The following is a 72,089-nucleotide window of genomic DNA, read 5'->3' on the forward strand; positions in this document are numbered from 1 at the left end:
CAAAGAAAACCAGCCTGCAAACCACAACCCCAGAGAACTTAGACAACAATGAAGACCCTAAGAGAGACTTACATAGATCTAATCTACATGGGAAGTATAAAGTATAAAAAGACAAGATCTCCTGAGTAAATTGGGAGCATGGGGACCTTGGAGGAGGGCTGAAGGGAGGAGAAGTGAGGCAGGAAAGGGAGCAGAGAAAATGTAGAGCTCAATAAAAATCAGTAAAATAAATAAATAAATAAAAAATAACTGGGGCAGAATTGGGGACACAGAGATCAAGGCTTGGAATGAGAGGAGTCTATTATGATTCCTGTGAAGAGGGGGCTGACTCCAGCCAAACACAGAAAGCAATGACAAGGATTAACCCATGATGACAAGAGCAGAGACCCCATAGCTCTGCTCTTTGGGACACTTGCTGTGGCTCCTGCTTTTGTTTGTCTCAACTGACTTTTCCAGTCAACTACCAGGAGACAGTCCTTATTTATTCCTATCTTCTTAAACTTAACGCAGCTCATATCTGTTGTTATCGTTAATCAAGAATGGTGTGTGGTGGGGTGGATGTGTTGGTCTCTCAGTTTGCAGAGAGATGCTTCAGTTTTGTAAGTAGAGCTATGGGTTATAAAGCGGAGTAACCCTCGTTAATAGTTAATCCTTAAGTTGCTGAGAAAGCTGCTGACAGTCCGCTCTCATTCTCCTAGGCTTACAACTTTATATTTCTTTACTTCTATGTTCTTATTTTTGGAATCTACATTTTTATATTCTTATTCTTGGATTATATGTTATATATGTTCAAGCTACACTCAATTTCTCAGACCAATTCCTGTTGCCTATGAGTCAAGACATGAGAATGCTCAGCTCCTTCTCTAGCACCATATATGCCTGCATGCTTCCTAGGTTCCCCCCATGATGATAAGGAACTAAATCTCTGTGAGCTATCAGAATTAAAGACTTGCCATGGTCTTTGTGTTTGTTCACAGCAATGGAAACCCAGAACTAAGACAACAAGCAAGAGGACAAAAAATGGAAATTTGGAAAATGTTTGTCATTTAAAAGGTATTTTCATGGGGTGCCAATTGGCGTGTCTGCTGAAAAATAATATAAAGGAACCTTGTAGTAATAGGAATATCTTTTTCATAATCTTATCAAGATTCACACCTGGTTCTCTGGTTGGATGTAATTTGGCCTTAAAAGGAGGATACCACGATAGAACATCCCCATTGTCTCAGTGTGTGTGTGCACCCCTCGCGTACCTTTTATTGCCTGATGAAGGTTAATATTCAGGAGGATGCCTGTATGTTTTTCTTTGGGTTCACCTCCTTATTTAGCTTCTCTACGATCACAAATTATAGGCTCAATGTCCTTTATTTATGGGTAGAAACCAAATATGAGTGAGTACATCCCATGTTCCTCTTTTTGGGTCTGGCTTACCTCACTCAGGATAGTGTTTTCTATTTCCGTCCATTTGTATGCAGAATTCAAGAAGTCCTTGTTTTTTACTGCTGAGTAGTACTCTAATATGTATATATTCCATACTTTCTTCATCCATTCTTTCATTGAAGGGCATCTAGGTTGTTTCCAGGTTCTGGCTTGTAGGGATAAGTCCCGCCCCTTAGGGGGCGTGTTCGCCTCGGGCTAATGTCTGCCTATAAATTTGGCGAGCGTGCTCAGAGCTTCCTCTTCTACTTTCCTGGTCTCCGCGGGAACGGTGGTTCTGTAAGTCTATTTCTACATTAAAACTATATATATTTTTACAAACTGTCTGCATTCGTTTACGCCGCTACATTTTGGCGTCCAACGTCGGGCTATTTTGCCCCCGACTCAAGCGGGTAGCCCGCTAGCTAACACAGCAACCTCCTGGGTGCTGTTTTTCAGTTCGTGACTCCGGCCCCAGTGCTGAGTCCGAGACATACTCGGCCACACAGGCCCATTCTGCCTGCCTTGGCTAAGTTTTACAGCGGAACCCCACTGCCTGAATTAGCGGAAGCTCAAGTACCTACGGTTTTGCAACAAAAGCTGCCTGCCACAGCGGCAGATTTGGTCTGACACAAAGTGACTTGGCAGGGCAGTGGTGGCGCACGCTTTTGATACCAGCACTTGGGAGGCAAGGGCAGGCGGATCTCTGTGAGTTTGAGGCCGGCCAGGCAGGGGTACCACACGCCTTTAATCCCAGCACTTGGGAAGCAGAGGCAGACGGATCTCTGTGAGTTTGAGGCCTGCCAGGCAGTGGTAGCACACGCCTTTAATCCCAGCACTTGGGAAGCAGAGGCAGAGGGATCTCTGTGAGTTTGAGGCCTGCCAGGCCGTGGTAGTGCACGCCTTTAATCCCAGCACTTGGGAGGCAGAGACAGGCGGATCTCTGTGAGTTCGAGGCCAGCCTGATCTACAAGAGCTAGTTCTAGGACAGGCTCCAAAAACACAGAGACCAACAACTGGCAGGAACCGATCGTTGCAGGTAAAAAAATTTTTCTTTTATAAATAAAATGTCTGAACACATTACTGTTCAAGAATTTAACAGTTTTTTTAATTGTACCATGTGGGAGATTTTACAAGAGGTGTCTATCACGCCACCCCTATGGATCCTTCTGGGATTCGTAGTTTTCATTGGGACCAAATGGTTTGATAATAGAAATATGATAAAGTCTTTACGAGACGAATCCAGGATTCTTAAGGCAGAGATAGAACGCTTAAAAACAATTGAGAATGATAACAATCTTCTCAAGAATCAGTTTGAAGTTCTCCAGACTGATAACAATCTTCTCAAGAATCAGTTTGAAGTTCTCCAGACTGATAACAATCTTCTCAAGAATCAGTTTGAGGTTCTCCAGGCTGATGTTAAGGAGAAATTCATTACTATGGAAGAGGGAACAGCTGATTTGGACAATAAGATTCAGTCCCTTTCTGTAGGAAATGAAACATTAACTGAGAGAATCAAAACTGCTGAATGTGACAATCGGATTTTGTCTAAAGCTTATGACAAATTGATGGAAAGAGTGTCAATACAAGAAGGCACTGTTTATGCCATAAAAATTATGTCCAAAGATAAGATGTTATCTCTAACGGACAAACTTCATACTTTAGAATCCTCAATGAAGGCTTTGGAACATAATTCTGGACAGGAGATTCAGACATTGCAGAAGGCAATAGTGAATAGAATTGAAAAGATTGAGGAATTTCTAAATTCTGATGAAGAAGAGCAAAGGGTAGAAGGGCAAATTTTAACTACATCTGTGGGTAAATCTCTCCGGGACAATTTCCACAAAGCTCTACCGACAGCTCTACCTGCCTTTCCAGTAATAACAACAGAGAAGGTGGTTGGTTCCAGAAACCCTAGGGTCATCAAGGAGGATACATGGGAGCCTGTCCGTATGAATGACCTCAAGGAAATTAAACAGGCTGTCATGACTTTTGGGATGCAAGCCTCTTTTGTTAAAGAGATGCTAAGATCTTGGGCCACGACAAACAGAGCAACCCCCTTGGACTGGCTCCAGCTGAGCTCTGCAGTACTTGAGAGTGGACCACAATTGAAATGGCAATGCTTATTCAGGCAAGAGGCTAAACTCTTAGAACAGCAGGAAAAAGCAAAGGGAATTGACATTTCCCTAGATAAATTTCTAGGTGAAGGGCTCTTTTCCGACCCTCAGGAACAAGCTAATTTGGATGAAAACACACTCTCGATGTGTACTACAGCAGCCTTAAGGGCTTGGGACAGGATACAAGACCCAGGACAGAGAATAGAATCATTTGTCAGAGTTAAACAGGGTCAGAGAGAACCCTTTAGTGACTTTTTACAAAGATTAACTAAGGCTGTACAAATAGGGATATCTGACCCAGAAGCAAGACGTATAATGATTGAGTCTTTGGCTTATGAAAATGCAAATGTGGAATGCAAAAGGATTTTGGGGCCTTTAAAGCTCAGATCAGCGCCTTTGGAAGAATGGGTCTTGCATACACTCAATGTTGATACATTTGATTATGGCACTGAAGCATGGGTAGAAGAAGCAATTTCCAATGGTAAAAGGAGACACCAGAATACCAAATGTTTTAATTGTGGCAAAATGGGTCATATGAAAAGGAATTGTAGACAACGAATTTTCAGAAATAATAATAATAATGCATCTTTCAGAAATAATAATAATAATGCATCTTCTAGAAATAACAGAAATAGGAGGACTCAGCCTTCAGGTTTATGTAGAAGATGTGGAAAAGGCAGACATTGGACGAATGAATGCAGGTCTACAAGAGATAGACAAGGCAACCTGATACAGTCGGGAAACGTGAGAGGGGGGGCCTCACAGGCCCCCATGGCAAACATGGTTCAGTCATATCCAGTTTCTGCAGAGAACGTGCCTCATCAGGACAATTAGGAAGCCCCATGCCTACTGTTACAAGCAATAATGATCAGAAAGATAAGTTACGTGTGTTTTGGCAAACTTCTATAAATGATCAAAGACCTAAACTGAGAGTGTGTGTAAATGGCATTTTTATTACTGGCCTGCTGGACACAGGTGCTGATGTAAGTATCATTACCCCAGAATCTTGGCACCCGTATTGGCCTCTTCAGAATGTAAATGTTCAGCTCCTGGGAATTGGAACCCTATCTCGAGTAAGGCAGAGCACGAGATGGGTTGAATGTATAGGGCCAGAGGGACAAATAGGAAAATTAAAGCCATATGTAGCCAATATTGCAATGAATTTATGGGGTCGTGACCTATTACAACAATGGAATACCGAAATTAACATTCCTGCTACTTCTAGAGCCTATAGTTCTGAGAATGATATTAAAAGATATTACAAACGAAGAAAACCGGCCATTCGGGCTGTACAAGAACAAGCAATTGATGTCCCTTCAGAGATACCAACAGCCTTGCCTCTAAAATGGTTGACTGAGAAACCAATATGGACAAAGCAATGGCCTTTAGCTGAGGAAAAGTTACAGGCTTTAGAACAGCTGGTACAAGAACAATTAGATGCTGGACATATAGAAGAATCTACCAGCCCTTGGAATTCTCCTGTATTTGTGGTTAAGAAAAAATCAGGTAAATGGAGAATGGTGACAGATCTCAGGGCCATCAACAAGGTTATTCAACCTATGGGCCCTCTGCAATCTGGAATTCCTTTGCCCTCTTTATTACCAAAAGGATGGCCTCTCATAGTTATTGATTTAAAGGATTGTTTTTTCACCATACCTTTGCAAAAAGAAGATAGAGAAAAATTTGCCTTCACAGTGCCTACTTATAACAATTCTCAACCTTCGAGGAGGTACCACTGGACCGTTCTCCCCCAGGGTATGTTAAATAGCCCCTCCCTGTGCCAATATTTTGTGAACCAACCATTGCAAATAATACGCAAGAAATTTCCCAAATCTATAGTATACCATTACATGGACGACATCTTGTTATCCGATTCAAACATGGATACCTTGAACAGACTGTTTGAAGAAATAAAGATACTTTTACCTAAATGGGGATTGCAAATCGCTCCTGAAAAGATTCAGAAGGGAGATTCTGTTAATTATTTAGGTTATAAAATAGGTTTGCAAAAAATTAAGACACAAAAAGCACAAATTAGGAGAGATCGCCTACGGACTCTTAATGACTTTCAAAGACTGTTAGGAGACATTTCCAGTCTACGACCAGCTATTGGAATAACACCTGATCTAATAATTCATTTGAACAAAACCTTGGACGGTGATAAAGATTTAAACAGTCCCAGAGAATTAACAGCTGAAGCAGAAAAGGAACTGACAATGATTGAGGAAAAATTACAACAGGCACATGTGGACAGGGTGAATCCAGAACTCGATTGTATTCTTGTCATACTACCATCAAAAATTTCTCCTACAGGAATTTTAATGCAGAGAGATGATATTATTTTGGAATGGATCTTTTTACCACATAAACCAAGTAAGAAACTGAAAACTTATGTGGAAAAAGTCTCTGAGTTAATTATAAAAGGCAAGCTGAGACTTCGTCAACTAGCAGGCATAGACCCAGCAGAAATTATAGTGCCCTTCACTGCTGATGAACTAAAGAAATTATGGGAAGATAATGAACCATGGCAAAGAGCTTGTGCTAATTTTTTGGGAGACATTAATAACAACTATCCAAAAAGCAAGCGGCTTAACTTCATAAAGAGAACTTCTTGGATTCTTCCTCGAATCGTCCGTGATGCTCCAATAACTGGAGCCCGTACATTCTATACTGATGCCAATAAATCAGGGAAGGCAGGTTACAAATCAGAAGACTTGGATAAGGTGGAACAAAGTCCGTATAATTCTGTCCAGAAGGCAGAATTATATGCCATTCTTATGGTGCTAAGGGATTTTAAAGAACCTATTAATATAGTTACAGATTCACAATACGCAGAAAGAGTTATTTTACATATTGAAACTGCTGAATTTATACCTGATGATACTGAACTAACCTCATTGTTTCTCCAGGTTCAAGATTTGATCAGGAACAGGCTTTGCCCTATGTACATAACACACATCCGATCCCATACGGGTCTGCCAGGTCCTCTAGCACAAGGTAATGCAGAAATTGATCAATTACTGATTGGTAGTGTGCTACAAGCCTCTGAATTTCATAAAAAACATCATGTTAATAGCAAAGGTTTGAAGAAAGAGTTTTCAATTACATGGCAACAAGCTAAGGAGATTGTAAAGAAATGCCCTACTTGCTCTTTCTATAACCAAACGCCACTGCCTGCAGGGGCTAATCCAAAGGGCACCCAAAGGAATGAAATCTGGCAGATGGATGTGTTCCACTTTGCAGAATTTGGCAAATTAAAATATGTTCATCACACCATTGACACTTATTCAGGTTTTCAGTGGGCAACTGCTTTAAGTTCAGAAAAAGCTGATTCAGTAATCACTCATTTATTAGAAGTCATGGCTATCATGGGTATACCTACACAAATAAAAACGGACAATGGTCCTGCTTATGTTTCTAGGAAAATGAAACGGTTTTTTGATTATTACAATATCAAGCATGTTACAGGTATACCATACAATCCTACAGGTCAAGCAGTCATAGAAAGATCAAATCGAACTATAAAAGATATGTTGAACAAACAGAAAGGGGTGGAAAACACCCCCAGAAATAGGCTACATAATGCTTTGTTAACCTTGAATTTTCTCAACGCTAATGAGAAGGGAACAACGGCTGCAGAAAGACATTGGATAATGGAAAAGTCTACTGAACTAAATCAACCAGTTTATTTCAAGGATGTGCTGACCTCACAATGGAAGCCAGGATATGTGCTACGTTGGGGAAGGGGTTTTGCTCTTATCTCCACAGGTGAGGAAAAATTGTGGATACCATCAAAATTAATAAAGGTTCGGTTTGAAGAAGAGAAGCCACTTGGAAAAGATAAATAACAATTCTTTCATAAGGATGGCGAACATACTGATGGTAAGAAATACAGATAGGTTGGAGGCAGGGTTCTTTTCTTATCTCCACAGGAAAATACTCATCTTCAAAGAAATTGAGGGACCCTGAATATTTAATTACTGATGGATGGACACATTTTGTAAGTATTAATTTTTATTTATATATCTTATTAAACATTTCTTTATAAATATATAGAGCTGGTTTTGAAGTTGGACTCTGGCTCAGTCCCTCTCCAATTCCAAGCCTGTTAGTAAGAGAAAAACCCAGAGTTTCTGGAGTTTCTGTCTCATGTCAAGAGCCATGATATGGGACAGAAAGAAATACGAGTTTAGAAAACATCCTTGCTTTTCTTCATATCTATCATACTTTTCATTGAATATATATATCATGCCTTTTATTGAATATATATATGTATGTATATATATGTCTATATGATTAATGTTTAAGTTTTTCACAATGAACAATGAGTTTTTCCCAAAGTGACATTTGAAGTTTCCAGGAAGAAGATGGGGCCCCACAACAACAACTCTACCTGGTTGAGATGACGTCATGATACTGATAGCGCTACTACAAGACCTGTTTTGGATACCAGCTGCACAAGACGATCCCAACTTGGTTAGCTGAAATGGTGCACATCTTGCACAACATTCTGGCCAGACCTCCACAAAATACTCAGAGACTATTTGCAATTTTAAAAGACATTGATCTTGAAATTTAACCATCATTTTACTTTCACAGGATCCCCCAGAAAGAACGTCGCCCCCATGACAGCTGGAAGTAATTCTAGAGGACGACGTCCCCTCTCCCAGTAAAGTTTACCCCTGGGTTTAGGGACATCATTTAGGGGTTGGGAGGTTGGGGGAGGAATTTTATAAGCTCAGGGATCATTTTGAAAAAAAAAAAAAAGAGGGAATGATGGGATTATAGATTTATAATTGTGAGTTACTGCTTTTAGACAAATATATTGGTATCAATTCTTGTATATTGAAACAAAGTTAAATTATATTGACTATTGTATGCATGCATGTTTCTATGTCTGTTTAAAACATTTTTATGTATTGACATATATTGTATTGATATATATATTGTATACATTTACCATATTGCAATGTACATTTCTACCTCTGATTAAGATACTTATATAATGTTTGTGCATTGATATATATTTACCATATTGCAATGTATATTTGTACAGTGTTTATATTTGGAGGTCATTATCCTCATTTGTTACACAGTTGTTTATTGTCTTAGTCTTTAAGTTAGATAGATATTGAGAATTATATAGATAAATAGTCATCTAAGTTTGTCATTTATAATCAGACTAATCAGGTTCTTTAGATATATAGAGATTATACTCAGTATAGATAGATAATCTTCAACCTCTTCAAAGAGCTGTAGAAAATGGCCTTTAATCTAACTCAGAGTTTCGTGATAGTGAGACACAATTGCTCCTGGCAACACCACTCCATTCCCGAGAGAATGTTGAGCACCAAAGACACTCCACCTGGAGCCTTTCTATTTGGCAGAACTGGCCTTTGGGCAAAGAAATGCCTATACCTCAACCACTGACACAGATACAGAGCGTGCATCAAAAGATAAAACAGGACTGTCATATCCTGCCAAGACAGGGTAAGATAGTTTTGAAAAGTTCCTTGCCTTTAATAATGGTATGTCAGTTATGTTAGGCCTTAGCCAAAATTGGTTGACTCAACATTGCAAACGAGACTTTGGGTGATTGCCCAGGTAGTCAGTTGTCTGTCAATTGTTGCACATTTTGGATATATCTCGTTTGTTGAGTAGTGTTTATTCCCTTCTCAGATCTTTGACTGAGTTGAAGATTATATAATTGTAGTTACTCTTTACATTATTTGGACTCCTTGAGATAGAATGTTTAGCAAAGCTTTTGTTCTCAATATTGTTTGTTATATTTATTATTTGTTGTTATTGTATGTAGTTGTATTTGGTTTAGTTCTGTCTTATTTAGACAAAAAGGGGAGATGTAGGGATAAGTCCCGCCCCTTAGGGGGCGTGTTCGCCTCGGGCTAATGTCTGCCTATAAATTTGGCGAGCGTGCTCAGAGCTTCCTCTTCTACTTTCCTGGTCTCCGCGGGAACGGTGGTTCTGTAAGTCTATTTCTACATTAAAACTATATATATTTTTACAAACTGTCTGCATTCGTTTACGCCGCTACACTGGCTATTACAAACAATGCTGCTATGAACATAGTTGAGCATATACTTTTGTTGTATGATAGGGCCTCTCTGGGGTATATTCCCAAGAGTGGTATTGCTGGGTCCAGGGGAAGGTTGATCCCGAATTTCCTGAGAAACTGCCAAGCTGGCCTGGGTCCGAAAAAGCATGGGATAAAACCGGACTTGTTGAACATAGCAGACAATGAGGACTACTGAGAACTCAAGAACAATGGCAATGGGTTTTTGATCCTACTGCACGTACTGGCTTTGTGGGAGCCTAGACAGTTTGGATGCTCACCTTACTAGACCTGGAAGGAGGTGGGAGGTCCTTGGACTTCCCACAGGGCAGGGAACCCTGATTGCTCTTAGGGATGACGAGGGAGGGGGACTTGATCGAGGGAGGGGGAAAGAAATGGGAGGCGGTGGTGGGGAGGAGGCAGAAATCTTTAATAAATAAATTTAAAAAAAGGAGGATACCACATCATAAATTGTATCAAGGCCAGGCCAAACCTGATAATACCCAGGACTTCATCCCATATCAGGGGAGATGCCCAGAAGCATGGGTCCCAAGCCACTCTCAGAAGTTCCAAACCAAAGTAGCAGATGTCCCAACACCAGAATCAACAAAACCAACCAAGCAGCTGTTCATGGTACCACAAAGGCTGATGGTTATCAGTGCAGCCTCATGGTCAGTGATGCAATAGAGTTACCAAGGACATGGAGAGTGTTACCTATCAATTGTGCCAAACATGCACAAGACCCTCAGAAGACCTGTCCTGTCAACATCTTATCACGTAAGGCGGGGCTTCATGATGGGGGCATGGTCAGGCATTGTCTTCAATGGTGTAAACACTAGTAAGGTACTCATGTTCCTGTACACAACCCTTCCACACCCATGTTCTTGACAGCAGCCCTGATGTCATTCACTGAAGTGCTATGGAAATACATTTTGAAATGTTACTGGAAAAATAAAAGACACGAAAACAGAAGAACTAGTTGGGAAGAGAGAGGGGATGAATAGGAGTGAGTGAATAAGTGAAGGTTGATGCGGGAATGTCATATATCAATCTGTTGATTTCATTGGTTAAGCAATAAACTGCTAGGCCCATTTGATAGGCCCACCCTTAGGTGGGTGGAGTAAACAGAACAGAAGGCTGGGAGAAAGAAGCTGAGTCAGGGAGTCACCATGATTCTCCCATTCCAGGCAGATGCAGGTTAAGATCATTCCTGGTAAGCCAGCTCGTGGGCTACATAGATTATAAGAAATGGGCTAGTCCAGGTGCGAGAGTTAGCCGAAAAAAGGCTAGATATAATGGGCCAAGAGGTATTTAAAAGAATACAGTTTCTGTGTAATTATTTCGGGTAAAGCCAGCCGTGTGGAGCTGGGCAGGAACGCAGCCCACCGCAGCTCCTACAACAGAAGGTAAAGAAAGATCACTACTACAAAAGCGTGTCACATACATACATAAAAGATGAGAATGAAATTTATGTTATTCATAATTAATATATGCTAATAAAGTTATTATAAAAAGGCCAATGGTTCATGAGGAACAACACCCAAGACTGACTAACATCTGGCCTCTACATACATGGAGGGGTATCCACATGAATATGCACCTACATGTACACAGCAACAGCAAAAACAGAAAACCTGCATGTCAGGTACAGTGAAGTGGTATATGCATTTAAAAAATCAGACTAGAATACACTTGAAAACACCCAGTCCTCGGGGCTCCTACTGTCACACATGGTATAATGTTTTGATGCTGGGAGTGATATTTACCAAGAATCAGACACCCTAAATTTAGATTCCCCTAAACTTCCAATAGAGAGCAAGGTAGTGTGTGTGTGTGTGTGTGTGTGTGTGTGTTGTGTGTGTGTGTTGATAAAGATCAAACCCCATCTATGCTAGGCAGGCAGTCTACCACTGACCTACACCCTCAGCCATACTCTCTGGAAATGGCTATGAAAGCAGCACCGGAAATGGGTTAAGGGACTAAGACCCTAGGTCACCATATGTATCTTGATTTTTGGTGATGGTAAGTTTTCCTATGGGATAAGATTTAGGATATGGGCAAAAGCCATGTTTCAACTGGCTGTGTTACAGTTGTCACACTGGGAACTTACTAGAATGTCTGAGCCTGTCACTTCAATTTGGCTTTTGGTGGTGACACCTTACATTCTGTCCAGGTCAATTCACACAGTGGTACAGTTTATATGCCATAGACACTCCCAGGTATGTGGACAGTGAACTTCAAGATTCGGCATCTTGGAACCTCCCCTTCATTGCACTTTGTAGGTCATAAGGTTGGAGAGCGGCATCACATGCCTACTGTTAATGCTCATGCCGTTCTGGATCTCACTGATGATAGCTGCCTGTTTAGCCTGATGTGCAGATGCAGGACTTCACTGTTTCAGCATTCACCTGCAAGATGCCAGGGAACTTTAGCAATGCACATCTGGAGACTCCCATGACAATGGCTTTCATCCTTGGTTTCCTAGGGCTTTTTAATAAGTATTTGTTATAATTTTTATACCATCTTCTCAACCACAAAATTTATTTTCATTTGTGTGTGTGTGTCTGAGAGTATGTTACCTGAGGGAGTATACATGAAATACATGAAGACAAGAAGTGGGGATTGGATTCTCGAGGTGCTCTGATTAAGACAAGCAGTGATGTAAAAAACAGAGATGGACTACATCAAGAAGGAGAAGACCCAAGATGCTGTGGTCTTTTGTTTTGTTTTTGGTGGGTGGAAGGGCTGTGTGTGCGCATGAATGTAGGTACTCTTGGAGGCCAGAGAGAGCATTGAATCTCACAGAACTGAAGTTACAAATTATTATGTTCCGCCATATAGATGCTGGGAACTGAAATTCAGCCTTCTGCAAGAGCAGCAAGAGCTCAAACAATTTGGGAATTACACTTATTTATTTCAGGTGGGTGAATATCAGGTCATAATAATGCCTAAACATGATATAACTATTCCAAGAAGAAGGCAAATACATTATGTATTAGATCTGATCAAAATTATGCCTAATTTTATTTAACTAGTTCTATACAACTGCAAACACATTATAAAAAAATTACAATAAGTGCCAATGTCCCTAGAGGGCCATTCTTTTAATACCTCAAGTTTAAGTATGATAACAATTGATATTCTCCTTTTTGGGCATGAGTTTATTTTTATTATTTTTTATTTTTACATCCCAACCAAAATTTCCCCTCCCTCCTCTTTTCTCAGTAACTCCCTCCTACCTCCACTGCTCTCACTCCCCATCCATTCCTCCTCCTCTTTTTACTCCTCAGAAAAAGGTGGACTTCATATGGATACCTGCCAGACATATTCTATCAAGTAGTGGCGAGATTAGGCATGTCCTCTTCTATTAAGGATGGATGCAGCAATCCTGTAGGAAGAATGGGTCCCAAAATCAAGCAACAGAGACGGGCCCTGCACCCACTGTTAGGAGTCCCACAAGAACACAAGTTACACAACTGTAACATGTGTACAGAGGGCCTAGGTCAGTCCCATGCATGCTCTCTTGATGGTGGTTCAGTCTCTGTGAGCCACTGTGATCCCAGGTTAGTTAGTTCTGTGGGATTTCTTGTGGTGCTCCTGTCCCCACTGGCTCCTACAAAAATTTAATTATTTTTTTTTATTTTATATGTATTGGTGTTTTGCCTTCATGTAGGCCACTGTGAGACTGTCAGATCCTCTGGAATTGGAGTTACAGACAGTTTTTAGCTGTCTATAATTTTTTCATTTTTATAAACATTTATTTCTCTATTTTGACATTTAAAAATATTTATTTATTTGTTTGTTTATTTATTTATTTATTATGTATACAATATTCTATTTGAGTGTCTGCCTGCTGGCCAGAAAACACCAGACCCCATTACAGATGGTTGTGAGCCACCATGTGATTGCTGAGAATTGAACTCAGGACCTTTGGAAGAGCAGGCAATTCTCTTAACCTCTGAGCCATCTCTCTAGTCCTCTATTTTGACATTTTAAAATAAACTTTCATATAATGAATGTGTGAAGATCTACTCTACTGATAGGTATTTGAAATAATAATAATATTTGTTTAATTATTTAGGGAGAGTAGAAATATATATAATACATATTCACTAATATATTGATATTATATAATATATATTCATAAATATAAAGGTATGTTCGTATATACTTCAAATGGGGAGCAACATCCATCAGTTAAATAAACACCCCACTAGACTGAGACTAGAAGTGTCAACACACGACTAATTCACTAACAGGGAGAAGTCATAAAGAGTGAGGAGCAAGGCAGTAACGCCTGCTGGAGGCTGTATAGTGGGCAGTCCAAACACTTAGCATGTGGGGCTGAGAGCCAAGAAGACCTGAATTTGAATCCTGCCCTCCTACAGTTCATAGCACTGTTGTCTATGAGTTATTTCATTTCCCCTGAGCCTCTGTTCCCCATTCTGTACAATGGGCATAATAATGGTAACCATATTACAGGTCTTTTAGAGGTTGCACTGAGATGACACCAGTAAATCTGTTGATACTGGGCCTGCCATATCACCAGCATTCCATGCCTTGTTGCAATATCCACCTGATAACATGAGGTAGCTTGGAAACTGTGATCACTTTGTAAAAATGAAAAAGAATTGACTTTCTGTCTGTAAGTATGCGTGTCTCTTGTCTGTAGGTCCCCATACCTTGAGACACATATATGGCAAGGAGATGCTTTTGGTTTGTATTGTTTGATTTAGAGTTTTGCTTTTATTTTTCAGTTAGTATCTTGTATAATCATAGTGTCCTCAAACTCACTATATAGCTGAGCACAGTCTTGATCTCTTGATCTTTCTGATATCACCTACCAAATGCTGAGTTTTAGGTCTGTATCATAAAGTCCATCTGGTTCTAACTTCCTTTCTTTGTTTCAGAGTCTTATTATGTAGCCCTAGTGGGCTTTGGACTTGCTATGTAGAGCAGGCTGGCCTCAAGCTCAAAGAGATGCACCTGCCTCTGTCTCCCAAGTACTGCAATTCAGAGGTATTCACCATCACACCCTGGTTGTAACTTCTAGGAATATCATTCCTTTAACCTGGAATTCTCTGTAGTCTTGAGGAACCATAGTCCTGTCACAAGGTTGGTGAATTCTGGGATCTTATCTCCTGCCAAAGATACTTGGGGTAAGCTGACCACCCAGATGAAGACCATCTAAGAGGCATCCTTGACCTCCTTCACTAGTCAGACAGGTTCATCCTCGTAGTGTTGTGGACTATTCTAGGTCATATTTTTCTTTTTTCTTTTTCTTTTGCCTTTCTGAGATGGGGTTTCTCTATGGAGCCCTGGCTGTCCTGGAGCTCACCCTGTAGATCAGGCTGGCCTCAAACTCACAGAGTATCACCTGCCTTTGCCTCCTGTGAACTGGGATTAAATTCATGGGCCACATCCCACTATGGCATGTGTGTGTGTGAGTGCATGTGTGTAGAGGTCAGGAGACAACTGGAGTCAGTTTTTCCTTCTGCCGTGAGGGTTCTGAGGACTGAACTCAGGTCATCAGACTTAGTGGCAAGCACCTTTATTTACTGACCCATCTATCTGCTCAGTCCCGTGTTCATGTACAGACATTCACATTGATTTTTCTCTTCTTTGTCTATTTTAGAAGATTTGGGGATCCCTTCTGTGTGACTAAGAAGTTAAGCTGGTTATGCCTTAACCTGTCTTCTCCTTCCTGAGTCTTGAACTTGTATGCTAGCGACGTTTATTTACTTGAAAAAAAATTCTCTATATTGGGTCAAGCCTAGAATCCCAGTATTTGGCAGGCTGAGAGAGGAGGATCATTCTGGAGCCAGCCTGGGCCAGAGTGAGATCCTGTCTCAAACAATAAAAAAGGCCTGGAGACTTAGCTCAGCAGATAAGAACACTGGCTTCTCTTCCAGAGGACCCAGGTTCAATTCCCAGCACACATATGGCTGCTCAAAACTGTCTGTAATTCCAGTTTCAGGGAATCCAACACCTTTACCCAAACGTTTATGCAGGCAAAACACAAATGCACATTAAATATAAGTAAATAAATTATTAAAAACATCGATAACAACAAAAATCTCTGGAAGTACCCAGAAAGAAATGACAATAGATTTGCAGGGATTTCTGGGCAGTTTAAGGTGGTATGGGAGAGAAATTTGATCATCTGATCCACAATTTTCAATGGTTTATTTATTTATTTGTTTTTGTCATTGTTAGAATTTTACTGATTTGGGCAGTTTGGTAATTTTTATTTATTTATTGGAGGGGTGTGTCCTGGAGGACAAAGAACAACTTGCTGGAGTTTGTTCTTTCCTTTTATCATGAATGTTCTGAGGACCAAACTCAGGTTGTCAGGCTACAAGCACCTTTACTTGCAGAGCCTTATTGCCATCCCAGTCCCATTTTTTTTTGTTTCAACTATTTTGTAAAGATTTGTTGTTTTACTTCACATGTATGGGTGTGTCACTGTATGTATGTATATATGTTCACTGCATGTGAATAGAGCAGATGGTTTGACATCCTTAACCACCACGGAAACAAAAACTGTAACTACCTGGAGGTTTCATCTTATACCATCCATAATGGCCCAGATGAAAGAAAGAAATGATAGCGCATGCCTCTGAGGATGTGGGGAAAGAGGAACACTTATTCATTGCTGGTGGGAGTGTAAACTGGTACAGCCACTACTGAATCAGTGAGGAGGCTTCTCAGGGTTGAAAATAGATATACCTCTGAATCCAGCTCTACAACTCTTGGACATACATACAAAGAGCCTCACCTGCATCAGCACACCAATGTTCACTGCTTTTCTCTCCAGAAAGTGGAAACAGTTTAGATGTCTATCAAGAGAGGAAGGGATAATGGAAATATAATCCATTTATACAATGGGATATTATTCAGCTGTGAAAACAAAATGTAATTATAAAATTTGCAGGTAAATAATGGATTGAAAAAAATCCTACTAAGTGAGGTGACCAAGACCAAAACAGACAAACAATGTGTTTTTTCCCACTTTATACATGGATGCTATCTTTAAATGTGTTTCATTTAGGATATAAACAGAGGCCAGGTATCTACGAAGGGGTTGGTAGGGTACGGGCTCTTAAAAAAACAGAAAATTGAATAAAGTGTAGTAATATGGGCGGTGCGGGGCTGCGACCCCAAAACCCCAGCCGCCTGCCCTGCCCGGCTAGCTTATGCCCCAAATAATTACACGGACACTGTATTCTTTTAAACACTGCTCTGGCCCATTTCTAACCATCTGTGTAGCGCCCCTAGGTGCGCTTACCGGGAAGATTCTAGCCTAAGTCCATCCTGGGTCAGAGCTTCATAGCGTGCGTCTTCCCTGGAGCAGGTAGCATGGCGTCTCTCTCGCGTCTGCTCCGGAGAGGAGAGCTGTCGAGTCTGACCTCACTTCCTCTTCCTCCCGGCATTCTGTTCTGTTTACTCCACCCACCTAAGGGTGGGCCTATCCAATGGGCCTAGCAGTTTCTTTATTGCTTAGCCAATGAAATCAACAGATTGATATATGACACTCCCACATCACTTCCCCTTTTTCTGTTTAAACAAAAAAAGGAAGGCTTTAACCTTAACATAGCGAAATTACATATAACAAAAGTTATCAAGTAAAAGTTACATCAGAAACATTTATACATATAACAAAATTGACAGTAAATCTCTATCAATAAAGCAAAATCTATACTAATGCAAATTATTCATATCTATATCAGTGTTACAACAGGATAAGGGAAGATTCAATGGAGGAGGTAGGTGGGTGGGCAAAGTAAAGGAAGGTATATGGGAAGTGTGGTCATTTGAATAAGAATGGCCCCCATAGGCTAATATAATTTTATATTTGACATCAGGAAGTGGCATTTTTGAAAGGATTAGGAGGTATAGTCTTATTGGAGTAGGTGCAGCTTTGTTAGAGGAAGTGTGTCACTGGGGGTCCAGACCCAGTGACTCTCTATTCCTGCTCCATGCTGGTGTAGATGTAGAACTTTCAGCTCCTCCAGCACCATGTCTGCCTGCATGCCACCATGCTTCCCACCATACTGATAATGGACTAAGCCTCTGAAAGTGTAAGCAAGCTGCAATTAAATGCTTTCTTTTATAAGAGTTGTTATGGTTATGGTGTCTTTATACAGCAATAGAATATTGACTAAAACAGCAAGGTGGAAAAGCTCTATTGATAACTGGAACTCTAGAAGTTTCCTGAAATATGCACATATATAAAATGTTTAAAGATGGTTACTATGTGATGGGGAAGACAGTACTTCCAGTTAGATATCATATGCTATAAAATCAAATTTCCAGGACTAGGAATATGCTACACCTTATTGAGTTGTTCCTAAAGAAGTCACATAGTACACCACCCAAATATCATATTTTATTACTTATGCTGTTGTTAAACTTTTACAACTTGACAGTAAGGCCTAATTTCTAAAGATACTGTTCACTTAAGTCTCCATTTGCTTATGTCATCAAACGTGAATAAATTGAGAATTTGAACTAGAGACATCAGTACTACTGACTAGTGAGGGTTCTGTTAGGAGCTATCACAACTGCCGACTTCATATTCTCCTGGCCACACAGGACCTAGTTTTAACAGCCTTTTGCATGAGGGGTAAGAAATCAGCAGCCTGTGTTGAAGGCTGTCTACAGCCTTCTGTGTGCAAATGCTGAGCCCACCTGCCTGACCCCCACGCTGGCTACTCTAAAATCAGAAATTGGGTCTGTTTACTCATGTAGTGGTTAAAAACTAGCTCCATTTCAAACTGAGTGTCAAACTAAGTTGTGTGAAGAAAGAAAAACATTGGAGTCTCAGCCTAAGGATTATTAACCACAGGATGTCTGGACTACAACCCTAAGTCATGACCCTCAGCATTTGAGTCTCAATAGCAATCTAAAGGGAAGACTGATCCCAGAGCCACCTGGATCATTTCTCAAAATTGTTCCATACTGTATAATTGTTATTTTAAAATATTAGCCAGATGCTCATTCTGCTTCTGTAATCTCACTTATCCTTGCTTGCTCTAAAAAACAAGAACAGGATAATTTCTCACATAGCAAAAATACCCCAGGAGTAAAGACAATTGAGGTTTGTGCCTTTAAAAACTCCATCAAGCCATCCCCTTTTGTAGCAGCTCTCAGGTAGTCAAAGAAGATGCTTGTGGCAATGTTACTATAAATAAACTTGCATTGTTTTTCAGTCTTTTAACTTAAAGGAAGTTTTGTCTGCTGGTCTCCCTCTGCAGCACGTGTCTGCTGGTCTCACTGAGGGTCACACATGGATGATGGGTGCAAGGGCCAACTGTCCGAGGGTGACAGAGCAAGACTGCCATAAGTGATACCTGGAGGGCCAGGGGACTGCAGAGGAATAGAGAGACCCTAGAGGGCATGATTCTGCTGTGGCAAGGGATAATGGTCCCTGGGGCCTTGATTGCTTGTTTTGCATGTGTCTGAAGAGTAACAACTTGTTTACTTCTCAGGAAGGCCAGTCCCTGTGGGTCTGGAGGGGGAAAACCTTTTCAAAAAGAATACAATGAAACATTTAGTTAGAAGTCTCCCAAAGCCTGCTTAACAAACATCCTAGAAAACTGCTGAGAGGGTTTAAGAGTAAATGGATCCAAAACATCATAATTAAATTTACCTTAATTTTACCAGTTGTAGTCAAAAGAAAAAATAAAACTTTGAGAAAATATAGTGGAGAGCTCTGTCTCTGTGGAGGGAATGAAAAGAGAGGGACCACAGAAGGTAGAATGGTCTGGTTTCCTTTTTCAGGTACTTGAGGCCCTCCTGTCTTCCTCATCCCCTTCCCCCACCCCCTAGACCCCTCCCACCACACCTGCTCAGATAAACTTGCTGGTCTCCTCCCACAGACTCTCCAGAGTGGATCTACCCACACTGGACCAGAAGTTACGCGTTGGGGATGTAACACCCTCATATGAGCCTTGTGCATGAGGATGCCACTGCCATCTCCAGCCATGGGAGTCCTGGCTTGCTTGCTAGTGCTATGCATAGTGGTTGGGACCAGAGCTGCCTCCCAACCTCCTAGCACAGAGCAGAGACTTGTGAGGAAACTACCAGGTATGGACTGACTCAATGTGCCTGGCTGCAGGGTGGGATACATGTGGGATGATGATGGTGGCCGTCAGAAGCTTTGGGAATGGCAGATAGCCCCTGAGTGAGTAGGGGATGTCAGGTTGAGTAGCACCATGGGGAGCAGTGAGTTCGGTTCTTCTCCCGAATCTATAGATTGCTATGTGTCAGTGTATGAGGTATCTTTTTTTTTTGTGGTTTTTCGAGACAGGGTTTCTCTGTGGTTTTGGAGCCTGTCCTGTAACTAGCTCTTGTAGACCAGGCTGGTCTCGAACTCACAGAGATCCGCCTGCCTCTGCCTCCCGAGTGCTGGGATTAAAGGCGTGCGCCACCACCGCCCAGCTTGTATGAGGTATCTTGAGTCTCAGGATCACTACCCAAGTGTAAGGCACCCAATAGAATGGATCACTGTGACAGGGAGCCTCAGACTTCTCAGCTTAAACAGTCAGAGTGCCACTTGCTGGGTTTCCATGATTCCCATTGTTGACAAAAACTGCCTGTTGTTGGTTTCTAGCTCCATTTCGAACTGAGGACAGTTCTTGCTCATCTTAAGCCAAAATGAAGGCTAGAGTTTGGGGGTAGGCAGGAGGACTCCAGCCAAAGCTCAGCTTTTGTCACCCAGTGTCTCACATGATATGTTGAGAGCTTCAGGTCTTCCACTCCTCTCTTTGCCGGTAGGTGTTTTGCGGGGTGCTCTTTCAGAGGCATACCTCTGTAGACCACACTCTGGGAGGTGAGGGGCACTTGTCCCAGGATCGCAGCTCAGCTAAACAGACTGGCTGGCCAGCAAAGTCTGATGGGACACTGAATTCCATCAAACAAAGCCAGAGTCTGAGGCTTTACCTCCCCGAGGTAAATATGTGTACTGGCTCTTCCTAACCTCTGCCCACTGTGCCTGGGTATGGTGTGGCAATGCAGGCCAATGGCCTGATGGTGCCGCACAGTACACGGTGAGCTGTTTCCCCACTGGAGCAGATGTCCCAACAGTCACTCCTTTAAACCTTGGCTTTTGTACCCTGGTGGCACAGCTCGGCCTCCTCTCCTCCACCCAGTTGACCGCAGCTCAGCTCAGCCTCCTAGGAAGGTGCAGGTGGGGGCAAGTACCTCAAGTACCTTTCTAACTCAGCAGCTGGGCTCTCCTGGAACTTTTTCCTTTTTTTTCCTGAGACAGCTGTGGAGCCTATCTTGAAGCTAGCTCTTTTAGATCAAGTTTGGCTTGAACTCACAAAAATTTACCTGCCTCTGCCTCCCAAGTTCTGGGATTAAAGGCATGAGCCACCACTGCCTGGCCTGGAACTTTTTTTTGGTGAATGGAAGTGGACTGGAAGGTTGAGTGTGCATGCCATTCAGCTGGTATGACAGCAGTTGTCAGGAAATCAGCACTCTCTTTGAGCCTCGGCTTGCATATTAGTGCTTCCTTCCCCAGGAGCCAAATGGCCAGTGACAGAAACCATATCAATTTTAGGAGAAGATATTATTCCCTGTGTCTGATGTCAGTGATCTTAGGTCCAGAGGAAAGCATGAACCCTCTCTGTGCTCCAGGCAATGAAGGTGGATTGGTGAAAATGCAGCAGCCCTGCCCCACCCAGGGAGTTTACAAGCCAATAAACTTCATCCTATTCCTTAACTAGATGGGCCTGGCAATGAAAACACAAAGACATGGCTGACTCTCTCTGGAACATAAATCACCAAGCAGGAGCTGGCTGGACCTAAGAGTTCTGGAGCAGGGCTAGGCCCCAATCACACTGGCCACCCCTGGTAGGCAGGGCAATCTGGGTTCTGGGTTCTCAATAGGGGTAGAGAGTAGCCTACAGTGGTTTTCAAGTATCCTAATTAATTTTCCATTAATACAGTTCCTCATGTTATGGTAACCTCTGACCATCAAATTATTTTTATTGCTACTTCTTAACTGTAATTTTGCTAGTGTTATGAATTGTAATCTAAAATATCTGTGTTTTCGAAGGTCTCAAGGCTGATGGGGGTGTGAGGGCTCCATTAGACCATGATCTGATACTCTCTCCTCAGCATATACCATATACTGTGTTGTCTCAAGCCACATCCCACACTGTGTTTCCCTTATTACCTGCGGAACTCACAACACAAGCTCCTATAGGCCCTGTGACACTGGAATGGGATCACAGTGTTGGATTTGCTGTTGCCTGAGCCCAAATGTATCTGGGCTGTGCTGGCTCCTAGTGGACAGGATAGGTAGATAGATCAAATGTCAGCTCAGCTGATTCAGGGCCATTTCCCTTCCCCACCTCATACATCCAGGCATTTGTCTCTCCATCCTGTGGAATGCTGTGTCTTTCCCCAGTCACTCTCCTGATGAGAGTACTTGTGTGAATAGCTTGACCTTTTGTCTTGCCCAGACTAAATCACAACTGTTTTGGGTAATGGTTGCCCTGAGGCCACTGACTAGACAGTTCTTGGTCTTCTTTGGTGCCTCAGGAAGCTTCCAGCGTTGGATTGCCTCCATAGGACATGGCAGCAGGAGAATTAGAGGTCAGGATAGAAGATTCCTTACTGTGAGGCCCACTCAGGGACAAACAAAATCTGTCTGGCTCCATGGGACACAAGCTTCGTGGATACTTTTGAGGACAGTCTCTCCGGCTGTTGGAATCTTGGTGGGATGACTCTGGGATGGGCAGAACTGGTACTGGTTAAGTTTGAATGGACATTTGGGCATTGAATGTAGGCTATGCATCTGCAGAATGGCAAGTGACATGTTAACCAGTCCATCTGAATCTAAGGAAGGAGGTCTGACCAGCAGGACTACCTGCCCCTGTCCTGGAGCCCGAGCCCATCTGTGCCTGTGATGGTCATTGTTAGGTCCTAGCAGGGAAATCTGGGTGTGATAACCAGCTGGTGGTGTGTCCCTAGGTGTGAGGCCTTTGGGTCTCCTCATGAGCTGGGCACCATCTGGGTAGGGGAGAAGTGTATGGCTACCTGTGTCTAACCACCCAAGAACTCCAGTTTCTTAACTCTCAGGATGGGTGGCTGTCTCCACTTGACTGTGATTCTAGCTCCAGTTGGCTCACATCCCCTAGCCAAACCATGGTACTCATTTGTGAAATGGGAACCCCAGGTGTAGGAGTTTAAAGCTTCAGACATTCCAGGCAGGTGCTGTACCATAGAGCTTCCCCCAACCTTCTTGACATTTTCAGATCTTTCAGCTACTAGGAGTGCTGCTGTGTGTCAGGGCACACAGATGTGAGTCCATTCCACCTTGATTAGAGGTCAGAGAGTTTGGGCTTGTTTTGCTTTTTCAAAGTTGTTGACAACAAGTGACTACAAAACAAGTGGTCCTGACCTAGAGTGGTTAATTGGTATTTTAAGTACAGAGGTGTATCAGCTTCATCTTGACCAAAGATCAGAGGTGCTCTGTTTATTTGTTTTACCTTGTTGATGAAGTCTGTTGTCTCCTCCTTTACCTCTTTGGAGTGGGGTATGAAAAGATATATGGAAAATAAAGGGGTGGCTCAGTATTCACTAAATTTCCCTCCTGATGCAGTTCTGTGTTTTATCTTTTATTTCTCTCTCATCTCTGTTTCTCTTTGCTTAATAATTCTAATCATCACGCTCCTACCCTCTAATGTGTGAATCCAATCTAGGCTGGTCCTAAGCAGCTGTGTCTCTTCCATATCATCCCTGGAAGACAGCTTCCTCCTCCAGGACAGAGACAGAAACCTTAACACACACCACTAACAGAGTTGAGGTACTGACACCCCTGGGCTCTTACTAAAATAGTCTGCCTACTCCTGGTTTGAACATTGTCTGGCAGAACCCCAAGCCCCAGGAGCATGCCTCTCACTTGCCTGCCATAGCTTTGCTAGTTTGCAAAGCAAAGTATGGGCCTTCAGCATGCTACTTTGAAGAATCTGTTTCACAGCTTTCCATTTCATCCACAGAGGCCCCAGGCCCTGGGCCTAACCAGCAAGAGCAAGTGGTCTTTGGCTGCGGGGACACCATGGAGCTGTTCTGCTCTGTGCCTAGAGGTGCCGGCACAGGCTGCACTGTCTGGTCTAAGGATGACACAGAGCTGATAGCTTCCCACCGCATCCTGGTGGGGCCCCAGAGGTTACAAGTGCTGAACATCTCCCATGACGATGCCGGGGTCTACATGTGCCAGCAGCAGCTCACTCAGGATGTCCTGTGCCGCTTCACTGTGCATGTGACAGGTAAGTTCTTGGTGGCTGGGGCTGACAACTGTGTTGAGCAGCTGCATAGCTAGGGAGGTCAGGGCAGTCCAAGGCAGCATGGTTCCAGTATCCCTGGCTCAAGAGTGTTGCTGGCTTAGTTGCCCACATCACAGGGGGGTGCCCCCAATTCTGTGCTATTTGAATGAATGGCCTTGCAAAGGCAGGGAGCAGTGATCCCTAAAGATGGAGAGCAGTGTACTCTCAAAATAGGGAGCAGCAGGTCTCTGGATGTAGGAGTGTCACAGGACCACTGCTTGCTTATAACTATTGCAGATGCTCCATCCTCAGGAGATGAAGAAGATGGTGAGAACGTGGCTGAAGACATAGGTAAGATCAGAGCCTAGGCACACTGACCTGGTCAGTATCAGGCTGCTTCCTTCCTGTAGTCTTGTTGTTTAGGGGCACTGCTACAGGTAGACAGTGCCCCAGGGGCAGTGAGGAGGCAGGGCTACTCTGCAGGAATTTTGGTAAGTTCTGGTGGGAAGGAATATGAGTAAACCAGGCAAGGAGCTCAGGTTGCCACTGACGAGGACATAGATCCAGGGATTCATGTTGTCTGGGTTTCTTTCCTGCCTGGTTCCCACAATCATTAAGTCCCAAAGAAATCAAACAGAGGTCTACATTAGTTATAAATTGATTGGCCCATTAGCTCAGGCTTCTTATTAACTCATAACTTATATTAGTCCATTATTCTTATCTGTGTTAGCTACATGGCTCAGTACCATTTACAGAGAGGCATTCACATCTTGCTTCTTCTGTGGCAGGGCCAGGATGGCAGAAAGAGCTTTCCACTTCCCAGAATTCTGTTCTCATTGACCCACCTCTACTTCCTGTCCAGTTGTCCTGCCTATACTTCCTTCCTGGCTACTGGCCAATCAGCATTTTATTAAAATACAAGTGACAGGGTAGAAACCATTGTCTGACAGCAGATTCACAGACCTAGTGGCTGTTGCTGCAGACCAGCAGGAGGGGAGCAGTGCCATGCTGAGGCATACATTGTAAAGGGGGCATCATAGATTTGGTGTGAGTATATGAGGGCACATGGCAGTGCCCATGGTATGGCCTAGAACCATTGTGGGAGAGAGAGAGAGAGAGAAAGAGAGAGAGAGAGAGAGAGAGAGAGAGAGAGAGAGAGAGAGAGAGGGAGAGGTACCATCTGTAGTACAACGTGTACTATTATACTGCACCTGTATTGTGGAGCCTGCACTAAAGGACCATCCATGAGCCAGGCAAGAACCTGAAGATTTAAACACACAAAGACACACAGAGACATGGGTCATCCTTGAAACAAGAATGTCCCTTTATTGTGTACCAGAACCACTTATATATGGCTCATTAACTGATAGCCATGCCCCAGGCAAACCCACCAGAAACCACTCTCCTTCCATCAGGAACTCCTGAGGGTCTCATGCTCAGAGCAGCTACAAACACAGTAAAAACAAGTTGTTTTGCTCAGACAGAGCAGCTGCAAGCATAACAAGTTGTTTACAGGAAATTCAGGGTCTGGGCAGAGAGAGAGAGAGAGAGAGAGAGAGAGAGAGAGAGAGAGAGAGAGAGGGAGAGGGAGAGAGGGAGAGAGGGAGAGGGAGGGAGAACATCATGGGTCCAGACATCTTATGCGGAGTGGTTATGACTCTGAGACTAGGTTGGTGTTAACTGAGTCCTCAGACCACCTAGAACCTTCTGGGGTAGAGTGCACAAGGGTCTGAGAGGAATCAGAGAGACAAACTTAATGAGAAAACAGGGTAATGAGTCTTATGAGTGTGTGCGGGTGAAGAGAGCAGGTATAGGGACTTGTTTGAGGTTTCACAACCCTCATAAAAATGGACTTAGATTCTAGGACTGAAGCCAAAAAAAGGTAGTAGTCCTGAGAAGTGGGTCAGTTTATCATTCTCCCTTTCAACTTTGGCTATCAGGTTGTTCAAAGCAGAATTTCTAACCCAGTTGGTCTCTAGCTTCTGCCCCAACAATTACCAATGTGTTTGTAATTTCCTGTTTTCTTCTGTCATCCTGGACTTCCCAGGTTGTATTTAGTGTTTTTGCACCATAAACACTTAGGTAAGGTGCCTGAAGGGTCACTTTCTTGACCTTACCTGGCATTGGGCACCATAAAGTTGCTGTAGTCTCCCATTGTGGCACTCTTCTCTCAAGCCTACTGGCCAAATTTGGAGCCTGGGTGGGCAATTCAGAGCTAGGAGGGACACCTCTCCAGTGTCTGCACACTTTTCTCCTATTTCACATGTCAGTTCCTCCTCCCAGAGATGCATAGGGCCCTCTGATTGAGTCACTGTGGAAGACCCTGCCCCGGCCTTTGTTCTCTGTTTTGGAAATTTGTTGCCTCCCTCAGCTTCCTCATGAGTCCAAACATATGGCATCCTGTTGCTGGTTGTTTTTGTTCTACTCTTTGGGAGCCCACCGCCCAGCTCCCAAATAAACACACGGACACATATTACTTATGATTGTATGACCTTGACGTGGCTTATTTCTAGCCAACTTTTCTTAACTTACATTATCCCATCTACACTTTGCTTCTGGGGTTTTATCTTTATTCTATATACCTTTCTTCTTACTTTGTGGCTTACTGTGTAGCTGGGTGACTGGGTCTTTGCATCCTCCTCTTTCTTTTCTTGTTCCTTCTTAAACTTTCTCCTTCTCTTTATCCTCTCTGCCTGCGAGCCCTGCCTATATCCCTCTCTTGCCCTGGTCATTTAGCTCTTTATTAGACCAGACAGAGTAACACAGCTTCACCAAGCTAAGCAAATACAACATAAAAAAGTGAAACACATCTTTGCGTCATGAAACAATTGTTCCACAACATATAAAGATGTAACACATCTTAAATTGATAGTCCACCACAGCATCCTCCACCCACCCAAGAGGAAGGAGGGAATTCAGTGGAGGGGAAGCATGACCTGAAGGGTACCTGCCTTCACTGGGCACTATACAGGCTGACTCAGGTTTGGTGTACTGGTGGAATGACCTGGCCTAGTTGCTTCCCAGGATCTACATCCTACTGGGTTCTACTTCCTGGGTCCCTATACCTGTGAGCCTGCCTCAGATGGAGAGAAGAGAATACAAGACTGAGAGTGGGACAGCTGTGGATGCAGTGTTCAGACAAAGCAAAGGAGTCTCAATACAGATGAGGGATGAAGCTTGAGGGTGTGCTGGCAGGGGAGCTTTGCAAGGGTGTACTGATCATGCTGTTATTTATGAGCATTTCTGCCATCAGGGGCCCCTTACTGGACTCTGCCAGACCGTATGGATATGAAATTGCTGGCTGTGCCAGCCACCAGCACGGTACGCTTCCACTGTGCAGCTGCTGGCAACCCCACCCCCTCCATCTCCTGGCTGAAGAATGGCAAGGAATTCCGAGGGGAGCATCGCATGGGGGGCATCAAGGTAAGTCTGGAAAAGGGGCACAGATAGGTAGGGCCTGGATTCAGAGGGTATAGCCCATATCATTTGTCATAGACCAGCCTCGACAAAAATACCTCTTGCCAGGGTAGGGGCATGAGATTTTAGAAATGGAAGTAAAGTGAAAAGTAATAAAACTGAAACCATAGAAAAGTACCAGGAGGGCATTCCAGTGAATACTGAAATTTTCCCTGTTTAGTTTTCCTTATATGTTTATATCCAAATACAAAAGGAGAAGAAGGCAACAAAAGTCTTCCTTAACTTGATACGAACTACAGGTACAACAGTTAATTACTTTAACATTTTGAGGTATCAAGTCATTAGCTTTTTGTTGTTTAAGTAGCGAAGCCACTCTAGACCAAGTATCCTGAAAGCAGTCACTTCCTAGGTAACCTTATATTACAAAATAAAGAGCAGAAGTATGTTTGCATAGCCTAACTATCTGTCAGGATGAAAACAGGTTCACATTTTTGGGCATCCACAGTCACTCACCTACTAATTTTACCTGCAGCTTAGGCACCGGCACTGGAGCCTGGTCATGGAAAGTGTGGTGCCTTCTGATAGTGGCTACTATACCTGCGTGGTTCAGAACAAGTTTGGGAGCATCCAGCAGACTTACACACTGGATGTACTGGGTAAGAGCCAGGCTGGGTGACTAAAGCAGGTCAGCCTCAGGCCATTGGACCCACTGCACCGACTGTCTGTGTCTTACAGAGCGCTTCCCACATCGGCCCATTTTGCAGGCTGGGCTGCCAGAAAACCAGACAGCCACCCTAGGAAGTGATGTAGAGTTCCACTGCAAGGTGTACAGTGATGCCCAACCACACATCCAGTGGCTGAAGCATGTTGAGGTGAATGGCAGCAAGACAGGCCCGGATGGCAAGCCCTATGTCATCGTACTCAAGGTGGGCTCTGTTGTTGGCAGCTGGTTGGGTGGATGGGTTAGCTGGAAGTGCCTTGCCCTGGTCCTTAAGTCCCTCTTCAGCTGAGGAATACCTTGGGACTGGGACCCACGTGTTGGGGTTTCTGGGAAGGGGCACCTGAGTCTCAGAACTGATCACCTGTTCTGAGCTCCAGGCAGGCTTTGTGTTACTTGTGCCCTCCCGTAGGACTTGTTTCTCTGTTTGCTCTGAGGCTTGGGCCTACAGAAGGCTTCTCTGGGTGATAGCTGTGGTGGCTCAGGGGGATGTCTGCTGTACTAGTACCCTCTGACATCAGAGTACTGGCTGTCTACTCTCCAGCTGCCTTCACTGTAGCACTAGCTCCACCCTGCCTTGACGGACTCTTCCTGCCTCCCTCTGCCTGTAGCTTTGCTTCATAGCCTCAGGTGGGGGCCGAGAGAGAGAGAGAGAGAGAGAGAGAGAGAGAGAGAGAGAGAGAGAGAGAGAGTGTTGGGCTTTGCAACACAGGAAAGAGAGACTTGGAGGTCTGATGGAGAGAAGAACAGGTTTTGGCAGGAGTTGGTATCCTGGCTTTGAGAGAGACCACTAGGGCCATGTCCAGTGTAGCTCCCACTGTGGGTGTGTGGTTTCGTGAGCACAGGCTGATGTGATATGACCCTTGGGATGAAGATTTGAAGAGTATGGGTTCCCTTTCTCTCTCTCTCTCTCTCTCTCTCTCTCTCTCTCTCTCTCTCTCTCTTTCTCTCTCTATCTCTGTATGTGGTTTTCTCTCTTTGTCTGTGTTTCTCTCTGTGTGTGTGCTCTCTTTCTCTGTGTGTGTTTCTCTCTCTTTGTCTGTGTGTTTCTCTCTCTTTGTCTGTCTATGTGTTTCTCTCTCTCTCTCTCTCTCTCTCTCTCTCTCTCTCTCTCTCTCTCTGTGTGTGTGTGTGTGTGTGTGTGTGTGTGTGTAGGGAGAGTGGACATGAAGGAGGCCAGTCTTTGAAACCACTCCCATCACTGCCATTATGTGCCTCGCTTCAGGCAGCTTTCCAATGCTTCCTCCCCCAACCCATTCTTTGGCATCTCCGTTGCCCTGTCTTGTCCTCATTGTCTTCTAGAGATATCCTGGATCAGTGACAATCTGAAGGCAGATACACACCTTTATCTTTCAGTGTGTCAGAATGGGATGGGGCAAGTACATTTGTTGAGCCATCAATTTCATAAGCATGGCTGAGAAGGCATTTTGGTGGAATGTTCACAGTCCTCAAGTAGGTGATAACTGACCCACCTCTGACTCATCTTCTGTTTCTGATGCCTTGATAATACTGGTAGCTCCCAGCCAGCACTGACTTCCTATCTCCTTCAAAGCCCCTCAGGTCTGTGCTGTTCTCTTGCTTAGAAGTTTTCAGAACCTTCCAGGGGCTGAGCCCTGTGCTGCTTCAGAACATCGACTTTCCACCATTCTCTGGCTGACACTGATTTCCTCTGGTTTTCTCTCCATACATCTGTCTGCCCATCTTTTTTTTCTGTACTAACCCTGCATGTTGCTTCTTTGTGGTACCATGCTGCCCAAGTGCCCGATGCTTGCCTTGGGACAGGGAACTATCCACCAACAGAGGGACTGGTTTCAGGCTCCGTGCCTTGGTTCAGCATCCATTGCAGTGGTAGAGTTGTAGTTGTCAAGGTGGTAGCAGAGGCGGCATTTTCCTTGAAGCCTGTCTGATCATCTCCATGTGGACTGTGCTGTGGTACCCAAAGGGACGTGCTGGTGCTTGCCTATTGATTTCTGTTCTCTCTTTGTAGACATCAGGCATTAACACAAGCAACAAGGAGCTAGAAGTTCTGTCTTTGCGCAATATCACCTTTGAGGACTCAGGGGAGTACACCTGTCTGGCAGGCAATTATTTCGGATTTTCCCATCACTCTGCATGGCTGGAGGTACTGCCAGGTATTTGCTGCTGCTGCTGCTGCTGGTGCTGGTGCTCCATCTGCCCTCTTATGGTGCGAGCTCAGAACATAACAAAGCTGCCAGGGACAGGGACAGCAGGGTGCACTCTGACTTACTGCAGTCCATCCTGTGGTAACCACCCTGGCCTTGTGCTTGGTATGGGAGTGTCACCCTTCCTCATCTTGATCTTGCAAAGGCCTCCCCCACAATCCTCTAGTTGGATTTCCATAGTCTAGCCTTGAGGCTCTGGGATCTCCTGGGAGCCTTGGTGGTGGTGTGGATGCTTCTGGCTCTGCCAGGCTTCTCTCCTGAGTCTGGTCCCTGCTGACTCATAGATGTTTTGGACTACCAATGTGAGTTGGGGATGTAGGTCACCAAACTCTGAGTATCCCAGTAACTTTGCTCCCCAACAGGTACCTAGAGCTCAGGGCAATGGGAAGTCCCACAAGGCTGGATGAGGCATCAACATTTATGTCTTTGCAGCTGAGAGAGAGCTGGCAGAGAGTAGTGCGGCTGGCAGGTTATCTGCAGGCACCATCAGCTTCTGGGTGGGCTTCTCCATCTTAATCTTGACTGCAACTGTGACACTCTGCTACCTGCGTAGAGTCTCAAGAAAGAACCTGAGGTCTCCCAATGTTGACAATAGCTTCTGCTTCACACCTGAGCAACAGGTAACTTAAAGTAGATAACAAGTTTTGATCTCTCTGTTGTACCTTGAATCTCCTAAAGTCCCAGCCTTACCTGAGGCCTGCTTGGTACTCATTTCTCTGCAGTCAGATGAGCTGACCCTTCCCTATTCCTATTCTCCACATGGATCCCACATTACTCAAAACAACTTTGAGTCTTCAGTAACCACTGTTTGAGCATCCCTCTTCTTGGCCCTACATACTGCCTCACATGGACTTGACCTTGCTACTCCTGGAAGTTACACCACCTCAACCCTTTCCCAATGCCCAGCATCCATTGTCTGGCACCAACCTATCCCTAATGATCCAAGCAGGTGACCTCCATGAACTCTGATATACCCTTGGTCCACATCGTCCACCCAGTTTCAAGAGAACATACTGTAATGGCCAGTATTTCTGAGCTTGAGCTGCCAGCCGACCCAAAGTGGGAAATATCTAGAACTCGGTCAGTGCTGGTGGGGTTTTATGTATACTTGGAGGAGGTTCTGTGGCTGGGGGCTAGATGGCTACCAGGCAGAGGTCTGTTGGAGGTGGGGTCCGGGGTGAGACTTGGGTTACTCTGTCTTCATGAGCAAGAGCCCAATTGCCAGCTATGGATGCAGTGGCACAGGGCCATGAGGGCTGGGGGTCCTGGGCACATACTCACTGCCTCTGCTTCTTCGGACAGGCTGACACTTGGTAATTCTCTAGGAGAAGGCTGCTTTGGCCAGGTTTTTATGGCAGAGGCTTTAACATGGACAACACTGACAAGCCTGTCACTGTGGCTGTGAAAATGCTGAAAGGTGAGGAGGGAGAGAAGTAGCACAGGGCAGTGGGGGCTGCAGGGCCACCACCTGACATTCCCACTTTCAACACAGATGATGCCAATGACCAGGACTTGTTGGACCTGGTGTCTGAGATGGAGATGATGAAAGCTATTGGCAAGCACAAGAACATTATCAACCTGCTGGGGGCCTGCACACAGGGTGGTAAGTACAGCAGGTGGGTGGACAGTTAGATGGGGGCCCCTGAGTCACACAACATCTCCGAGGTATCTGTACTTCCAGGGCCATTGTATGTGCTGATGGAGTATGCCGCCAAGGGTAACCTCCGGGAGTTCCTGCGGGCACAAAGGCCCCTAAGCATGGAATACTATGGTGCCTCCAGGCTGCCAGAAAAACAGCTTACCCGCAAAGATCTAGTGTCCTGTGCCTATCAGGTGGCCAGAGGTATGGAGTACCTGGCTTCTCAGAAGGTGAGCAGAGCTGGGGCACAGGTGAGGTAGGGTCTTCCTGAGTGGAAGAGTGGATATCAAGCTTGCTTAGGCTAGGGAGGTGTCAGTTTAGCACAGGTTCCTTTCATGCCTCCTCAGTGTATTCACAGAGACTTGGCTGCCAGAAACGTGTTGGTGACTGAGGACAATGTGATGAAGATTGCAGATTTTGGCCTGGCCCGTGATGTGCACAATCTGGAATGCTACAAGAAGACCACATATGTGAGCCCCATTACAGGGTGGTTGGGGTGCTGTGCTCCACCAGGGAACACCTGACAGCCAACAACTCTCCCTCTGCCTAGGGCCGGCTACCTGTGAAGTGGATGGCACCAGAGTCGCTGTTTGACGGAGTCTACACCCACCAGAGTGATGTGTATGTGTCCTAACATAGGATGGGGATAGCAAGACCCAAGTCACACCTATCACAGCCTTTAGGCTGTAGACAACAGCATAGCCCTGCCATGTCTCTCATCCACACACTCCTCCTTGCCCATTGGTAACCTGTCCTGTTGTAAAACTGTTACAGTAATTGACCAGGAATAACAGGCCTCTGCCCTCACTCCCATACAGGTGGTCCTTTGGAGTCCTGCTCTGGGAGATCTTTACACTGGGGGGCACACCATATCCCGGCATCCCAGTGGAAGAGCTTTTCAAACTATTGAAAGATGGCTACCGCATGCACAAGCCTGCCAACTGCACACATGACCTGTGAGCAAAGCATTCCTTGTGCACTCCTCTAACTAGTCCCTGGGAGTGGCTGGTTTCCTACCAGGGCTCCTGATAGGAGGCTGGTAGCCTTGGGTGAGGTAGGGATGGACAACAGGCCAAGAAACCACAGTCATATTTGCCACAGGTATGGGATCATGCGGGAATGTTGGCATGCAGTGCCTTCACAGAGGCCCACCTTCAAGCTTCTGGTAGAGGATTTAGATGGCATCCTCACTGTGACATCAACCCACGTAAGTACCACTCAGTCCTGCCCTCTCTGCCTTCTCTGATTCCTGGGCGGGATGCTCCTCCAAGTTCCAGTAATGGGGTTGGCCTTCAAGGGCCAGCCTGAACATAGATGGCCGTGGGATCAAGGGGATGCAAACTAACATAGTCCTATGACCTTTTCTACCAACAGGTATACCTGGACCTATCAGTGCCTTTTGAGCAGAGCTTGCCAGGTGATGAGGATACCAGGAGCCCCAGTTCCTTAGAGATAACTGTTCATCCACAACCTGCTACCCCCAACCCAACCCAGGAATTGGAGGCCTCAGACATGATGGGCCAAGAATCCCATAGACCAAGCCCCAGTTAATGTTTATGTATATAAAATGTATGGAGTATTTACAAGTTGTATTTGCTGTAGGGTTAACACTTCTTATGTGACACTTCCTCGTTTTATAGTATTGACTATTATGTTTCAAACGTAGTAAGAAAAAGCAGTGAACTTACTCTTGTTATTTTTTTGTACTGTTACTGAGCCCTTGACTTTGGTGGCTGTCTCTTGCCTATAAGCTAGCAGTGCCAGGACAGTGTCTCAGGGTAACTTTTCTTGGATCCTAGCATGTGGTTTGTCAGCCCACATTGGCAGAAGTAGTTTTGTTAATGCAAACAACTTACTTTCCAAAAAATAAAGAGATAACCAGTTCTGATTCACACCTGTGCCACTTACCTTCCATTCTGGCATCTGCACAGCCACATCCTCACTCTCTGTGGGGACTGGTTATGAGATTTGTCTCTGTGGGGGTAGAGATAGTAACTGGTGAGGAATCTTAGCTGTTGACTGGTCCCTAGTACAAAGTGCTGGATTCAGGCCCTAGGAGGACTAATTGTCTTACCTTTTCCTTCCCAGTGTGAGGGCAGCTGGGCTTGGACATGCTTGTCTGTGACCCAAACTACCTCTCAGAACATCAGGGTTACCAGTTTAGAAGTTCCAAAGAGAGGATTTAAGAGAGTTAGTGTCCATAGGAGGGTACCATGGGGGTGTGAAGGATGTACTCTGAGACTGCCTTACCAGAGGAGGGATCCTATGAGGACACAGGATGCTCAGATATATGTAGTAACTTCTGTGGGAAGGAAAGTAGGCAAAATCCCTGGTTTAAACAGTATACACTGATAGGGAATGCCTTTAATCCCAACACTTGGTCTATGAGACCAGTCTGGTCTACACAACAAGTTCTAGGACAACCAGATCTATGTAGGGAAGAAGCTGTAGGTCTGGATGTTTGTTGGTTCCCCCACAGCAACCAAACAAGGGGCACCAGACAGCTTCATACCAAGGACTCAGAGCCATGAAGATACCTGGTGACAGTGAACAGGCAGGAGGAAGTAGTTAAAGAGCCTGAGCCTCCTACTCCAATCTCCCCAAGTCCTATTGATGTTAGGTTCCTTCTACTGTGTCTAGTTTCCTCTGGTCGAGAGGAGTTTCTCTACCCAGATGCCTTGCCTTTTGGACATGGGTTGTGATAACGATAGTTGATTTTCTTGTTTGTTCTGAGTAGTACTGAGAATAGGCTGGTTCCCAGTCTGACACTCCTGCTTACTAACATTGGCCTGTGGCTGGCCATCATCCTGGGTTGGCTATGGAGGCTCAACTGGTTGTGTCTATCTTACCCTCAGTGGTTAAAGTACCTACTGTAGCAATTTGCCAAAAAGGCAATCTATAATCTGTGGGCATGTGGCATTTTCCAGATACCTAGGACTGCCTTGATTGTCTTCCACATATAACTTTGTACAGGGTCCCTAGTTGTTGTGATCTAGCTGCCCTCACTCCCCCTCCCCCGACCCACAGGGGAACTTCCTTGTGGTCTGTAATTGACAAGGATGTTTGTGTTGTTCTTTCTGGCCGGAGGGTCTCCACAGAAGGAATAGAGGTATAAAAAGTTGCTGGGCAAAATAAAGGTTGCTGTTCTTGCACCTGAAAAGAAGCCTCTGTGTCTCAATCCCGGCACCCCCCCCCCACCAGTCTTGGCTATCCAGGCTGTGCTGGCTGCAGCAGGTGGATTTCCACTGAGATCTAGAAAGTGGGGATTCATGATCGGGGTTCCTCAGTCCGAGGAGCGTATTGGGGAAGGTAAAGTGTTTTTATTTTTCATCCCAAGAGATAACTCTGAGGAACATCCCCCAAGAGATAAGCAAGTATAAAGAGGCAGGAGGGTGAATTGAAAGGCCTCAAAAAATGACTGAAACTCTTAAAGCAACAATGCACGGAAGTAACAAGGAAGACAGCCAAAGATTTTGTACAGGATGGGGTTTAAATGTTCCAGACTGGGAACAAACCAAGTCAGATTAAAAGTAGTATGTGTGTCTTCATCCCCAGAGATGCTCTGAGGGATGCCCTCTGGAATATGGCCAGTAGGGAAGCAATAAAGAGGAGGCAGGAGGATGAATTGAGGGCCTCAAAAGATGGAATGTGTAGAAATACATGTTATTGTGTTGATTGTGTTGTCTTTTGTGTTCTGGACTGGAGAAAGACATTTGATTCTGGGAACTGCTAAGAAAGGTATTTTGACTTTAAAATACAGGCCTAAGGATTTGATGCTTTGGAAAAGAGGTTCTGCTTTTGTCTCCACAGAGGATGAGAACCTGTGGATTCAATGCACATTTATGTGGTTTAAATCACCGAGAACCCCTGAAATGTTGATGTAAAATACTCCCAAGAACGCAACACCCCCGCTCAGCAGGAAGTAGCCAGACAGGTTGACGATGCCCAAATTCCCTAAAAAATTGATAAAGTGGGGCCCCTTCAAATGGTTCCGGAGCAGGAGCAGTGACCCTGATTCCCCGAGTTCTGCTCCACTCCATGCAGCAGTTTGGATCCAGAGTGAGTGCGGCTGGGGCCAGAAGGCAGCTGGAGAAGAGCTTTGCCACCACAGCCACTGCCGGACTTGCTCTCTCACAGACTGTGCAGATGGCTGAGACTGTCAACCAGCTTGCTGAAAGAGTCAGCAATGCTTTGGACATTCAAAATTCAATTGGGCATATTGACCTTGAACCAACAAGTAGCTCTGGTTCAGGAGCAAGTGGACTATCTTTGGACTTTTCAACAGTTGTGAGTTACTCATGGCACTGTATTGCATGCTTCTGCTACTGTTATGGAATTCAACCGTCATATGAGAAGGGTTTGGAATGCTGCTTTTGTTAATTTTACCACCCAGTTAGTGCATGCTAGATGGTTGCAGTGCTGGTCTGGCTCCTTGGCACTGTCAGTCCTGGGGACACTTGGTTTAGGGCTGTTTCTGGGTAGCCACAGATGGGCAATACTTTGGGAGCAGAATGCTACCTAAAACAGGGACTATTAGAGGGCTATTCCCCATGACACACAAGGTATTATAAAATAAAATGGGGGAGTTGTTATGATCCAGCTGCCCTCACTCCCCCTGACCCACAGGGGAACTTCCTTGTCGTCTGTAATTGACAAGGATGTTTGTGTTCTTTCTGGCCAGTGAGTCTCCACAGAAGGAATAGAGGTATAAAAGGTTGCTGGGCAAAATACAGGTTGCTGTGCTTCCACCTGAAAAGAAGCCTCTGTGTCTCAATCCCGGCACCCCTCGCCAGTCGAGGCTATCCAGGCTGCGCTGGCTGCAGCACCAGTGCCTGGGGTTCTGAGCATTTGGTCTATCACCACTGTCACCCAAACCCTGCTCTGAGCCTGGGGAGAGAGTACATTGGGGCAGGGCATTGTCAGCATGGTGTGTGGAGTGGGGTTCATAATGGGAGAAGGACTATGCATACATGTGCATCTACTGTCAGGGTCACAGGTATAATTTATGACATCTCTTTTTATTAATTGTTACATACATGTGTATATATTGCTATATATACACAGTTATATATTGCTAACTGTAAACCCTTACCTGTACTCCTGTTAATTAACTTCAATTAATTTGAGGGACTAGGTTTTGCACTGTCTTCCCTGGGAGGCAGTCAGGTAATGAAGAGGGGAACTGGTAAATGATACCTATGGTCAATTTCTAGATTCCTTTTGATTTTCTATCCAGATACATTGCAGGAAGGCCATGTTACCATCAACACAGATACAAAAGCATAGTGGGCTTTTTCCTCCACCAGCAGGCTTCCTCTCCATGTTGTTTGGTTCAGTCCAGATAGATATGTTCAAGGTTAGTCCTGAAGATGTTTACCTGAACCTGCAGGTGGTCATAACTCTTGTGAGTTAACTATGGCTGTGTCATGTCCAAAAGACAACATTTCACAGCATGTCCCCTCATCCTCAGTCACAATATTCAGGACCTATTTCTATATAATACTCTTTGAGTCTTGTAAGTCAACTATTGCTGTGTCATGTCCAAAAGACAACATTTCACAGCAAGTCCCCCATCCAGAGTCACAATATTCAGGACCTATTTCTATAATACTCTCTAAGTCTATGGCGAGTGGCTTTTCTTCATGCCCCATACAGAACTTAATGTTCATGGTCACTTTAGCATTTTGAGGATTCGAGGCTGTGCATTTACGGCTACCTACTACAGAAAGAAGAACCTCTGACCAAGACTGAGAACTGAAGAGATCTATTTGTAGAAATAGAAATATCTACAAAGCAGTTACTACTAGCATAATCTTAAAGGGCTGTGACCCTTCCAGCCATGGTCTTCTGATCAGGTACTGTGTGCCGTACTAATTTTTTGTAGTGCAGATCAGAAGGAAACTAATTATACACTAACTCTCATGCCACTGTTGCACCAGTGATTTTTTTTTCTTGCCTTTTAATGAAAAGTTTTAATTTCATGAGATCTTATTTGTTAATTTTTTGTCTCATTTCCTATCAGATGAGGGTCCTATTCAGAAAACCCTTACCTGTGCTTAGAAGTGGGATTATTTTCTCTACCATGTTATCCCGACCTGTGGGATATGAACGGGGGTCCCTGATAAACCTAGTGGAGAGGAATGAAAGGAGACAAGGGACACGAAATGATGGCAAGACGGGATTTCTGAAGCTGTTCCCTTTATTCCCTCTCAGAGGCTGTTATATAGCAAATAGGCAAAGGGGGGGGGAGAGGTGTCAGGAAACTGGTCTGCTGGAATTCAGGTCTGGAGACATCCCTAGCTGATAAGTAAATACTGAGGGTCTGTAACTGTTGATTAACAAAAGAAAATGCTAACTGATTCCAGAGCCTGGTACCTTCAGGTCTCTGTTAGGAGATAAGAGGCCAGGTTGATTTCCTAGACCCTGCAGAGATGATAGAGGTAAATATTTTTCTTAACTTGTGAGCTCAAAATGCAGATCTTGAAATACAGGGTTCCCCCCCCCAGCGTGTCCTTTGGCATTTTCAGAGTATCAGGTCTCATTCTGACATCCATGACTCATTTGTTACAGAGTCTGTGTGGTAGAAGATAAGGGACAGAGTTTCATTTTCTGTATACTGAAAACAGGTTTTCACAACCATGATATCTGAGACAGTATCTTCAAATGCAAACATGTATATAATAAAACACAAATATATATGCAACATTACACTAGGTACTCGTGAGAGCATTTTGCTTATCAAATGTAATAAGCGGTCAAGCTCTGACCACTCAGAGGAAGGCATGGCAACCACTTGCATTAGAATAAATTTACTTCCTAATGTGAACAAAGGATCCCACTTACAAACCACATTACATGAGAAACAGCAGCACCACAACCACATGAAGATTCTTTGGGAAGCCGGGTGGAGCTGGTGGCAAATGCTTGTAATCCTTGCAAGGAGGAGGCAGAGGGGAGGCCTACCAGGTGTTCAAGGGCAACTTCTGCTATAGAGCAAAGCAGAGAGCAACTTGTGCGATGAGAGATTCTTAAAGTGCCAACGGGCTCGGTAACTCTCACTTTCCTATGCTGAGCAGCAACTTGTGCTATGAGAGATTCTTAGAGTGCCACCGGGCTCGGTAACTCTCACTTTCCTATGCTGAGCAGCAACTTGTGCTATGAGAGATTCTTAAAGTGCCAACGGGCTCAGTAACTCTCACTTTCCTATGCTGAGCAGCAACTTGTGCTATGAGAGATTCTTAAAGTGCCAATGGGCTCGGTAACTCTCACTTTCCTATGCTGAGCAGTAGGCTAGAAAGCTTGGTAGCTTGTAGAAACTGCTGGAACCAACACCATTGCTTGTTCTCTTGGTCAAATGCACTGACAAAAACAAAAACAAAGCACTCTCTCCAAACCTCATCTCTTACTCCATTTTGCTCTATTCTTTTGAGACTGGAGCCCTAGATGGGACTGGCCTCAAATTCTTGCATCTGTTTTGTCAGCCTCTTCAGGGCTGGGATTCAAGGCAGGAATTGCATCCAGTCACCTCTGAATCTTCACAGAGGACTTCTCACCCTCATGAGAACATGAACTGTGAGGAGTCACCAGACTCTGAGGAGATGGTGGTCTGCCAGCTGTGAGACCCACCAGTCAGAGGCCCAGAGTCAGGTCTCCATGGCCTCGGGGCTACTCTCACCATGCTGAATTTCACAGACCTCCTCCTCCACTGCCTCAGCAGTTCCTCAGCAGCTCTTTTAACAGTCTCTAGTGTGCACATGCTCAGCCTTCCAGACCGAATGCACATGTTGAGGGGCGGGGGTGAAACACTTCCTCCCTAGTTTCTCATTGGGCCAGAGTACCTCTGGGGTGGGCTTAAACCTCATGTTATTTATAGTGGATGTGTTTTGTGTGGCTCTATTTGGAGGCTTGCACTTTCTGGTGGGATGTAGTGTTGGTGGGAAGGATCTGAAGCATCTTAAGGGGGAGAATCATTAAGGAGTATCTGAACACTGGGGGTCTGCACATTTGCAGGCCTCTGGATCCACACAAGAAAAGTGAGACACTCTGGCCTTCCTGGCCTACTCCTGGCTGACAAGGGAGGGCCTTGTGGCCAGCACTGCACACCTACCATCCCACAGTTTTGCTCTGCTTCTCTTCACCTCCTCTCACCTCATCTCATTTCTCCCAGCCTCAAAATACCTGGACCACAAAACCTCTTTGGCCATGTCTGGGAGGCTACCATATAGCTCTTCTTTCTTACAAAGAGGAGAGAATTAAAATTAAAAGTAGCTAGTCACCCTCTCAACATCTTACTGCTTCTTGTATATGACAGGTACCCTAAGCAAGTCAAGTCCACACATAGGTAGAATAGACTTTGCTACTACTCTGCAGAACTGGCCAAGACATATTGTGTCTAGTCCCAGTGAGGAACTGGTACCTGATGTTGATTTTGTACCAGGTCATCAACTTGGTGTTCCTGTGACTCAGCATGGACAGGGAGCTTGCATGACTCAGCCTGCACCCATGGAATTCCCTGGCCCCCAGTGATTTGATAAACATTAGGAATGTAGAATGACGTAGTCTCTCTTGCCTGAGAAATAACAAAAGCATAAGTTCTAGTGATTTTATGATAATTAAAATAGAAACTCATTCCGAAGGAAAAAAAGGAGAAAAAGGTTGTATCCTAATAAACTGATTTCTTAAAATTTACTGTGAGGTTTCTAAGTTCTACCTTGTCTATTCCATCTGGATCACTTTTAGGACTGAAGGTGTTGTCAAACCAGTTGCCAAGATAGGGAAATGATTTGGGACTGGGGTTAATGTTTAAAGGAGGAGGCATGTGCCACCTTCATCAAAGTGTCTTATTCAGAACTTAGTCCTTGCAAACTTCCACTCTATATCAGCAAGACATCATGAAAGGCACAAATACAAGGTTTTGAGAGGGAGGAAACTGGAAGATGCTGTTAGGTCTGATTTAAGCTCTGTAGTTGCTTCTAGAGAGGGCAACCTAGTGGTAGTTATATAAGCTCAAATTACATGTCCATTATAAATGCAAATTATATAGATCTGACAATCCACTTTGAGAAATACATTTTGTTGGCTATGGTGGTACAGGCTGCTAAACCCAGAAATTCTGAAGTTGAGGCAGAATGATTATAAATTTGAGACAAACTGAGAGTAAGATCCTATCTCAGATAACAGAAAACATGATAGGGTGTCACATAAATGCTGTCACAACAACAGAGTAGCATTCAATCTAACTTTAAAATATAAATCACAAACACCATGAAGCCTCTCAAGTTGTCTCCTCCATCTCCCACCAAGGCCTCTTTTATGACAGAAGGTGGTGTTGAACCAGGTGACATTTATGAATGGAATATTGTAGGGGCCAGATTATACAAGCCCATATTCCTACACTGTAGGGCAGTCAGAATTCTGAGCAACCTGGCAAGGCACAATTTGCACCTGCCACACAGACGGTGGTGGCTTAGCCTTTTGATAGTGATACAGCGTGATGCTCTTCTAAGCAGGTGGTCAGGATATGATAACATGTTTTCTGCTCCTTCTATTGTAATTTAGGTCTCAAGCATGGTTTTTCAGCCTATGTGACAGAACAGGCATAGATGTGGATGTGACCTAAGTCATTCTCCCTGCTACCTTGGAAACAGAATGCTAAACTTCTCTGTCAGTTTACATTTTGATATAAAAGCTATTTGAAAAATAAACGAGGATGGATTTTAGGGTGTGAATTTAGGATTTCGTGAAGGATCCCTGAACCTACCTCCCAATAGAGTTGTGTGAGTTGTGTTTTCCTTCTCACACCTCCACTCTGGTATGAGGAAGAGTTTATGTCTGGGCTGATCCCTGAATATTGGCTCCCCACAATGTGAGGCTGATAGATGAACCTCCAAACACATGGAAGAATGACCAGAAATATGGAGGAGAACGTGAGGAACCTATGAGAAAATTGCACCACAGATGCAAAGGTAAGGAATGAGTGATCAGAAATAAGGGGTAGAATTTAAAAAAGCATGTAAGTGGGAGAATAAATCAGGAATAAAAATTATAAACAATAAGGTATATAGATGTGACAAGGAGACAATATTCAGTTATGTATGTTGGCAGCTAAAGGAAGTTAAAGTGGAGCAGAAACAAAGGCAGAGATATTTAGAGTCTGTAGGCATTATGATCACAAAGATGCAGCTTTTAATGCTGCTGAATGGGTAGAAAGAATGAAGGGAATATAGCATTTGGCCCAAAAATGACCTAGGTTACCACTGAGATTGTCCATGCACATGTGCTGTAGCTAACTGAGTTTGATCCACATGAAGTAGTGAGCTGAGTCTAACCTGTCTGTCTGTAAGGCAAGCAGGAGACAAAGTTCAGAGAGCTAATACTACCTCCCACAGTCAGCACCCAGAGTCAGCCAATAGGACAGAGTAGAAGATTCAGGAATTCTCCTAATTTTATGATTACAAGTTAAAATAAAAAAGAAAAGATAGTAAGAATCAGCACAGCTACACCCACTGGAGCTTGTGATGGCATGCCATGATCTTAGAGCAGCCACAATGACAGATACCAGAGAGCCTATAAATGTACCACTCACCTCTGACCTCTGATGGGACTTTTGAACTTAGAAAGCATGACTTGTACCCAGGCAGAATGGGGATGAGGAACGGGCACCACCTGCTCCCTAGAAAGACAAAGACCCAGAAATACAAAGCCAAGTGGCAGATAGAGGGAGCATGACCTGCCAATATCAAGTTGTTTTCAGTACTGTGGCTCTGTAGTGAAGTTTAAAGTCAGAGATTGTGATGATTCAGAAGTTCCATTATTGTACAGGATTGTTTAGGCTATCCTGAGGTTTTGTTTTCCTTATGAAGTTGAGGATTGTTCTTTTGAGGTCTGTGAAGAATTCTGCTATAATTTTAATGGATGTTTGCATTGAATCTGTAGATTGCTTTTGGTAAAATTGCCATTTGTTGCTATGTTGGTTCTACCATCCCAAGAGCATGGGAGATCTTTCCATTTTCTGAAGTCTTAACTTTGTTTTTTCAAAGATTTAAAAGTTCTTGTCATACAGATTTTTTCACTTGTTCAGTTAGAGTTACTCCAAGATATTTTATGGTATTTGTAGCTATTAGTAAAGGGTGATGTTTCTCTGATTTCTATCTCAACTCATTTATCATCTGTGTAGAAGAGGTAAGTTTAGGTTATTTTCAGGTTTTGGCTATGATAAAATAATTCTGTTAACATAGTTGAGCACATGCCCTTATGGTAAGGTGGAGCATCTTTTGTGTATAGGCCCAAAAGTTGTATTCCTGAGTCTTAAAGTAGTTTATTGTCTAATGTTCTGAGAAATTGCTATACTAGGGGCCGTAAAGATGGCTCAGTGGTTAAGAGCATTGCCTGCTGTTCCAAAGGTCCTGAGTTCAATTCCTGGCAACAACATGGTGGCTCACATCCATCTGTAATGAGGTCTGGTACCTTCTTCTGGCCTGCAGACATACATGCAGACAGATTATTGTATAATATATATATGTATATATATAATATATATATATATATATATAAATTGTTATACTAGAATCCAAAGTGGCTGTGCCAATTTGCATTCCCACCAGCAGCATAGGAGTTTTTTCTTTACCCCGCATTCTCTTTAGCATAAGTTGACATCAGTGTTTTAAATCTTGGCCATTCTTATAGGTATAAGATGGACTCTCAGAGTTGTTTGATTTGCATTCTTTAATGGCTAAGGATGTTGAGCATCTTTTAAATGTCTTTCGGTCATTTCAGATTCATCTGCTGAGAGTTTTCAGTTTAGGTCTGTACCCTGTACTTTTGTTGAATTATTTTTTCTTTTGATGACCAATTTCTTGAGATCTTTGTATGTTTTGGAGTTGATTAGTAAAGGTCTTTTCCCATTCTATAAGCTGACATTTTATCTTGTTGACTGTATACTTTGCTTTATAGAAGCTTCTCAGTTTTAAGAGATATCGTTTATTAATTGTTTCAATGTCTGTGCCACTAGGGCTATATTTGAGATACACCAATGCATTTTAGTGTACTTTTAACCTATTCTTCTGTGAGGTTCAGTGTGGTTGGTTTTATGTTGAGGACTTTGATTCATTTAGACCTGAGTTTTGCACACATAGATAAATATGGATCTATTTTCATTCTTCTACATGTTGATGCCCAGTTATGCCAGCATCATTTTTTGAATATGCTTTCTTATTTCCACTTTCCTGTAAGCTAGGCAGACTTATAACTTATAAGGAGGATAGTTTAAAAACTTTTAACTAGATACAATGGCTAAATTCTTCATAACATTTTTATAGCAGTCCTTGAGCCACTAAATAAAATTCTTAGAGGAAGCATTGAGCCAATTTCCAATAGACAGCTTATAGAAGCTGCCAAACAGGTACTCAAGCAGGTAGAATATACTATACAATAATCAGAGAGTACATTATATTAATTTTGATTCAGCCTTAGCAAGAATGTATATTGAATACAAAACTTACTTATACAGCAGTTTTATGAAAAAATGGTTTGCTTTTTATGACTGCACCTTCCCATTCTGCCAGTTAGATATTAAACTCTTAATTTAAAGCAGGGGATTGAACAGTACAAAAGAGCATATGAAATCTAGGGGATGTTTTAGCAGAGTACTGACTATGATCAATGTTTCTTATAATAAGCAATAAATTAATTGATAATTTTAAAGTAAAGATTCTTGGGCAATTGTGTTTGTTCAATTAAAAAGCCAGATTAATAATCTTTTCCCAGCCGATTTTTGCTGTTATTTGCACAGCTGTATTTTGCTAATGTTATAGCTAAAGATTCTTTAAAGGATATTCTGCTAAATCTTACAGATGGTTCATCCAATGAAAGAACTGCATATATGGTTAATAATAAAAAGGAATTGTGGAGTGTGCTTGTAACTTCTTGAAAACAGCTTAAATGGATAAACGTTGCAAACAGATTCTGGCATGGTGGCACCAAAGTGACCTTTGTTAAGGCAAGGTGAAAAAAACCCTTGTGATGAATTATAAAAAGACCCAGCCCTATATTAATTTGGGGTCCTTTTTTCACAGAAAGAAAATAAAGCTGGATGAGATGACTACACGTACAGGAAAGGAGTGGCAGTCCCGATGACATCATAGCTGATGACATCCCCTAGAGGAATCCAAGTGAGAGGAGTTGGATAAAAAGCCCACAGTCTTCTCCACCCCCATAGAGAAGAGTGCCTGATTCCCGGGACCTGATGCCATCACTCTGCATTGCTGGATGCCATTCTGAGCCGCTTCCAGAAACTTGGGACACACACACAGTCACAGAGGTCCTGCTGTACGATGACTACAACTTGCTTGCAGTCTGAATCCTGTTTACTTTGGAGCTGAAATGCAGACTGAAATTTTGACTGTTTTAATCTTTGGGACACAGAACTCATTTTGATTAAAATATTGGACCTGCAAACTAAGACCTAAGCTTTCTCCTCATGGAAGGAAAGACACAAAATTAGAAATGATTGAAGCCCTTCTTCACTCAAGAGGGGGGCAGGCCTGAGGGTTTACCTGCGGCTCAGAGACTGGAACTGGTATTTGATAGCAGCAGTGTCGTTGGACTCTCACCTATCAGAAAAAACTTTTATTGTCTTTTGATTAATATGGATTTTAAAATGTGTCATATGTTAAATTGTGGGTTTATTGTTAATTCCCATTCTAGAATTATAGTATTGACCTGATAATGTTTGTAACTGCTTATAAGATGTTGAGAAAAGTTTTGACATGTCCTGTAAATGTTTGGACTTAATGCATGTGTTAAGAAGTCTAGATTTTGAAACAGTATAAAATTATCAAGAGGTGCTCTAGAACAGCAGAAGAAACATTTTCAACTCAGGCGATCTTCCTCTCCTTTAAATAGGACACTATATCTTATAGGAGCATGATTATTCAGAAAACATTATGATCTCTCCTGACAGAAAAAGTATGGCTCCGAAACACAGAGCCCAAAGGTATTTCTCTCCCTTAATCTCTTTTATTCACAGAGGTCAGAGATGGGTTTGAAGCTTCTCCCCAGATGCCTAAGACAGGAACTCCATGATTAGAATGCTAGTTTCTGATGGTAAGCGTCGGTAGATGCAGGAGTCTTTGCCTAAGGCAAACACAATCATCTGCCCTGTTGCAGAAGCAAGGCTTTATTAAAGTTAATATAAGGGAATGGATGGTAGAGGGTGGATTATACAGGCCCATTTTCTTACATTGTATGGCATTCAGAATTCTGAGTGGCCTGGCAAGGCACAATTTGCATCTACTACACAGAAAGGAGTCTCTGCCTTTTGAGAGTGAGACAACTTGACACCATCCTAAGTGGTCAGGCTATGCTAAGGCCATTCTGTTCCTTCTATTGTGATTTAAGAGATCCCCTGGGGAAGAGGTGTTTTTCAGTCCACGTGACAGAGCAGGCATAGGTGTGGATGTGACCTAAGTCATTCTCCCTGCTATTTAGGAAATGGAATGTTAATGAACATTACCCTCCGTTTACATTTTGATATAAAAATGGTTTAAATAATAAATGCAGGTGAATTTCAGAACGTGAATTTAGGATTTCATGAAGGATCTCTGAAACGTCCTCCCTATAAAGTCATGTGAGTTGTATTTTCAAATCTACACCGAATAGTTTCCAGAATTTAATAGCTTGGGAATATTATGAGACATATGCGTCTTTATGTAAGTGTAGGGCTCACTTCTCTAGTTTCATTAGGAGTGGTGTTACTAAGTTTCGAGGTTAATTTATGTGTAACTTCAGGCTAACCTGCCCTTAGCTCTCCATATCCTCTTCAGTGCTTGTTGTTTGCAGCATAGTCTCGCTATGGTTTTCAGTGGTATTTCCCAAATGGGTAAAAATGTTGAATTATCTGCAGATATGCATATTTGTCACCTGTCAATCTTTTGTAATGGAGCATCTGTTCAGAATGTATGTCTACTTTTATTGGCTGGTATGCACATTTTTGTAGTAAATTTGTAGGCATAGTGTTGTTCCTTTGGTCCCTGCCCCAGCCACGCCCACTCCTTTTAACTCCTGACCCCGCCCTGACATCGCTCTCTTTCTGCTTTTCCTCTCACACGGGGCTTTTGCCTCTCTCTCTCTCCCCTCTCTCTCTCTCCCCCCCCTCTTCTCTCTCTCTCTCTCTCTCTCTCTCTCTCTCTCTCTCTCTCTCTCTCTCTCCCTCCCTCTCTCTCTCCCTCTCTCTCTCTCTCTTTCCCTTTATTTCTTTCTCTCCTTGTTAATAAATTCTTATATGGCTATTTCCTGTGTTTATATGTCTGACCCGCCGCCACCGCCACAGCCGCCACCGCCGGGACCCGCCGGAATTTGCTGCCGGGTGGGGGGACCCGCCGCGTGTGTGCCCTCCTGCTGGTGAGAAGCTGTAGCCGCTTGCTCGGGTGCTGGACCCTAGAGCTGGCGCCCGGCACTGCTGTGACCCGCCGGAGTTTGCTGCCGGGCGGGGGGACCCCAGAGATTTAATTAACAACAATTGGTGCCATTTGACTCATCTGAACCGACTGTCAGCACTCACTTCCAACTGTTTACCACGGCCATTCACCTCATCCTCATCCTCATCCTCATCCGTGAGTTAACCTAAGTTGGCTTCCCTTCCCCTGGGGTGCTCAGAGACTGTCCGGCCGGCTTTCTTTGGTGCGTCCTGGACTGGGTCGCCAACCTCCCTTCCCACCCCCCCCCCCTGCTTCTTGCCCTTGGCTTAGGCCTGCGTCACCCGCAACCAGGAGTTCGGTGCTTCCGGCCTTTCTCTCCTTTTTTTCTAAACTTTCCTGTCTCCGGCCCACTACGGTGTGGTGCCTCCGGGCGGTACGCCCTAAAGAGCTTAATTGTCTCCTCCCAGCCGGGTTTCTTTCTCCCCCGTACGGTTGTTGGGTTCGGGTCAATTAAGCCTTAGCACGCCCCAAGAACCCCGGGGACGCCCAAGTTCTTGGCCTTGCCGTGTTCGCGGTACTTTTTGGGTACCTTTTTGCGGATGACCTCTGCTTCAGCCATGGGCTCTAAGCACTCAAAGCCAATCCCTCCATCCTCCCCACTCGGGCAGCTTCTGAAAGCTCTGGAGCCTCATGCCCTCATTCAAGTCATGGGCTCTGTAACCAACCCCCGCACCTGGAAGGCTGGTACAATGCCATCCCTCCAGGGACCCTCTGCTCCCACCGCCATGGACCCCGGACAAACCTCAAACTCCATACCCCCCCCACCGCTCCTGGAGGGGCCACTCGCTCTCGCTCCGCCCAGTCGAGCGATAGCGTTTGGCTCACACATTCCTCCTCCTCCCAAGGTTTACTCGCCTGCACCTTTCTCCCATGTCGCCTGCACCTTTCCCCCTTGTCGCCTCTGTGCGCATTGCTCCCGGAGAAGCCCGGTCCCGCTCGGCTGCAGCTTGCAAGCTGCCGGCCGCGGCTCCTGCTCGCCTTCCCCTGGCGGGTGTTTTCACGGCCTTGACCATGGGAGCCAAGCCATCCAGACCTATCACTTCGGCCCCATGCTTTAATGCCTTACACCTACACAGCCGTTTTTTTCGGTTCCAGCCTTTTGCCCCTCCCCTCTGCGGCTTTTTGTTATGGCATGGCGGCTCACCAACAGAGCAGACAACACGTGGCAGTCGCCATCTTGGCTAAAGGCCAGATGGGTCAGGTGACTTTTTCCGCCCTCTTGGCTGAGGGCCAGACCACGTGACCACACTCTCCCGGTTTTAGTCCCAGTTTTACCCTGTCTTCTCACCCGGTTTTCACTAAAATCCTCCTGTTAACTCTGTTACATGTGTTTTGAGCAATGGCATGTCTCTGATAGGGCCCATCAGAGTTGTCCACTTGCCCAATTCCTGTACACTCTTTCTATACATAATAATACATATATTTTAAACTGCTATGTACCTTTAAGTCTCTTAAGCTGTTCTCTACCATTGTCAGTTCTGCCACTAATTACAAGCAGTTTTTTCCCTCTATCTGCCTTTTTACAAATGTAAATCTTACCTGTTGAGAGCCAGTGCGGTCAAGCTCAGACCCAACTTTCCAAACGAATTCTATACTATAGTTATACCTGATAAACAGCCCTCAACTGCTCAGAGATCTGGGGAATGTGATATTTAAGTATTTAATTTTTAAAAACTTTTCACAACAATAAAAAAGAGACAGGTTGGCTCCTAGCAGCAGCTCTCTGCTCCCTCCAAAGAAGACAAAAGACAGACATGCGCAGAACAACGTCCTTCAACTACAACGTCCTTCAACTGCAGAGCGCTGACCATTGGGCAAACCTGCCTTTCATCTGGAATAAAGACCTCTAGACGTGGACGGAATCACTGGAATCGGCAGCCTAGCTGCTCAGGTCAAGGTAGGCCTGTCTTCCTACAGATTTCTTAGCCCACAGGATATTCTGGAGCCTGGCAGGCCCTGCGCTAAACAACAAAGTTCAAGTGCAACCTTCAGCGACCATGGAGGATCCAAAAAGAGTAGCTCTGGGTGCCAACCAAGTAAGTTCTCTGTTATTTTCTAATCAGTAACTCAAGTAAAATCTTATCCTTCTCAAAGATCTCTGACAGTTTGACAGCTGAGAGGTTTCGCAAAGTGACCTCACCAAACAAATTTCAAACTAAATTTATCTCTTATGCTACAGTCATTATGTGTCTAAAACTTCTGTTTTCACAAATCCAAGGAGTTCTCGTGAGTTCCAGGGAGCCGAATTAAAGAATCCATCTTAAACAGGTCAGATACCCCCTCAATCCCCTGGTCCTAAAAATTTTTTTCCCCTTAATTTAACTTTGTTCTGCCAATACCTTAAACAGGATAAGAGATACCAGTTCCATGCCACAGACATCAGTCAAAAGCAAAGAGACCAGCTATGCCAGGATGTTCCCAGCACCCAGCCTTCTCTCGCGCCCCCCCAAAGACGACGCCCACAATCAGCCGGAAGCAGTCTTGAGAATTCGCCGCCCCAATTCCTTCAAACTGGAGTGTCTAATTTGCTTTTTATTAAAAGCAAGATGTGGGAATGTTGTTCCTTTGGTCCCTGCCCCAGCCACGCCCACTCCTTTTAACTCCTGACCCCGCCCTGACATCTCTCTTTCTGCTTTTCCTCTCACACGGGGCTTTTGCCTCTCTCTCTCCTCTCTCTCTCTCTCCCCCCCTCTTTCTCTCTCTCTCTCTCTCTCTCTCTCTCTCTCTCTCTCTCTCCCTCCCTCTCTCTCTCCCTCTCTCTCTCTCTCTTTCCCTTTATTTCTTTCTCTCCTTGTTAATAAATTCTTATATGGCTATTTCCTGTGTTTATATGTCTGACCCGCCGCCACCGCCACAGCCGCCACCGCCGGGACCCGCCGGAATTTGCTGCCGGGTGGGGGGACCCGCCGCGTGTGTGCCCTCCTGCTGGTGAGAAGCTGTAGCCGCTTGCTCAGGTGCCGGACCCTAGAGCTGGCGCCCAGCACTGCTGTGACCCGCCGGAGTTTGCTGCCGGGCGGGGGGACCCCAGAGATTTAATTAACAACACATAGGTTTGAAGTTTTCTTTTTATTAAGAATAGCTTTAGTTTTATTTGCATCAGATTCTTCTGTGTCATCTGAACAGCTTTACACATAGATATCATCTTCAAATAAATGAAACCTTTTTATTTATTTATTTTTAATTAATTAATTAATTAATTTATTAAAGATTTCTGCCTCCTCCCCGCCACCGCCTCCCATTTCCCTCCCCCTCCCCCAATGGAGTCCCCCTCCCTCATCAGCCCAAAGAGCAGTGAGGGTTCCCTGCCCTGTGGGAAGTCCAAGGACCTCCCACCTCCTTCCAGGTCTAGTAAGGTGAGAAATTCTCATCACAAAACATTTAGGTTTGAAGTTTTCAAAGACCTTGTAGACATCTCATTCCTAAAAATCTTCCTTTATGCTTTCGTTCAGCCTCTTGGCAACTCAAATGGCTTCATTTTTCTCATCCAGTGGCTCTCCAAAAAATTATCATCCTACAGACAGCTTAGTCCCTGAATGAGCTCAGAATGAGGTCACATAAAGTAAATCTCAGTAAACAAGTGTTAGCAAGATAGTTTATTTTGCAAAGGTGCATGCTGCCAAGCCTAACAAGCTGAATTCAAGTTCTAGGACCCAGATAGTGGTACAAAAGACCTGACACTAAATGTATGATTTAGAAAATGTACATGTGTGCACACCCTCATGAGCACACACACACTTAGACACAAAATTAATAAGTTAATTAAGTAATAATATAAAAAAGAGAATCTCTGTAAATAAATCTTTTCCATGTAGCTACTGGACTGATCAAGTGGTTTAACTATCTGGAGAGGGTGTGGGTAAGAATCCCAAACCTCTTCCCCCCCTCCAGTGGTTTCTAGGGTGCTGTTTTTGGCATGGATTGCTTGTTTTAAATGCCAGAGTATAGTCTGTGCTATTAAAGCAAACTGGCAGCAAGACCTAGAGTTTAAAACAAACTAAAATGACACGATGATTACAAGAATGAGGAACCCTTGTTCTCTGTAAATGATGTGTATATAATATATATTATATGCATTGTGAATGATTTAATAGGCTGATAACAGTCCATTACTTCATACAGTCAACAATCGTGAGAACATTTGAGATGCCCAATCTAATCCTTAGCATCTGTAAATATGTTAATAGCACATGAAAAGGGAGAATTAAAGTTGTGTAAGGTTTCATTAGATGGCCCTTGGAATAGATTATCTGTGTGGGTTAAGTATAATCTCTAAGTTGCTTTTAAATGCAAGAGGGAAATATAGAGGGAGTGCCAATGTGATACCATATGAGAGACTGAACCAGACTCAACACTCTTGCCTTTTAAGGGGAAAGGGGTTGTTAACCAAAGAAGGCAGAAAGTTTCTAGCGATAGGAACATAGATTTTCTGCTAGAGTTTCAGAAAGTTCAGCCAACACCTTGACTTTAGTGATGAGAAATGAAGGCTGATAGGCTTCATCTTACATTCATACACAGTTGTATGTATGCAGAGTTCAGTATCTCAGTCTATTGGGCTGAGGACCTAGTTTCTTGCTGGCTCTTGACCAAACACTTCTCCCCGTTCCCTGTCACATGTTCCAAGACATTTCACAGCATTGTAACTGACTTTAATCAGAGGAAAGGGAGAAAAAAGCCAGTTTGTTTATAGCCTAATCTTGTGAATTCTTTTTTTCACCCAGACTTTGAAGGGACTAATTGACAATTAAATGTTGCATTTTTATAAGTATAGCATATTTGATAGGCATGTGCATTGTCCTGACACTACCTACGATAGGATTATTTCTATTGTTGGGGCCCACAGGTGTGAGTCCATTCCACCTTGCCTAGTGGTTAATGAGTTTGAGCTTGTTTTGCTTTCTCAGAGTTGTTAACTATGGGTGGCTACAACACAGAGATCCTGACCTAGGCTACAGCTATTTAGTATTTTGAGTATAAAGGTGTATCTGCTCCACACGGACCAAAGATTGTGGATGCTCTGTCTATTCCTTGTACCATGTTAGTGAAGTATGCTGCATTCCCCATCCCCTTTTGGAACGGGGTAGAAAAAGGTGTGGAACATAAACAAGAACAGATTCAGGGTTCAGTATTCACTGAATTTCTCTCCCAAGTGCTAAGATTAAAGGTGTGTGCCACCACCACCTGGCAATATTCATTTTTATAATGTTTTTTATTATAGTGAAAATATTCAACAGTATGCCTTCCATAATTCACTCTTTGAACAAGATATCATAAGTGTACTTTAAACTATGGAAGAGCATTGTTTGCTTTTGTTCTCTGTATACCTTTGTGGAGAACAGAGTGTCCTTAAATTTAGTAGTGGATATAAGCTGATGAGCTTCCCAACTTCTCTGTTGAAATTTGTTAGAAATAGCTTTTGTTTCCTGCAAATAATATCATCCCTTCATTCTTCTAAACCACTCCCCATTCTTATGCATATTGTATATTGAACAACTGTACACACAGACAGTTACATTTTATATAAAATTCTGGACAGTGAATAGAAATTTTAAAATTTATTTCTGTAAGCAACAATATCATTGCAACAAAACTTTCAATCTAAAGTAATTTGATTCAATTTCAAAATGAAGTAAGCCAAACAAGAATATCTGAACAGCTGAGCAACAGTAGGAAATAGCATACCATCTTGCTCAGTCCATGGCCAATGAATATATGTATTGAAGAAAATTTTATGCCCTCATTTCAAACTCTCCCAGTTCTGGATCCTAAAATAGTGAGAAATACAAAGCTGGAAGTTTCTGACTTTAATTTTTTAATTAGAATAGAATTATATAACTGACACTTATATTAAAAACAATTAAATTTGATGAAAAATAATTTTTCTAAATTGAAGAACAGTATCTAATGTTATGAAAAAGTCAGAAACCTCAGTTTGTCTCCTAGTTCCCATTACTCTAAAGGATGAAGAAAAAGCATGATCAAAAGCTTTCTGTTCATTTTAGTACTGAGGCTATTCCTTTTTGGTAGACTATATTTTACTAATAAAACATTCTTTTAGGAAATTAGTTTAAAACTATTGACAGTCAAAAGAAAGGAGAGTGTTCATAAATCTATAAGATGAAAGTAATGAAAGCATTCCAAAATAAAGTTCTCTTAACAGCAACACTGTGTGTCTGTAACACCCTATTCTGTGTTACCCCCTCGGTACAGTTGTGTGCCACTGTACATGAGTTGGGCAAGGGCCTGGAGATTGAAAGAACACACAAAGAGACCTGGGTCATTCAAAAGGAGATCAGTGGAATGCTGTTTATTTAACCTTGGGGAAATTCTTATATACCTTGCTGCTGTGCAAAGATTTCCACCTAGGCAGGTAGGAAATTACCACACCAAAGATGGAGTAAACAATGCCCTACAGCTAATCACCAGGTGGGGCAGAGGGAGAACAGGAATGAACAAAAAGCTTTAGTTAGCTGACCAGAAACTGTTCTCAAGATGAACCCCAGGAACAAGGGTAGACCAGAGCCCAACACTTGGCCAGTGACTCAGGCATATTTCTAGCTAGCTCTTACACCTTGAATTAACCCATTTCTATAATCTATGTATTGCCACAAGTCTATGGCTTACTGGTAAAGGTTCTGGGTGTCTGTCTTCTTTGGCAGTTACATGGCATCTCCTTGAGTCCACCTACTCTCTTTCTATATTTCTGTTCAGATTTCCTGCCTGACTTTACTCTGCTAAGCCACTGGCTGAAACAGTTTTATTCATTGACTGATAAAAGCAACACTATACAGAAGGACTTCCCACATCAATCTTGAATGAGGGAGCAATTTGGAGGTTATCATGAAACCTGGCACCAGAGAAATTCCCAGGAATCCACAAGGATGATACCAGCTAAGACCCTAAGCAATAATGGAGAGGGTGCCTGAACTGGCCTTCCCCTGTAATCAGATTGATTACTACCTTAATTGTCATCATAGAATCTTCATCCAGTTACTGATGGAAGAAGATGCAGAGATCCACAGCTAAGCACTGGGACAACTCTTTAGAGTCCAGTCAAAGAGAGGGAGGAGCAATAATATGAGCAAAGGGGTTAAGACCATAATGGGGATACCCACAGAAACAGTTGACCTGAGCTAGCAGAAGCTCATTGACTCTAGACTGATAGTGGAGGAACCTACATAGGGCCAAGTGAGGCCCTCTGAATGTGGGTGACAATTGTATGGCTTGGAAAGTCTGTGTGACTCCTGGCAGTGGGACTAGGATTTATCCCTAGTGTTTGAACTGGCTTTTTGGAGCCCATTCTTTTTGGAGGAATATAGGGCCCCGGTCTACCCTTGTTCCTGGGGTTCATCTTGAGGACAGTTTCTGGTCAGCTAACTAAAGCATTCTGTTCATTCCTGTGCTCCCTCTGTCCCACCTGGTGATTAGCTGTAGGGCATTGTTGACTCCATCTTTGGTGTGGTAATTTCCCACCTGCCTGGTCAGAAATCCTTGTGCAGCAGGGAGGTACAAAGGCTTTCCTCAAAGTTGAATAAACGGCATTCAGCTGATCTCCTTTCGAATGACCCAGGTCTCTTTGTGTGTTCTTTCAATCTTCAGGCCCTTGCTTGACTCACATATGGTACAGTGGCGTGCGAACTGTACCAAGGGGGTAACACAGAATCGGGTGTTACAGAGGCATACTTTGCTTAGCCCAGATATACAAGGGAGAGCCTTGGTCCTGCCTAAGAGAGATGTGTCAGACTTTGTTGACTCCCCATGGGAAATCTTACCCTCTCTAAGGAGTGGTTGGGGTTGGGGTGGGGGAAAGGTGGGGTGAGCGGGAGAAGGGAAGGGAGTGGGAATGGAGATAGATATGTAAAATGAGAAAAGATTGTTTTAGACAGATAGATAGGCAGACGATAGATGGATGGATGGATGGATGGATGGATGGATGGATGGATGGGTGGATGGATGGATAGCATGATGCTAACAAATCTTCAGGTTACAAAAGGGGATTTATTAGAGTAGCATGCACAAGCACGAGATGCTTTACAGTCTCCTGGTTGTCTGTCAGGCTGTAAAGCCAGAGAATCTAGTAGCTGCTCTGCTTTAGATACAATTAGTGATGCAGTCCCACCCTGAAGATGAAGGTTAGAAGCCTCTGAGAGCTACTGCTGTAGGGCTGTGCTGAGGGACTGGAGAATGAGATGACATCCAAAGGCAACAGCAGCATATTGATGCGCTTTCTGCAGAACAGCGGGGTTAGCATGTGATGGCTGTTTCTCCTCTTTCACACCCATGCTGTTGGATGGCACTGCTCCCATTCATCCTGGGTCCTCCCCTGTCCATTTACTGTCTTACATGTCAGTCATCTCTAGAAATGCCTTCAAAGATACAGAGAGATGCTTTATTAATCTCACAGATCATTATCTAATCACATTGATGTTCAAGATGAGTCATTACACAGCCCAGGCATGGAGGTTGGAGATAACGTTTGTCTTGAATGAAAGAGTTTCAAATTCACCTTGAGCCTGAGGATAAAATTTGGGAATGTTTGTAAAGCAGAGAGAGAGAGTGTCCTGTGCATGTGTACTCAAACCTCACAGCTCTCATGGGTCACAGATTCAGAAAATGTTGGCGTTAATGTGAGGTGAGGTCCCCAGGGGACACTTTGCACAGACCAAGTGAAGGGTTGATGATTTTAACAGAGACATCCTTCACTCAATTCCTTCAAATTAACCACCACAGATGCTTTAGAAATGGATAAAGCATGACCATTCTGGGGTGGCTAGGTTTCCATCTAAAACTTGGGGCTTTATTTCAAAAACTGGGAGAGTAGTCCTAACTAAATAGAAGAATAAGCTCTTTTAATTGGACAATCTGAGGTGGGTGTTCTTATTCCCATTTTACAGATGAGTACACTGTAGCTCAGACTGGCTGAAGCAACCTGTTGCTAGCTGAAGGACAACCCTGCAGTCCTGAGAGGATTTGGCTCAGGCTCAGCTACTGCTTCATAGAATGTCCTAAACAATGTCTTTACTCTGTGAACATGGTTCCTTTTAGCTCCAACCTTCCGCAGCCACACAAGTCTGAGGTAGCACAGCTTCAGAGATCCAGAACCTACTATTTCCCAGCCAAGGATTACTCTAGGGCTTGTAGGAGTCTAAGCCCATGTTAGTAGACACCTGGTCTCCATCACTCCCACCATATTCACCAATATTCACCAATATCCACCATATTCACCAAGGCCATATTCACCAATTCCCATTAGGAGTTTGGGGACCATCCTTAACTTTTTCTTTAACTCTTTCCTAATATCTGGTACTGACTGAGGAAACAGAATGATTAGTAGAAAAGGAACCTAGCTGCTTTTCTACCTGAGGGAGATTTGGAAGAGAAAAGGGAGCATGGGAGGGGCTAGCCCAGTGCACAGAGGGGGTTCAGCAGTGGAGCAGTGAGGTAGGAGGGGAAGGGGAAGGTGGAAGTTGAACCTCCACATTGGGAAAGCGAGGGGAAAGAAAGTAGCTCCATAGGAGGAGGTTGGGAAGTGTGGGCTTGAGGGAGTGGGGGAGGGGCCAGTGCCTCTGGCAGCATGGTGCTGAGAGAGACTGGCTACTAAGGGAAGGGAGGGGTGAAAGCACAGAGACCAAAAACCATGGGCACATATATATACAAAAATATTTTTAAATTGAGCCTGTCTGATACAAATGAACAGAGCAGGCTCAATTTAACAAGATTTTTGTAAGAGGCTTACAGGGGAAGAAGCGGACCTGGCTTTGAACTGTATAACGCAAGCTCTCCGGTGACGCAAAAATTCCCAATCAAGCCAAATCAAAACAAGCCGAATTAAGAAATATCCAGGTTTAGCTGGGCCATGGTGGCACACGCCTTTAATCCCAGAACTCGGGAGGCAGAGGCAGGTGGATCTTTGTGAGTTCGAGGCCAGCCTGGTCTACAAGAGCTAGTTCCAGGACAGGAACCAAAAGCTATGGAGAAACCCTGTCTTGAAAAATCCAAAGGAAAAAAAAAAAAAGAAATATCCAAGCTTAATCGGAGATCTGCGCTCTCAGATGACCCCAAGGGGAGCTGCAGGAATATGATCCCTCGGAGGAAGAAAGTGAGACCAAGTGTTCCTCTCTCTGGAGATCACTTAAGTACCCTGGGGACCTGGCCTGCTGAGATTTGGAGTCCAGACCAGGCCTTGGGGCTGGGATAGATATGAGGGACTGGGGCCTACGCTCCCAACTTGACACTGTGTTGTGCCTATTATGCTTTAAGTATTTGAATGTGGTATTGAGCCAAACACCATCCACTCATGCATTCATGGTTTTATATTTTAAACTTGGAACCTTAAAGAATCATCCAGCAAGCTGATATTCCAGATCCATTTATGGCACCCTCTCTGAGCCACAGCCAGCAAGCTTGTTCTTCCACTGTCCTCCTAAGCTCTGTAATTGCTACCATCAGTCCAGAGTAGATCCTCCTGCTTCCAGAGCCCAGAGGTGTCTTCTGATCACTGGAAAATGACTAGATCACCAATGGTACAAGTCCCTTGCCTGTCACTCAAAAGTCACCTCCTCTTTGGTCAAGGACACCCCAATGATGGGTCCAGGTTTGAGATTCCTTCGAACTTACTCTTCACCTTTGTGGGTGCTACTGCCTCAGAATGTGGCACATGTGAGGTGTCACTGCCTCAGAGTATGACACATGAAATGATGTCACTTCCTCAGAATGTGACACATGTGAGGTGTCAGCACTTCCTCAGCATGTGACACATGTGAGGGGTCACTGTCTCAGCATGTGACACATGTGAGGGGTCACTGTCTCAGCATGTGACACATGTGAGGGGTCACTGTCTCAGCATGTGACACATGTGAGGGGTCACTGTCTCAGCATGTGACACATGTGAGGGGTCACTGTCTCAGCATGTGACACATGTGAGGGGTCACTGTCTCAGCATGTGACACATGTGAGGGGTCACTGTCTCAGCATGTGACACATGTGAGGGGTCAGCACTTCCTCAGCATGTGACACATGTGAGGGGTCAGCACTTCTGCCTCTGAGATCCTGGGGCAAAATCTCTGCTGTTTGCTTCAGCCGTGGATTTTGGCAGCATGCAAGACAGGCACAGAGGTACAGGGACACTTGGTCGAGAGCAGTGTACAAGGCCTGTCCTCGTGGGCAGTGACTTTGGACACTTACTTGACCAGCATCTCTGACTCCTGATGGCAGGAAGCGCTGCTGGCTATAAAATGTGAGAAATGCAGTTGCTGGTTGCGGGAGCAGACACCCTTTCAACCTGACTAGGGCAGAGCAGATTTCTACATAGGGCCAGGCCGAGCACCAGGAAGTGAGTTGCTGTTTCTTCTCCAGATGCCTGATCATTTAGGTGAGCAGTCTAGAGCCCAGCAGTAGCTCCCACCCCATCAGGGCCTCATAGAACTGCTCCCAGAAGGAGGTCTCAACCCAGGATGGGGGCAAGAGCCAATCTCTGAAAACTACTGTTCTCTAAGCCTGCTTGATTGGAGAATTCTTTTCTTGCAGGTTGGCAAAGGGTTAAACTGTAGGTTACACAATGGAGGCAGAAACAGGAGGCTCTTGACTTGGGACCCTGCCTGGGCTGGCTACAGGGTGAGCCCCGATCACAAACCAAACCACGATCAAAAAGCAACAACAACAAAGGAAGATTCGCATTACCTGGTTTTAAGTTGGTTAGATGCTTAGTCTAAAACTAGTAATCAGGACCACACGTTCTTGGCTAACAGATAGCTATACAGGTGGGTGGATTAGAAATGGGTTCACACTTGCCTGGTTAATTGATTTTGTACAAAAGTGCTCATACTGAACAGTGAAGGAAAGATAGTCTTTCAGAAGGTGATGTGTTCCCATGGTGATCTTTGAGTGTGACTGGCTCCTGTGTCAGAGATGCCATTCCCAAGGGTGTATTGCATCATGTCATAAACAGCAGTCACAGACCTGCTGGCTTGTAGTAATATGGGAGCGGCGGCAGGGCTGCGTCCCCAAAACCCCCAACCACCTGCTCCTGCCCGGCTCGGCTAGCTTATGCCCCAAATAATTACACGGACACTGTATTCTTTTAAACACTGCTCTGGCCCATTTCTAATCATCTGTGTAGCGCCCCTAGGTGCGCTTACCGGGAATATTCTAGCCTAAGTCCATCCTGGGTCAGAGCTGGGGCATGGCGTGCGTCTTCCCTGGAGCGGGTAGCATGGCGTCTCTCCTGCGTCTGCTCAGGAGAGGAGAGCTGCGGAGTCTGACCTCACTTCCTCTTCCTCCCGGCATTCTGTTCTGTTTACTCCACCCACCTAAGGGTGGGCCTATCCAATGGGCCTAGCAGTTTCTTTATTGCTTAACCAAGGAAATCAACAGATTGATATATGACACTCCCCCATCACTTCCCCTTTTTCTGTTTAAACAAAAAAAGGAAGGCTTTAACCTTAACATAGCAAAATTACATATAACAGTTATCAAGTAAAAGTTACATCAGAAACATTTATACATATAACAAAATTGACCTTAAATCTCTATAAATAAAGCAAAATCTATACTAATGCAAATTATTCATACCTATATCATATCCCCCTTTAAATGTAAAAGAACATTTATAAACTATATTTGGGAACATGGGCGCAGTTTTTTCTCTCCAAACTGCTTCCTGCTGAATGGGGGCGTCGTTAATCAGATTATTTAGGGTGTAACCTGTGTGCCAGGTTTATCTCAGTTGGCAGTTGAGCAAAGCAATTTTCTGAAGATGTTCACAGCAACCCTTCAGGAGGACGTGGTCCATCATACCAAATCGGAATAGAAGAAATGAACAGGGTCTCATCCTCTGTGAAAACAAAATAAGAAACTCCTTTCCAAAGCATCATGTCCTTAGATCCAAATTTCAAAGTCATACCCTCATGATATCCATTCTGGTTCCACTTGGCAGCCCATATAATGAAATGTCTCTCTGTACTTAGCTCCTTCACAGTCAAAAATTTTAAAGAAAACACAATAATACAAAGAATCCAGACTCTCTGTGAATTTTTCATCTTTACGCAGCTTATTTTTACTCTATCACTTTACTTTATTCTGTCTCTTTAAAGACTTTACCTTTTTTTTTTTAAAAAAAACCATTAACTTTATTCTCTATATTCTTTTTCTTCTCTCTCCCAAGCCAACGTACATTCATCCAACAACAGTGTGACTCATTCAGTGGTCTGAATCTGTCCTATTGTGAATCTGCAATTTTTTACTATCCAGGAGCACTTTTGATTTACGCCTTTAAATCACTAGGCGCTTAAGAATCTAATCTGAGACATTCCTAGATTAACTTTTTGCTTTTTGAGCATACACATCTTTGACCTGGAATAACCCTGTAGACCAGGCTGTCTTTGAATTCTCAGAGATCCGCCTGTCTCTGCCTCCCAGGCATTGGGATTAAAGGCGTACACTACTACACCTTGAACTCACAGAGATCTGTTTGTCTCTGCCTTCTAGGCACTGGGATTAAAGGCGTGTGCTACCACACCTTGAAGTCACAGACGTCTATCTCCCTCTGCCTCCCAAGTGTTGGGATTAAAGGTGTGTACTACGACACACAACAACTCTCTTCCTTTTTTTTTTTTTTTTTAAGAACTTCAACTTTTAGCTTGCATATATTTTTAACACACAGTAAACCATTCAGAAATTTTCTTTGTCTTTGAATCTCTCTTTTTACTGTATCTCTCTCTCTTTTTCTGACCACACGAGGCTTTAATTTACCAAGCAATATCAGTAGGACTAAAGGCGTGGCTTTGCCAGCTAGATCCAGTCCATTCCTTAGCTTTTCAGCCTCTTGGCTGAGGTACTGGCTGTAGCCATGTTTATAGCATTTCAAGGTCCCTGCCAGCCAGCAAGCTACAACAGACAACACTCAAGTCCTCTCTCGGTAGCCGGCCCTCCTGCCTCAAACAGTCAGAGTTTGCCCTGGCAGGATGGCCCAGAAAGCCGGCATTTTAAAACGGCGCAGCTTTTTTCCTGCTACGGCTGAAAACCGAAAAGCATGCGTTCAGCTTTTCGTCAACACCGTTTAAGTGTTTCGTGGCAGGACCTCTTAATGAGCTGCAGGCTTTGCAGCTGAAGCTGAGTCAGGAAGCCTCTTGGGGCTACCAGGTAGGAGCGGCACTCAGCACTTTAATTCTGAGACTGAGCGTGCAGCACAGAAATTCTTTTCATCCAAGTAACATCCAAATCTGACAGGCAGAGCACTGCGCAGTCTAAAAACACGTCTCTGTATGGCAGCAGGAATCGGCCATGCTCTTCCGCCTGCCTAAGCCTGATTCTGCCTTCTGCCCAGGAGCAGGCGGGGAGCTCTGAGTCATCACACGGTCTCAGAGCACTCTCCTTCCGATCCCAAGCGGGAACACAAACATAAAGCCAGAGTTTGCACTGGTGGCACAGCCCCAGGAAGCAGCGCTTTAAGATAACGCAGCTTTTTTTCTGCTGCTGTTGCCGAATCAGGAAATCTCTCTACAGCACGCCACCAACAAACAGCAAAAATCTGTGTTAAACTCTCTCTCCCTTATTTTTAAGCCTTCTCAAGTTTTTTGTGGACTCAGTTAGCCCCACGTTGGGCGCCATTTGTAGTAATATGGGAGCGGCGGCAGGGCTGCGTCCCCAAAACCCCCAACCGCCTGCTCCTGCCCGGCTCGGCTAGCTTATGCCCCAAATAATTACACGGACACTGTATTCTTTTAAACACTGCTCTGGCCCATTTCTAATCATCTGTGTAGCGCCCCTAGGTGCGCTTACCGGGAATATTCTAGCCTAAGTCCATCCTGGGTCAGAGCTGGGGCATGGCGTGCGTCTTCCCTGGAGCGGGTAGCATGGCGTCTCTCCTGCGTCTGCTCAGGAGAGGAGAGCTGCGGAGTCTGACCTCACTTCCTCTTCCTCCCGGCATTCTGTTCTGTTTACTCCACCCACCTAAGGGTGGGCCTATCCAATGGGCCTAGCAGTTTCTTTATTGCTTAACCAAGGAAATCAACAGATTGATATATGACACTCCCCCATCACTGGCTGATGAGAAAGCAGGAGCCTCTAGGAACAGAGGGTGGCCTGTGACAAGCTGGGCCCTTGCTCTTACAACTGCAGGCAAGTGAGCTCTTCCAGCAACTCAAATGAACTGGGCAGTGTGTTCCTAGTCACCAGGCCTCAGAGGAGAGAACACCACATGGCCACACCCTGGCGGTGGTCTGGGAGAGGTTCAGCCACACAAACTTCTGAGCCCCAGCAACTAAGATGACAAGTGTGTATGTATCAAGTGAGTAAGAGTGTGGTCATTTATAGTGTGGCACAGAAAACTAGTCACTCCACATGCCAAACCAAACATGAACCTCCACCTTGTGTCAGAGCAGACTGAGAATTAGTGCAAGATGGATCATAGTCCTACCTGAATAAATGTACAGAAGACAGCAAAACCCCTGACCACAGACCCACCTGGACAGGTGGAAACCAAGATGGGCACCATGGTGAGGGGGAAAGGAAAGCACCAGTATGGTACGGTGGAGCTCAGACCACATCATGATGTATCAACTGGTGGCACCCCTGACACCAGGACCTCTGATGGCTTCCCTGGCCCCTTCTGGTTCCCTGCTTCCAGCTGCTCAATTTCTACATACTCATTCTGGTCCAAAGCTCTGGTCTTCCTAGGTGGCTGACCTGCCCTGGCATGTACAGGCCCCACTTCTGTGCAGTCCTTGTCTGGTCACTTTCCAAATTTGTGCACAGTCAATCAACAGCCACTTCCTGGTAGTGTTGCTCAGTGGTGGAGTGCTTGCCAGTAGCCATTTCCCAGCCAAGGTCGTGGGAGAAACATTGGACTGGACAGGTTCTGTTACACACACACACACACACACACACACACACAAGCAAAGGTTCTTCTTAGTCTCTGTCCCAGGAGCTGCAGGCTAGTGATCCTGTGCTAAACACATGCCTCCCACCAGAAGTTTCCACAAGGCTACCAATGCTAACAGCTGAGTAGCCCATCTGAGAATTTTGAAGTTAATTGTAAATGTAAGTATTAGGGTAGAAGAGGAGTGTGGAAAGCTTCTGAGGCCTGACACTGTCTAGTTAGATCCTCAGGGGAACAGGCAGACCAGCTTGGGGTCATTGCTGACAACCAGGGGGCATAGTCCTCCAGATGGACTAAATTCCCATGCATTGTGTGTGTGTGTTAGGAGTGGGGGGAGAGATAAGGACCAACAGATGACACTGTTAAAAAATCAGATGAAACGGTGGCCTGTGTTAAGCAGCCTGCTTGGAGGAAGTTGTGAAGGGGTCTACTAAAACTGAAGAAGGGGTGAGTAGAGAGTGCTGGGCACCTGAAGAAGGGAGGGAGGTGCACAGTAGCTCTGAACCTGCAGCAGACATGATGCCCTTGTTGAATGTTTGCTGTGAGTCAGATCCATGAGACCCCTCCCTTTGCTCACCTAAAGATAGGCTTTGCCTTCCAAGTTCAGTGGAAGGATTAGCTGAGGTCAGGGACAGAGTGGCCTGAGGCCAGGCTCTCCTACAGTCCAAACATAAGACTGTTTCAGAAATAGAGGACAGCCCTGAGTCACTGGAGAGATGATCAGCAACTAAGAGCACAACTGCTCTTCCAGGGGACCTGACTGCAGTTCCCAGCACCCACATCAGGCAGCCCACAACTGCCTGTAATTTCAGATCTGGGGGTGGATCCAATGGCCTCTTCTGACCTTGTGGAAATCTCAATGCGTTGTGCTCTATGGCCCTGTGTGCATGCCAATATTTTCATCAAACTAGAAAATAAGAATGGAGAAAACTAGCATATGAAATTGGAGGAGAGGCAAACAAGACATCATGACAAAGTACCCAGTCCAGTCATCCTGGATATGGGGGGCAGTCATCCCAACCTCAGAGGAAGCCTGTGGAATGACCTGAGTGTTGAAGGGGACCTCTGAGGACAGGTGGTGGCAGAGGCTTGTACCTCATCATATAAAATTCCTGACTGTTGTTAGGAAATGAATGTTGTAACAGTAACAGCGAAAGGAGTCCAGCAGGGAAAGCATTGTGAAAAGGTTTCAAAGGACAAAGTCTGGTATTAGGGAACAGTATTTCCCATGAACTCCTGCTAATTTATGTTCATTTGAAGTAACCTGAGGATGTCACCCTGCTTACTGACCTAATATTGATGGTGGGCTTGCTAGTAACAGAGAAACCAATCCTGCCTGAGTCCAGATGTGACAGATGGCAAGGACAGCCCAAGACATGAGGGGCTTCATCCTGGAAGACTGAGAGGAGAAGCATGGGGAGTAAGCATGGACTGAACACAGACCAAAGGTAAGCATGGGGGACAGGGTGTTCTGTCCTCCAGCCTGTATCCATCTGTCTTTGGGGGGGATTATATATTTCTCAAATGAATCAGTGTGTGTGATGATAGTGGGTGAGTACAAAGAGGATCCTATGGGCACACAATTGAGACAGAAGAGGGTGACAGCTAGGGTATCCAATGCTGTGTAACAAACATTCCCCAAAGGTAGCAAACAACAAAATCCCTATACCTCTTTTTTCATTTAAGAAAAATACATACTTTTATTTTATGTATATGGAGTTTTCCTTCTGTGTACATTGCTCTTAGAGGCAGAGAGGGTGTTAAATCCCCTGGAACTAGAGTTACAGATGTTTATGAGCAGCCATGTGGGTTCTGGAGGTTGAATCCAGGTCCTCTGAAGGAGCAGACAGTGCTCTCGACACACAGCGAGCCCTCACCATTAACTCTTAGAGTTCTAAGGAAATGCAGGAAGAGCACAGTGGGAGCAGCCTGGTTCTGTTATGCCTGGGACTCAACAGGGATCTAAAGGCAAAGGTCCTAGCGCTGTCTAAAAGCCCATTTGCTCCCATGGGCTGGGCTGAGCTGTTGGGAGCTAGAGTGGGCCAGGTACCAAGGAAGAACTTTCTGGGCAGGACGAACAACTGGAATGGGAAAGAAGTGGCCTATTTGTACATCCATGGGAAAATCGGTATTTTAGAATGCGGTTGCACAGGACCTGCATGCCATAGGTGAATTTCACCTTGAGTCTGAAGTGTGAGTCCAGGAAGAGACTTGATCAGGTAGGTGTTTATTTCTTTTAACTGTTATCTCTACCCCCCCCCCGTGTGTGTGTCTGTCTCTCCCTTTTTTTCCTTCCATTCGCAGTGCTAAGGATAGGACCCAGAGCCTCAGGCATGCTTCACAAGCTCACACACAGTCCAGTAAGCTTCTTGATCAGAGTGAACAAAACCAAGTGCTGCCAACTAACCTTGGCAGCGCATTTAAACCCGGCTCATGAAAAAGTCAATATAGTACTACAGACCTAAATCCCTACACATGGGAGGCTGAGGCAGGAGAATCAAAAACTGAAGACCAACTTGGTCTACATATCAAGGTCCTGTTCTTAAATAACCATAATTCAATGAAACATTATACTTTGGAATAGCTTCTCTGAAACCACAACAGCCTATAAATATGTTTAAAACTAAAACAGAGAGGAAGTTTGACTAGCACATGAAGAAAATGTTTTAGAGATCATCACAAAGCACAGTTATAATCACCCATTGGAATTACTGTGTTGGGCAGCTTTAATACTTATTCATGGGGTGGACATAGTCTTTAGCTGACTTCCTGTTTTCTTCTTTCCAGTCAGAGTTTTATGATGTGTGGGAAGCAATATCACCAAGGCAATTGTAACCTTGATTAAGATTCCAGTTCTTTGTCCCCACAGACAACAAGGTACAATGATAGCCATTTACCTTAAGTATATTGATCTGTTTTCTGTCAGTTCAGGTACCTCCTATGGTGAGGTGCTCAGGAGTGCTCTGCTGTGCCCACTGGTAGTGGCACTTCCCTGTCCGTGAAGTCAGCTCTCTGCAGTGGAAAACACTTTTTGTCTCTGCCTTTAAGGGGCCTGGAAGAGTCTTACTATTGGCCATCTCTATTTCCACTGAAGCTTAAGCAGACAATCAGAGGGAAGCTGGGGAGATGTCTCATCAATTAAGAGCACTTGTTCTTCCGGAGGACAAGAGTTCAGTTCCCACAACCCATGCAGAGAAGCTCATAACCATCTGTAACTCCAGCTCCATGGCATCTTCTGACCTTCTTGGGTACCTGCACAGGTTGGGGCACACACATACACAGAAAGAGACAGAGAGACATGTATATCAGTAAAAATAAATCTTTTTTTTTACATGTAGAGAGAGGGCCATCCAGACACATGAGACCTATCACCTATCTACTTTTTCACCACACAGCAGTTCAAACTACCCAACAGATGTTCTAAGAGGCCCCATATGGGCTGAGTGGAGAATGAATGAATTGGTCATGGGGAAGATGGGGGTCTCAGAGTCTGAGGACTGCTGCCTGGAGAACATAGCAGCCACTCATTCTCTGCTTAAGGAGGTCACAGATGTGAGTCCCTCCTGGGCTGAGAAACCAATGTGGTGATTTGAATGAGCTCTCATGAGTCTGAATTTGTGAACACTTGGCACACAGTTGGTGATTCTGCTTGGGGAAGTTATAGGGCTTTTAGGGCATGTAGAGTTGCTGGAGGAAATAAATCACTGGAGCAGGCTTTACAAGTTTGTAGCTTGGGGCTGGAGAGGTGGCCCAGTGATTAAGAGCACTTGCTGCTCATGCAAAAGACACAGGTTCAATTCCCAGCATCCACAAAATGGCTCACAACCATCTGCAACTCCAGTTTCAGGGCATTTCATACCCTCCTTTGATCAGGAATGCACAGTACACATACATACATGCAGGCAAAACACTCATATAGATAAAATAAATCTTAAAAAATATTTAAAAGAATTCATAACTTCACCTCACTTCTGGTTTGTCCTCTGCTTCCTGTGTGCAATTGAAATGTGAAATCTCAGATTCCTGCTCATGCTGCCACACCTCCCTGCCATGATGGACTTTCCCTCTACAACCCCAAGTCAAAACAATCTCTTCCTTCTATAAGTCACTTTTTGTAATGGCATTTTATCACAGCCACAGAAAAGCTGCTTATACGGAAATTGATGCCAGGGTTGGTTCTAAAGAAACTGAATTATAAAGATGGATATTTTTCTTTTAAGTTTTATTTTTGAAACAGGGTTTTTCTGTGTGTCCTTGGCTATCCTGGAACAATGTAGACCAGGCTGGCCTCAAACTTACACTATGCAACATGATGAATTTCTCTAGGTGATTTGGTGGTAGCTGGGGCGACTCTCTAACGTGATGAAACCTATGGTCACTAGAAATTCCCTTGGGAGTACACTGGTGCCCACGGTGTGAAAGAGAAGATGGGCGATGGTGGCACACACCTTTAATTCTAGCACTCAGGAGGCAGAGGCAAGTGGATCTCTATAAGTTTAAGACTAGCCTGGTCTACAGACTGAGCTCCAGGACAGCCAGAGTGTTACACAGAGAAACTCTGTCTCAAAAAACAAAACAAACAAAAAACTACAAATAAGTATTTGCTACTCTTGAGTCACTTCTTGTGAAGCCTTAATAAGAACCCAATAACTTAGTGACTTTATACATAAAACTGCTGATCATGCTGACTGGTTGCTTACAGCATCTCTGGATAAAGTGACAAGGGGGAAGGAAGATCATGATAAAATTAGCCAGCTCCAGGTGCACATGAACAATGTATAGGTTTCTAAGAGTGTCCTGGAAAAGAACTTCTCCAGCAACCACGGAGTTCAAGTTGCCAAAGACACCAAACTCAAGCCCTCACTGTAGGATTGGCTGACTCTGCACAGTTTTAAGTTCCAGCCTTGCAGGTGTCGGCAGTGATGTGAGCACTGACTGGAAGAGGTTGGAGCCTGGAGCTTGGCATGGAGGTGCATGGGGGTACCCTAGTGAGGCTGAGAATAGTGAACCCTCAGATTCTGAAGGGTTTACTGTTAATTTTGAGATTTGCTAAAGAAAAACTAGTTCTACCATTTTGGGCCAAATTTGAAGCAAGCTGCATTAAAAAATTAAATATTGACCAAGATTAACTTTCAGGACCACTCCCTGAAAACATCCCAGTTGAGTGGCTCTGAATCATGTGTTTTCGGGGCTTTTGTGGAAAAAAACTCATAGACCATCATACTTTCCCCATGAGGCTTTGTTGTTATTGTTCAGGGACTACAACTCCCTGCATTCCCAGAAGTTAACTGGTCCTTGGGGAGGTGGGGTTTACAGGTTAATTTAGGGTATTATATTTACTTCACCTGAGGAAGCAGGGTTCTCCTCTGAAGAACTGCTGTCTCTGCCCTTGCCTGGGGCAATTAATCCTGCATTGTCTGCAGAAGCTGCAATGATTTTCCCTGAGGGAGCTGCCAGGCAAGACAGTACTGGTGTTCCCACCACCCAGCAAACATTGCCTTTAGACCTAAAGCAGACTTAAAGCTAAGCAAGCCCCTAGAAGTGAGATAGAAGAGAATTTTCACTGCACAGCTAATGAAGTTGTTGTTTGCTAATTCATTTAAGTAGAAGAGAAGAATATTTGTAGGAATGGATTTCAAGGGTGTGGGATAATGGAAAACGAAACCTAAAACTGATTTGGATCGAGTTCATTGATATGGGCCCACTGAGTGGCTATTCTAGGTTTAATATGGAAGTTTGTAGAGTTAAAAAAAAAAGGTATCAAAAGTTTATTCAGTTGCTTGATTGATGCATTTATCAACAGATGGCCTGCTGAGGAGCTGAATGTTCGGTTGGAAGTGTCACCCCAGCCTCCTGGCTCCATTTATCCAAGGAGTCTGGGATGTTTTGTTGGAGGCTTCGCTCCAGCCCCTGGCATCCATTCTGAAAAATTTTGGTGGAACTTTTCACCCCAATCCTCCTCCCCTGAAAGTTTCTGCAGTTCAGACTTCACCTCTGAGAAAGCCTACCAAACAGCGACCCTCCCTAAGAGGCTCAAGACCACTCCACAGGCTATTTAAACTGCCCCCAGAGAATAACACATGGTCTTTTTGGTTTCCTTTCCCCTCTTCATGGTTTCCCAGTCTTCTTCCTGTCCAGTCTCCTCTCTGGGGACTGGAAGGTCACCCAGGAGCAGTGGAATCCATTAAACCTGGGCTTTTCCTAATTTGGTTTGATTTGGATCATTAGGTTGGCAGAGAGGATTATTGGGAGGTAAAAACTTTACACTGGAGATACCCAATATACTTCATTTAGTGTTGATAAAGGGATTTTAAGGCTCAGGGAAATTGTAATGCTGGATGTTGCTGATCTTCCAGAAGACCCAGGTTCAATTCCCAGAAACCACATGATGACTCACAGCCATCTATAACTCCAGTTCCAGGGGATCTGATGCCCTCTGACCTATGTGGACACAAGGCATACACATAGTATACAGATATACATGCAAGCAAACACTCGTATACATAAAAATAACAAAAAATAAAAAAAAAACTGAAAAAAATAAAAACAAACTGAAAGCCTAATCCCCCACAATGGAAAAGCTCAGAAGACATGCCCTTCACTAATTCTACAAGGCAGAAAATGGTGAGCGAGCACTAGAACATTGAGAGAGCACCAATGACTATACGAACTTAGTCAACTAGTGACTCCAAATACAGCTGCTGCGCCAGGCATAGCCCAGCTCAAACAGGCTAACACATCTCTTCATCTGGCAGATGCCTTTTTCTCGGTCCCTGTCCATGAGGACCACCAGAAGCAATTTGTTTTCAGATGACAAGGCCAGCAGAATACCTTTATAGTACGGCCTCAGGGGTACATTAACTCTCCAGCTCTGTGTCATAACTTGTTCAATCAGATCCTCATCATTTGTCTCTTCTACAAGATGTCGCACACTGGTCCACTATATTGATGATATATAAATTGGACCAAGTGAGCAGGAGGGAGCAGCCACTCTGAATGTGTTGATAACACATATGGTCAGAGAATGAGTGTTCTGGTTAGTTTTATGTCATCTTGACATGAGATAGGGTCATCAGAGAAGAGGGTGCCTCAGATGAGAGAACACCTTCATGAGATCCGGCTGTAGACATGCCTGTAGGGCATTTTCTTAACTAAGCAGCTCTCCTCCATGGCCTCTGCATCAACTCCTGCCTCCAGCTTCCTTCCTTGTTTGAGTTCCTGTCCTGACTTTTGTTTAATGATGAACTGTGATGTGAAATTGTAAGCCAAATAAACCCTTTCCTTCCCAAGTTGCTTTGGTCATGGTGTTTCATCACAGCAATAGGCAATGGGAAATAAATCCAACCAAAATTCAAAATTCAAAAACTTCTACCTCAGTGTAATATCTAGGAGTCCTGTGCTGTATGGTACTTATGGTATCAGTTGCAGATGGGGATGCTATTTGGAGCCTTTGGCAAGTCCTTACATATGGAACACAGAAGAGACCTTTGGGATTTTGGAGCAAGACTCTACCATCACCAGCAGACAACTATTCTTGACCTGCTATAGGCTTTAGTGGAAACTGAACATTTTAACAATGGGCTACCATGCAGTCTGAGCTGCCTATTATAAACTGAGTATTATCAGATCCACCAAGCTATAAAATAGGACATGCACATCAGTAATGCAGTATCAAATAGGTGTGTGTGTGTGCAAGAATCCAGGGAGGTCTTAAGGGCACATGAAAGTTACATGAAGAAATTTCCAAAATGCCTATTGTTTCTACTCCCATTGCAAAGCTGTCAGCTGCCAAGCATGCACACATAACCCCTTTGGCTTGTCCTATGATCAGTTGACTAAGGAAGAGATGATTAGAGCACAGTTACTACTGGTTCTGCACATTATGTGGGTACCACCAAGAAATGGACAGTTGGCTGGACAGTGGTTGCACATGCCTTTAATCCCAGCAGTTGGAAGGCAGAGGCAGGTGGATCTCTATGAGTTCAAGGCCAACCTGGTCTACAGAGCAAGTTCCAGGACCATCTCCCTAGCTACTAGGAAATCCTGTCTCAAAAAACAAAAAAAAAAAAAGGAAAGAAAAAGAAATGGACAGCTGCAGAATTACAACTGCTTTCTGGGACAACCATGAAAGACACCAGCAAAGGAAAATCTTCATAGAAGGCAGAACTTTGGGCACTACACATGGTCATACACTTTGTTTGGGAGGAAAAATGGGCAGATGGCTGATTGTGCACTGACTCATGGTCTGTAGCCAGAGAACTAGATGAATGGTCAGGAACTTGGAAAGAGCATGATTGGAAACCGGGAGAAAAAGACATTTGAAGAGGTTTGTGGCAGGATCCCTCCAAATGGGCAAAGGATGTGAAGACACTATGTGTCATGTAAATGCACACCAGATGGTAACTTCAGCAGAGGGGTAGATCTGATGGACTGTTTTATGCACCGTCAACCTCTTTCCCTGGCCATCCTTCTCATCACACAATAGGCCCATGTACTCAGAGGCCATGGTGAAAGAGTTGAAGGGTGGCTATTCATGAACTCAAGAACATGGATTTCCACTCACCAAAGTTGACCTGACTACAGCTGTTGCTGAATGTCACATCTGTCTGATGGAGGAAGGTCATTGGCTAATAAAGGAACTGCCTTGGCCCATTTATTGGTTAGAGCATAGGTAGGTGGAGTAAACAGAACAGAACACTGGGAGGAAGAGGAAGTGAGCTCAGATTCCACAGCTCTCCTCTCCAGAGCAGACGCCTCAGAGAGACGCCATGCCCCAGCTCTGACCCAGGATGGACTTATGCTAGAATCTTCCCGGTAAGACCGGTGCTCACAGATTATTAGAGATGGGTTGATCGGGATATCAGAATTAGCCAGTAAGTGCTAGAGCTAAAGTGCCAAGCAGT

At 44.3% G+C, this 72,089-nt stretch overlaps 1 protein-coding gene across 1 annotated transcript; it reads left to right on the plus strand.

The window, feature by feature from the left end:
• Positions 1-19,586: 19,586 nt before the first annotated feature.
• LOC142856952 (fibroblast growth factor receptor 3-like) lies at positions 19,587-33,352 on the plus strand. The gene is given in 19 exon segments (XM_075984586.1): positions 19,587-19,689; positions 23,613-23,882; positions 24,177-24,230; positions 27,133-27,302; positions 27,829-27,952; positions 28,032-28,222; positions 30,002-30,146; positions 30,630-30,781; positions 31,072-31,277; positions 31,500-31,561; positions 31,564-31,614; positions 31,690-31,800; positions 31,879-32,066; positions 32,184-32,306; positions 32,387-32,457; positions 32,655-32,792; positions 32,938-33,043; positions 33,211-33,290; positions 33,292-33,352. Coding segments are annotated over 19 exon segments (2,406 nt in total).
• The last annotated feature ends 38,737 nt before the right edge of the window (positions 33,353-72,089 follow it).

The sequence above is a fragment of the Microtus pennsylvanicus genome, chromosome 9, assembly GCF_037038515.1.
Source record: "Microtus pennsylvanicus isolate mMicPen1 chromosome 9, mMicPen1.hap1, whole genome shotgun sequence".
Lineage (NCBI taxonomy): Eukaryota > Metazoa > Chordata > Mammalia > Rodentia > Cricetidae > Microtus > Microtus pennsylvanicus.